Consider the following 72,089-nt stretch of genomic DNA (forward strand, 5'->3'; position numbering starts at 1 on the left):
GCCTGCTGCTCACTGTTAGCCTGTTAGCACTGTTTACCCAGCCTCGCGTTGCGCTCGACGCGCGTCTTACCTTGTTGCTCTGGTAGTCCTCAAACGCTCGCAGCGCGCTGTCAGTCAGCTTGACGTGATACACCGAGATGTTGCTGCCATTGCTCACTCTTCCACAGGACAGTCCGTAGCACTGCTCCTCCTTCAACGCCGCCATCTTGCTCGCATTTCCCACCACGCTCACGCGCCTCTGCCGTGAACGCAACAAGCAGCTCGAGCTAGCGAAGGATATGATTATTCATGAGGCGTGAATTACGTACAGGCGGGATGGGGCGTGGCTTCGGGGTAATCATCATGAGAGAGATGACCAGTGATGGGAAGTCCGACTCATTTCCGAGAATCGGCTCTTTCAAACGGTTCGTTTCAAAGATTCGGTCCTGAAACGATTCAGCTGTGCCTTTACATCATCAGCGCTCTAAGTTTTTTAAAGCGTCTCTTCTGCTCACCAAGCCTGCATTTATTTGATCCGAAGTACGGCAAAAACTGTAAAATGTTGAAATATTTTTACTAACGTTAATTAAAATAACTTTCTATTTGAATATATTTTAAAATGCAATTTATTCCTGTGATTTCAGAGCGGAATTTGTAGCGTCATTACTCGAGTCACATGATCCTTCAGAAAGCATTCTAATATTCTGATTTGCTGTTTTGCTAAAAAAACATTTATTATTATGTTGAAAACAGGGGAATAGGTTTCTCTGATGAATAGAAAGTTCAGAATTTGTTCAGCATTTGTCATTTTGTAACATTATAAATGTCTTCATCATCACTTTTGATCAATTTAAAGCATCCCTGTTAAATAAAAGTAGTAATTTCTATCATTTCTTTCCCAAAAACGTAAAGCTTTTGAATGATATAATGTAGGCACAAGGTTTTATTTCAGATAAATGCTGTTTTAAATATTATTAAATATAGGCTATATATAATATGTATATACTGTAATATATACATACATTTCTCTGACAAAGTTTTTGAGATTCATTCCAATTGTCAACTAAATTTGAATATTTATCTAATTTAATAAATTACAAGAGTTTGATTCAATAGTTTGCAACCTTTGGATTCATTTTTTATTATCTTTAATTTAGAACAGAAATTTTCATCACTTTTGATCAATTGAAAGCACCCATGCTAATAAAAGTAATAATTCAAAAAGCATTTTATTTCAGATAAATGGTGATCTCTGAATCTTTCTATTCATCAGAAAATCCTAAAAAAAAGTACTTAACTGTTTTAAATATTGATAACAATAATAAAAATGTGATTTCTGAAGGATCATGCAACACTGAAGACTGGAGTAACGATGCTGAAAATTTAGTTTTGAAATCACAAGAATAAACAACATTTTAAAATATATTCAAATAGAAAAGTTATTTTAAATAGAAAAATATTTCACAATATATCTGCGTTTGCTGTATTTTTTTGCTGTAAGAGACTTCTTTTAAAAAAAACGTTTAAAATCCTGACTGGACGTGTATTGCTGCTTAAAAAACGAATTAATGTTTGACAATGGTGTTCATATAGTCTCAGTCATGATCATGCTGAGATCCTAAGTAAAATTTTCGTGACAAGCCTTGAACACTTGTGTTAACATTTCTGCTATATTTGTCGATTAAAAACTAACCTACTATCGGCTAATTTGCCAGTTCCAGTAGTTTCAGTCTGAACTGGTGACTCGAGATCCGCTCAGACCCGATTCAATCAAATTAGTGAATCATCGCGAACCGTTTGACTGAAAAGATCCGATTCGATTCCCACGGATTGGACATCGCTAGAAATGACCGTGAATGCCGTCATTACAACGCGGTTTGAGTCATGACACGTTTATTTATTTATTTTTTAATATATTTTAACTAAAAGGGAAACGAATAGGATTTGAAATGTGTGATTCGACCATGTTTGGTTGTGTTTTGAACACTGGAAAACTCTCGGCTGGGGGTGGGGGAAGGTTTTGGATTGAAGGCTACTCACTCACAGAATTGCGTCAGAAAAACGTCAATGTCTGGAAAAAAACCCATGAATAGGGAATGCCCCACCAGGCTTCAACGAAAGAGATGAGGTTTCGTCACGTTTATGCACTTCCTATACCTTCTCTATTTGACTACAACGCACACTTTATAAACAATGTTCAGTTATAATGTTCGAGCTGTTTTATGTAGGAAAAACTGCAGAGTCAGGAAATGCAAATCTAGAATTCTGCCATCTAAACAGTGTCAAGAAATCACTTTATTTTCAACCATATGAACAGAAAGTGCAAAAGTTTATTATAGGATATACAAAATAACTTTAAAGGGAATGTTGGAAGTTACCAATACTACAAAAATGGAATGGGGAACTCAGACAATCAACTTAAGGATCACAACATACACAAGTCTGTTCATTCTTAATAAATAACTCACTAAATGCAGATAATTTGTATAGGAAGTCTGTATGACTGCAACTTCCTTGCAGTGTTTGGTAATAAAAAATGAAAACCTCTTGTAACATTAGGCTACTGAGGGACAGCAGCAGATTCCAGTGATAGTTTGGAACCTATGAAGAAGAACAAAGCATGAAAACCATGAACGTACCACATCAGTGTAAGGACTTCTGAAATAGTGTTGTCACTGTGTAGTCAGATGCTATAGATGTCTGTAGATACTGCCAAAGAAAAAGCATACAATTGTTCTTGAAGACTGTTCAAGCGAGTTTCAGTTCACCAAAATATGATCAAGAAATTCACACGTTCTTCTACAGCGAAACACGACTGTGTCCAGCAACCTGAAAAGCATTATTCTGTACATTGATAAATTTCTTAATTATAACTAGGAACTCTTCTGTACATAAATAGGAATTATATAATATTTCTCACATCTACTTCTCGCCAGCTTATCTCTCATGCATTGAAGGTAACCCGTGAACGGCGTTTAACACTTCTACAGTGCGATGGAGGGCAACAGAACTACAACCATTTTACTTTCAATTACAATTTTTTGTTTTCATGAACGTCAAGGTCTTCAGCACCACGTCGTCCATCTCGTCACAGTGAATTCTGGTTAATTTCTCGCTGCGATGACGACTGATAAAGCTACACCGCCGATGGCTACAGCTGTGGCCCCAAAAAGCCACTTCCAGCTGAGACTCTGTAAAAAGACAAATGAAAACAGTCATTATTTATTCACCCTCATGTTGCGTATAGCTTTGTCGAATGAACAAATCAAAAATTCAAGGAACAGTTCACCTAAAAATTAACATTTTGCCATGATGTATCCCCCCTTAAGCCATCCTAGATGTACAGGGGTGTGAAAAAGTGTTGGCCCCCTTCCTGATTTTTTTATTGTTTTGCATGTTTGTCACACTTCAATGTTTCAGATCATCAAAGAAATTTAAATATTAATCAAAGATAACACAAGTAAACACAACATTCGTCGTTTTTGAATGAAGTTTTTTATTATGAAGGGAAAACAAAATCCAAACCCGCATGGCCCTGTGTGTAAAAGTGTTTGCCCCCTAAACTTAATAACTGGTTGGTCCACCCTTAGCAGCAACAACCGCAATCAAGCGTTTGCGATAACTTGCAATGAGTCTGTTACAGCGCTGTGCAGGAATTTTGGCCCACTCATCTTGACAGAATTGTTGTAATTCAAATGTCATTGTTTTTCGAGCATGAACCGCCTTTTTAAGGTCATGCCACAGCATCTCAATAGGATTCAGGCCAGGACTTTGACTAGGCCACTCCAAAGTCTTCATTTTGTTTTTCTTCAGCCATTCAGAGGTGGATTTGCTGGTGTGTTTTGGATCACTGTCCTGCTGCAGAACCCAAGTTCGCTTCAGCTTGAGGTCACGAACAGATGGCCGGACATTGTCCTTCAGGATTTTTTTGGTAGACAGCAGACTTCATGGTTCCATTTATCACAGCAAGTCTTCCAGCTCCAGAAGCAGCAAAATAGCCCCAGACAGTCACGCTACCACCACCATATTTTACTGTTTCTGAAATGCTGTGTTACTTTTACGCCAAATGTAATTGGGGACACACACCTTCCAAAAAGTTCAACTTTTGTCTCGTCAGTCCACAGAGTATTTTCCCAAAAGTATTGGGGATCATCAAGATGTGTTCTGGCAAAACTGAGACGAGCCTTTATGTTCTTTTTGCTCAGCAGCGGTTTTCGTCTTGGAACTCTGCCATGCAGGCCATTTTTGCCCAGTCTCTTTCTTATGGTGGAGTCATGAACACTGACCTTAACTGAGGCAAGAGAGGCCTCCAATTCTTTAGATGTTGTTGTGGGGTCTTTTGTGACCTCTTGGATGAGTCGTTGCTGCGCTCTTGGCGTAGTTTTGGTCGGCCGGCCACTCCTGGGAAGGTTCACCACTGTTCCATGTTTTTGCCATTTGTGGATAATGGCTCTCAATGTGGTTCGCTGGAGTCCCAACGCTTTAGAAATGGCTTTATAACCCTTTCCAGACTGATAGATCTCAATTGTTTTGTTTCTGATTTTGTCTCATTCAGGAGTGATAAACCACAGTTATGTTTTAACAGGGGGGGAGTGCATACATCCATCATAAAAATTACTCCACACAGCTCCAAGAGGTTAATAAAGGTATTTTGAAGCAAGTCAATGCATTTGTGTAGGAAAAAAAACTTTATAAACCATAATCTCTAGATTCCGCTAACTCTCGTACGCACATTCAGAAGAGAGTGGCGTTCCAGCGGATGACGTAGGCATAGCATAAGCTCCGGTGAGAAGTGACAAATGTGGAAGCGCAGAAGAGAGAGTAAAACAAAACACTGGTCACGAATTAGAAGTACAAAAAAATTTTTCGCTATAAGCCAAGATTTCGATAGAAGCCAAGAGAAGACTATAGTTTTCCTTTGCTGTAAACAAAACTTGGTTCTTGCGAGGCTAGAATTTTCTCACCGAACGCCACTCTCTCATGAACACACATATGACAGTTAGCAAAAGCTAGAGATTACAAAGTTTACAGTTTTAAATATGGATATTTGCAAACCTGGTCAACAAAACCAGACATAAATAAGTCATAAATAAGCTTTCCACTGATGTATGGTTTGTTAAGATAGGACAATATTTGGTTGAGATACAACTACTTAAAAATCTTAAATCTGAGGGTGCAAAAAAATCTAAATATTAAGAAAATCGCCTTTAAAGTTGTCCAAACAAAGTTCTTGGCAGTGCATTAAGTTTTGATATATATATATATATATATATATATATATATATATATATTTATATATATTTATATATATATTTTGCATACAAGAAGTATTCTCATAGCTTCGCAAAATTATGGTTGAACCCCTGATGTCACATGGTTTACTTTACCGATCTCCTTGCTACATTTCTGGACATGTTAATTACATTGCTGTCTATGGGAGGGTCAGAATACATCAAAAATATGCTAATTTGTGTTCCGAAGATGAAGAAAGCTTTTATGGGATTGGAACGACATGGGGGTAATTAATGACAAAATTTTCATTTTGGGGTGGAGTAACCCTTTAAGACTGGTTTTGTGGTCCAGGCTCACATTTTTTCTTACTCAAAGCATCAGTTTACTTCAGAAGGCCTTTATTAAGCCCCCAAACCCGTGTGGAATACTTTTCATGGTGAATAGACACTTTTTTGGCCTTCAAAATATCAACAGTCATTCACTGCCATTATAAAGCTTGGAAGAGCCAGGATATTTTTTACATAACTCCGATTGTATTCGTCTGAAAGAAGAAAGTCATACACACCTAGGATGGCCTGAGGGTGAATAAACCAAGGTGTAATTCTCATTTTTGTGAATTATCTCATTAAGAACTATTCGAATTGTCAATGAATCGATAATCTGATTTGTGAACAAGATTAACTAGAAAAGAAATGTCAAAAAGAATGATTGGTATGAGCCTCTTGAGTACATAGTGATGGGGAAAAAATTAGATGGGAGGAAGAATTTTATTTAAATTTATTCACGTTCTTTAAAAAGCTGCTTTTTAGCTATTACATCTGGCTCAAAATTGTTTACTCAAGATCCACTGATGGACTGATTCAGTCCAATTAGTGAACAATTCACTGTAAATGACCATTTAAGTAGATCAGACTCAAAAGAGCAATTCTTTCATGAATCAGACATTGGTAGAAATGACAGTGATGGGGAAAAAATTAGATGGGAGGAGGAAAATATTTATACTTATTAATTTTTCATGCCTCATAAATAATTTCAAAGCTTTTGTGTTGTCTTCCCTTGCTTGAAATAATATGAGGTGTGAGGTAAAACTATATTTTCAAAGCTTTTGTGAGCAAATGCAAAGTTTTCTCTAGCAAATGCAATACTTTAGTGAAAAAAGGTGAAGATTCTTGGGTAAATGCAAATGCAATATTTTTGCGAGAAAATGCAAAAGGTTTTGTGAATGAACAGAATTTCTTAAGGGATCTTTTGCAATACTTTTGCAAGAGAACAGTTTTTCGGGGGAACAGTACTTTTATGAAAGAAAGTAAACGTTTCACAAGAAAACATTTTAGAAAACAAGAAAACGTCTCGGGTTACTTGCGTAACCCATGTTCTCTGAGTAGGGAACGAGACGCTGCGTAAGAGCTTACGCATTGGGAACACCCCCAGGTGTGACGATTGTCTGAAGCCTTATAGAATCACGCCAATTTATTGGCTGATGGCGCGAAGCTCCACCTCACGTCTTACGTGACCAACCTAGACAGCGCGCGCCATCTTATCCCTCAGATTTTCCTGTCGAGGAAGCCGGTAGAGCGTGAGGAGCTTGGCAGCATACGCAGCGTCTCGTTCCCTACTCAGAGAACATGGGTTACGCAAGTAACCCGAGACGTTCTCTTTCATAGGTTCACTCAACGCTGGGTAAGAGCTTACGCATTGGGAACGGTATACCAAACACACCAAGCTAACACGCTGCCAAAAACTGGCCCAATAAGACCAGAACCTTAACACAGCTGGCTCAAGCGGAAAGAACCCGGGAGCCAGGAGCTGTGTTCGCATCCAGGTTATAAAACCTGACGAAAGTATGGGGAGAGGACCAACCTGCCGCCATACAGATATCTTCCAGAGGAACTCCTCGAAACAAAGCCAGGGAGGAAGCCACTCCCCTGGTAGAATGAGCTCTAATGTCCAAAGGTGAAGGCAACCCGCGCACCTCATAGGCCATAGAAATAGCATCCCGAACCCAATGGGATATCGTGTGCTTTGAAGCGGCTAGCCCTCTGCGGCCTGCACCAAAACACACCAGCAGCTGCTGAGACTTACGCCACTGACTAGAGCGGTCCACATACGTCTTCAGAGCTCTGACAGGGCAGAGCAGATGAAGACTGCTGTCCCCACTTAAAGAAGAGGGAGAAAAAGCCTGCAGCACTACCACTTGCGAACGGAAAGCCGTAGAGAGCACTTTGGGGACATACCCAGGCCTAGGCCTCAAAAATGCCTTGACCAGGCCGGGTGCAAACTCAATACAGGACTCGTCAACACAGAGAGCCTGCAAATCCCCGACACGCTTTAAAGAGGACAACGCCAATAGCAAAGAGACCTTTAATGTCAGAATCCTCTCGGGAGCCGACTCTAAAGGTTCAAAGGGGGGCTCAACTAGCCCCTTCAGGACAACTGAAAGGTCCCAAGAAGGAAAACTAGGAGGACGAACTGGCCTCAAGCGCTTAACTCCACGCATAAAGGAGGAGACCAAACGGTGCCTACCTAACGGAACATCGTCAGAATATCTCCGAGCAGCAATAGCCGCAACATAAACTCTCAGAGTGGTAGCGGCCGCTTCAGCTGAAAACTTTCCCTGCAGAAACTCCAGCACTGAACCGACTGGGCAGTTAACTGGGTCTACATTATGAGCCAAACACCACGACTCAAAAACCTTCCATTTGGAGGAATAAAGCCTCCTAGTAAACGTCTACTGGCAGCCCCTGATCGGCCACACCCACAACTTCCAGATCTCTGGTCGAGGGTGCCAAATTTTGCAATGCAGCTGACTCAGCAGGTCTTTCCTGATTGGAATCTCCCACGGATCGCCCTCCAGTAGGGAGATCAACTCCGAGAACCACGTCTGGGATGGCCAGAACGGGGCCACTAGGAGGAGGCGTGCGCCGCACGTCCTCACCCTGCCTAAGACCGCTGGAATGAGCTTGACAGGAGGGAAGGCATAAAGCCTCCTGTCCGGCCAGGGATGCGCCAGCGCATCGATCCCCAGGGGGGCAGGATGAGAAAGGGAGAACCAAAGGGGGCATTGGGACGACTCCTGAGACGCAAAGAGGTCCACCTCTGCCACGCCGAAATGCTCCCAGATCTGAGCCACCGTCTGGCGGTTCAGCATCCATTCCCCTGACCTGATTTTCTGTCTCGACAGAAAATCCGCCGCCAGGTTCAGGACCCCCGGAACATGAACCGCTCTCAGGGACAGAAATTTGTTCTGAGCCCAAAGGAAGAGATGGCGCGCATGCCTGTCCAGGGTGCGCGACCGAGAACCTCCCTGGCGGTTGATGTGTGACACCACTGCCATATTGTCTGTCCTGACGATGACATGAGAGTGCGACAGGAACGGAAGAAAGTGAACGAGAGCCAGAAAGACTGCTCTGAGTTCCAGACAGTTTATGTGCCAAGTGAAGAACTTGCCTGTCCACAGACCCCAAGCCGGTCTGCCCTCGAAGACCGCGCCCCAACCTGAAAGGGAGGCATCCGCGAACAATACCCGCAGCCTGCAGCGGCCCTGAGGGGAGAAAACCTGAGGTGTCTCCTACCTTCAACGATCGCCACACAGGAGGAATGGCCTGCTGACCTTGAAGCGCACGAAGCGGCAAGGACTGCGCAGTCGGTGGAGGAGAGCGTACTGGGGACGGACAGATACGCTTCAGCGGTCTGTCGCGATCCAACAGGACGGGGAAAGCTCTCCTCTTCCTGATACACACATCAGGAGCGACCCGAGGAAGCCACGGGGGGCTTACTAGGGTGCTTTAAGTCAATCCGCTTGCGAGGGCGCTGGCGAGTCACAGGGCGACCAAGGGCTCCCCAGACCGTGTACGGTGGGGGATGCGCCGCGTCACTAACTCTACCAACTGGCTCCTTCCCCGGGGCCGGACGTTCCCTGGAGGATGAAGCGCTAGCCGACTCGCGCGAATGCCGTGGCATGAATTGCTTAAACGCAGCTGACTGCGTCTTATCAGCCCTGAACTTATCCACGACAGTGGAAACCGCGTCGCCGAATAAGCCAGAGCTAGAGAAGGAAAGCCTTCTCTTTCTCCCTAATCTCCGTGAGATTCAGCCACAAGTGGCGCTCAGCCGCCACTAAGCCCGCCATGTTGCGTCCAACCGCACGAGCTGTGTGCTTAGTAGCACGAAGAGCTAGGTCGGTAGCTCTGCGAAGCTCCTTAACTGCTTCGGGAGTCACGCCATCTCCTTCGTCCATTTCCTTTAAAACATCCGCCTGATAGGCCTGAAGAATGGCCATGGTGTGAAGAGCTGCACCTGCCTGTCCCACCGCCATGTAGGACTTACCGATTAAAGCGGAAGTGGTCCTACACGGCTTAGAGGGAAGGAGAGGGCGGGACTTCCAAGAGGGAGCGGAGTTAGGCGAGAGATGCGCGGCCAAAGTGTCCTCAACAGCAGGGACTGCAGCATAACCCTACTCCACAGAACCCACAAGGTTGGTGAAGTCAGCGGCCGCTGCATTAGTGAGACGGTAAGAAAAAGGCTGCTTCCATGACCTGGAAATTTCCTAATGCAGGTCAGGAAAAAAAGGCAGCTTACGTCTCACTGGACGCACCCCAGAGCTACAAAGAAAACGCTCATCAAGCTTAGATGACTGGGACTCACGAGGTTCATCCGGCCAATCTAAGCTCAATTTCTCCGTAGCTTGCGTCAAAACGTCAACCAGCTCAGAATAGGCTGGGGAGGGCCGCGCCTCCTGGCCGCTAGGCGGGAGAGCGTCGGGCGCCGCGGATCCGAAGTCCTCAGAGTCGGAAGCCGCGGTAAATAAAATGTCTTCCAAACCGAAGGAAACGAAATCTCGTGCCTCCGGGCTGGGCGCAAGACAGCCGCGAGAAAATACTACAGGGGAAACCGCGCGACGGCGCTCGGGCGATGGAGGAAGAGAAAGTGAAAACTGCTCGCTCTCCATCACCTCGAGCTCAACATCCGAACTCCAGGCCGCGGCTTCACGGAGGGAGGAGGCCTCCGGAGCTGCACGGCGGGAGGAAACGGTGGATTCATTATCAAAAACCGCAAGTCTAGCGTGCAAGGTTTTCAAAGTAAAGTTCTCACAGCATTTGCATGCAGAATTGCCACAAATAGCGTCGCGCGCGTGGGCAAGGCCCATGCATTTGACGCACTTACCATGCTGATCATCGCTCGAAATGAGGCGAGAGCACGGAGGATGGCAACGACGAAAATCCATTCTCACTCACCGCTAGGAGATTATTCTTCCACTAATGCTGTCGCTGAAGTGAATGCTAAATTCCACAAAGTCGTCGAAATTGGGCTTTCAGAAAAACCGAGAGAAGCGAACGCTTCTGAAGAGAGGAAAATCTGAGGGATAAGATGGCGCGCGCGCGCTGTCTAGGTTGGTCACGTAAGACGTGAGGTGGAGCTTCGCGCCATCAGCCAATAAATTGGCGTGATTCTATAAGGCTTCAGACAATCGTCACACCTGGGGGTGTTCCCAATGCGTAAGCTCTTACGCAGCGTTGAGTGAACCTATGAAAGAGAACAATATTTTAGAGAGAGAAGGCAGAAGTTTTGCAAGATAATGCAGTTCTCAAGTTCGATTCAAATTCAATCCATTCACATGTGTACAATGGGAAAAAGTGACACATTCTGTCATTAATTACTCACCCTCATGTCATTCCAAACCTATAAGACCTTCCTTCATCTTCAGAACACAAATTAAGATATTTCTGATGAAATCCAAGAGCGTTCTGACCCTGCATAGATATCCGAAGATGAACAAAGGTCTTACAGGTTTGGAACAACATGACAGAATTTTCATTTTTGGGTGAACTATCCCTTTAAGGCATAAATGTGTGTTTTGTCATCTGTAAAACCCACTTCCTGTTGAGAGTAAACAGACATGCAACCTCATAAATAAACAGTGCACAGTGTTAAATAGTTGAAAAGGGGGCTGTTTTAAGCTCTCACCCATGAGGACTTGGCACGGTGTTTCTGCACACTGGCGTTTGTCGGGTTACCCAGCATCTTTTTGTACATGGCCTGTTCGGCTCCTTTCTGCTCAGAGTGTTTCTTCACAAGCTTCGACAGCTCAGCATGGATGGTCTGCCGAGAAAAGGGCAGAGAGCATGAAAAGTGTGTGTGTGTGTGTGTGTGTGTGTGTGTGGGGTATCGTCAGGCTGATGAAACTGTTGCTCACTGCAGCACACCGACACATTTGGGCGGCACGAAAATGATTAAACATGACAGTGCTGTCAAAGATTGAGTGAAAGCCTAAGAAAAGTCAAGATGCAAACCAAGTCAAGATTAAAAAAAACACATTCACGTGTTTTCCAATATCAGCTGCAATGCTACAGAACACAAAAACAGAAGTGAAAGCATTTTGTACCAATGAAACATGTCTTTATATGGATCTCACACATCAGTTTTGTCTTGTATGACTTCAAAATCCAAGACCTCTGAGGTCTTTCCAGTGACTGTGCAGACGGTATATGAGAACATGAAAACACAATTTCAAAAAACATTTTTCAATAGCTCAGTGTTCATTCTTCAAATGAATCTAAATTGTTCAAATGGATTTTAATGAACTGGTTCACACATTTTGTTCAAAAGACAGTTAATCTTTTCATTTTGAGTCATTGACCACAAGTGATCTTAAAAAAATGATTCATTTCTAAACTGATTTGTTCAACAGTTGAGTGTAAACAGTCCAAGTAAATCTGAATCTAAATTTGTTCATATTTTGGCAAATCAGTTCAGTTTGTTTAAATGGGTGAATTCAAGAAATAGTTAATTGATTATTGATTATTTTATGAGCTGATCTGTTCAACAGTTGAGCGTGAATCATTAAAGTGAATCTGAATCATTCCGATTTACTGAAGTGAATTGGTTTATTCATTCGGTTTGCTTCAACAGTTTAGTTCACTTATTAATTCTACAGTGTAACTACATAATTCAAGTGATCTTTAAAAATGATTCATTTCTAAACTGATTTGTTAAACAGTTGAGTGTAAACAGTCCAAGTGAATCTGAATCTAAATTTGTTCATATTTTGGAAAATCAGTTCAGTTTGATTAAATGGGCGAATTCAAGAGTTCATTCATTATTGATTATTTTATGAGCTGATCTGTTCAACAGTTGAGTGTGAATCATTAAAGTGAATCTGAATCATTTAGATTTACTGGAGTGAATTGGTTTATTCATTCAGTTTGCTTCAACAGCTTGGTTCACTTATTCATTCTGCAGTGTAACTACATAATTCATAATTCAATCTTTAAAAATGATTAATTTCTAAACTGATTTGTTCAACAGTTGAGTGTAAACAGTACAAGTGAATCTGAATCGTTCCAAATTCAGCAAATGAGTTCACTCAATTTGTTTCATCAAACTGATTCAAAAAACAGATATCAAGATATCACTAAAAATTTCAATTGATCTTGTAGAATGTTTCATTTACTAACTAATTTGTTCAAAAGATGATTCATTTCCAAACTGACTCACTGAATAGTTGAGTGTGAATTGTTCAATTGAATCTAAATTGTTTAGATTTTAACTAATCAGTTCCCTCGATTTGCTTCAATGGATTGATTCAAGAAATAGTTAATTGATTAATGATTAAATTATGAACTGATCTGTTCAACAGTTGAGTGTAAACAGTTCAAGTGAATCTGAAACATTCAGATTTCAGAGTGAATAGTTTCATTCATTCAGTTTGCTTTAATAGGCTGGTTCACAAACAAAAACAGTTCAATGATTCATTTTGCACAATAACTACATAATTCATTTTAAAGAATGACTCATTTCTAAACTGATTTGTTCAAATGTTGAGTGTAAACAGTTGAAGTGAATCTGAATCGCTACGATTTATTTTAGCAAATGTGTTCATTCAGTTTACTTCAATGAACTGATGCAAAAACAGATTAATTTCAAGATATCTCTAAATGTTTCAACTGATATTATAGAATGTTTAATTTACGAACTGATTCGTTTAACAGTTGAGTGTGAATCGTTCAAACGAATCTCAATCGATTAGATTTGAGCAAACCAGTTCACCGTTTGTTCAAAAAGCAGTTAATCTATTTTGAGTCATCACATATTTCAAGCAACCTTGTAGAAGAATTCATTTCCAAACTGACTCATTAAATAGTTGAGTGTGAATCATTCAACTGAATCTGAATCATTCAGATTTACTTGAGTGAATTGGTTCATTCATTCAGGTTGCTTCAGGAGTTTAGTGCACTTAATCATTCTGCATCATAACTACATACTTCATGTAATCTTAAAGACTGACTAATTTCTAAACGGTTTTGTTCAACAGTTGAGTGTAAACAGTTCAAGTAAATCTGATTCGCTTTAGCAAATGAATTCACTCAGTTTGCTTCAATGAACTCATTCAAAATACAGTTAATCGATTAATCGCTGTTTCATTTACAAACTAATTCATTCGACAGTTGAGTGTGAATTGTTCAAACAAATCTAAATTGATCAGATTTAATGAACTGGTTTTAAAAAGTTTGTCAATTTGTTTTGAAGAAGATTAATTTGTGAACTAAATCATTTAAATACCTGACCTTATATGGCTACTTCAAAAGAGTCATTATGGTGAAGAAACACTAAATCAAAGCGTGACCTACAAACATCAAAATTACAGTTCAAACATGACGCTTAACAAATGAAGGCTAATTAGATGAAATAGCGTGTCATTATTAATAATAAGCAAGGAGCGAGGGCTGTGAATGGCACTTTGAATGTAGATTTCCAGGAGCCGCCCAAAACACACAATGACAACCTGCCATTTAGTTTAATTACCGCTAATGTTTAATTACTGGCTAATGACTAAAACAAGTAGGGTGAAGGCAATGTGGCGAGATGGGATCAGGTTGTTTGAAGGAATTCTGCATTGGAGCGTGTCTAAAGGCCAGACACATGAGAAGAGAGAGGTGTAAAAGTGCAGACGTAGGTGGCTTGGCAGTGGCAGGCTGGTCATACAGCAGTCAGGAGCTGTCAGATGGAGGGACACAGGGAACCTCATCCATCCGCCTGTGTAAGAGGAGCAGGCCAACGCTGCTTTAGATATGGCAAGTGTGCGGAGGGACCTGGCTATTTATAGACACGGAAAGAAATGCGATCCTAGGAGTTTTTGAACACTGTGTTCTGTCTGCAGTCGGACTGGATTTAGGGGTCTGTAGCTCCATCTGCTGGTTATAATGGGGAATGCACATGATTCTGGCATACAAATTCTGCTATACAAATTTGCTCTCAAAAATAGCAATTTTCAATAAAACACAAGTTTTGTAATGTATGCAATACAAAAAAAAATGAAAATTAATAGTTCTCGACAGACACTAATTTTCAATAAAAGACAAATAAGAAAAAAGATAAAATAAAATTTCAGATGTAAAATAAAGACAAGATGTAAAAGCAAATAAAGATGAAATAAGATGTGAAAACCTTCAATTAGAAAAAATAAAGAATATAAAATAAAGATTAAATCAAATATAAATCATATTAAATCATAATATAAAGATAAAATACGATATAAAAATAAACCAAGTTATAAAATACAGATACCAATTTTTTAATAAAAGACAAATTAAAAAAAGATGACATAAGTTATAAAAAAAATGAAATAAAAAATATATAAATAAATTAAAAAAAAAATTAAATAGATGAGAATTTAAGATAGGATATAAAAAAGAAATGATAAAATAAGATATAAAAATGAAAAGACCAATTTTAAATAAAAGACAAATAAAATATAACAAAATAAAGATGAAATAAGACATGAACAACTTAAATTAGGTATAAAAGAAAAAAGGATGAAATAAAATATAAGATATGAACTAAAGATAAAATAAGATGTTACAAAAACAGTCATAAAATAAAGACAACAATTTTAGTGAGACAAATAAAAAAAATGAAAGATGAAATAAGATATATAAACCTTAAATTAGATATAAAATTAAATTAAATGAAGATAAAAATATATGATATAAAGATATAAAATAAAGATAAAATAAGATATAACAATAAATTAAGATATAAAATAAAATACCAATTTTCAACAAAAGAGGAATACAATAAAATAAAGATGAAATAAGATACAAAAAATTTTAATTAGTTATAAAATAAAATTAAATGAAGATAAAAATATATGATATACAAATATAAAATAAAGGTAAAATACGATATAAAAATAAAAGACAATAAAATAAAGATGAAATATAATATGAAAATGTAATGAGATAAAATAAGATTAAAAAAATAAATAAAGATATAACGAAAAGAATGTTATATTTATATAAGAAATAAATATAACATTTAAAAATAAACTAAGATATAACAAAGATACCAATTTTCAATAAAAGACAAATAAAATAAAGATGAAATGAGATAATAATTTAAATTAGATATAAAATAAGATATAAAAATGTAAAAAGGATCAAATAAATATAAGATATAAAACACAATAAGACCAAATAAGATACATAAATAAAGATATAAAATAAAGATACAAATTATTAATAAAAAACAATAAAATAGTATTATATATAAATATAAAGGTAAAACAAGATATAAAACTAAAGATGTAAAATAAATTAAAATAAAACAAAAAAGTTATGAAATAAAAATATTACCACTTTTTAAATAAATAAAAGTCAAATAAAGTAAAAAAAATAAATAAAGATAAAATAAGTTTTTCAATAAAAGAAAAATTTAATGAAAAAACTTAGATGTGAAATAAGATATAAAAATTAAATAAAATATAAGATAAAATACAAGATATAAAATAAAAATAACCAAATAAAACATAAAAATAAAGATATAAATTAAGAAAATGTATTAAAAGATATAAAATAGACACCTATTTTCAATAAAAGTAATAAAATAATACAAAATAAAACAGATAGACACACTAAATAGAAACTAAAAAAAAATATATATAATACAAATATGAAATAAAAAATTTAAATAAAATACAAATATGAAATGAAGATATGATAAAACGAAAGATTAAAAAGACATTTCAATAAAAGACAAATAAAATAATACAAAAATAAAATAGATAAAGATATAAAAAAATAAACTTAGATATAAAATAATATAAAATAAAGATATAGAATACAATAAAATATAAAAGAAGAGTTCTTAACAAATACCACTTTGCAATAAAAATTAAAATAAATTTAAAAAGATAAAAAAATAAATAAAAAAAATATGAAAAATAAAGAAGATATCAAATGAAATTCTCAGCAGTTACAAATTGCTAATAAAACATTTTTTCATGTATGTAGTAATAAGATAAAATAAAGATAAAATCATATAATCAAACAAACAAAGCTAAAAATTAAAGATATAACAAATATACATTTTACATATTTTTTAATACAAAATAAAACATGTTCATCTGTGTGCTCATCTGTGATAGAGTTACTGAAAGTGATTCTGTTAAACTGTCACTTGTGTTACCTTATTACTTGGCTCCAACTTCAATGCTCTTTTCAGTGTTTTAATGGCTTCAGCGTACTCGCCCTGCAGAGCCAGTACCTGCGGACACAAAAACACGTCACGCATCAGCACTTTCTCATCTCAACACATCTCAAGCTGTTCTTTTGGAGTTTTTTTTTCTCAGCTGTGGCCGGAAACCTAAACGAAAGAACCGAATGACCGGACAACCGATTTCGCTGCGTCCCAAACCAGCAGTGCATTACTATTTAATGAGAGCAAGTGAAAACGATACGCATCTGAACCCAGGGAACCAACCTTGCCTTTGCGGAACAGGGCTTTGACATTGTCCGGCTGGTGCGCCAGGACAGAGACGCAAGAGCGCAGTGCAGCTTCATAGTGGTCTAGCTTGAGTTGAGCAGCGGCCATGTTATTCAGACATTTCACCTTCATGTCCAAAAGTTCCTCCTCTTCTTGTTGACTGATGTCCACTACGATAAAAGAATAATGTGATTACAGACATACAGTTTAGGGCAAAACTTTACATAAACCTTGCAGTGTATCTACAAAATGTTAATTATTTGACCAAAATAAGAGGGATCATACATCCCTGAATTGTTGAATTAATAAAAATTACCCCATTCAAAAGTTTGCATACACTTGATTCTTAATACTAAGTTGTTACCTCAATGATCCACAGTTGTGTTGGTTTGTTTAGTGATAGTTGTTCATGAGTCCCTTGTTTGTCCTGAAACTGCCATTTTTGTGTATTTAAACCCTTCTCAACAACAACTGTATGATTTTAAGAGCCATCTTTTCACACTGCGGACAACTGAGGGACTCATATGCAACTATTACCGACGGTTCAAACGCTCACTGATGCTCCAGTAGGAAAAACCATGCATTAATATGGGGGTGAAAACTTTTTGAATTTGAAGATCAGTGAAAATTTGACTTTTTTATATTCTGGGGAACATGTAAGTATCTTCTGTAGCTTGTAAAAGGCATGACTAAATGAAAAAAAAAAATCATATTTAGGCAAAATAAGAAAAATGTGCACTTCTTCATTACGTTCAAAAGATCTAAATCAAATGATCTGATTTGAGGTCTCTAACTGAAAAAAATGATTTGTGAACCTGCACTGAAGTCTCGATCTGAACCAAATGATTTGCAAACCCACTCCGAAGTCCCAATCCAAATCAAATAATTTGCGATACACAACCTGAGGTCCTGAACTGAATCAAATGATTTACATATATGCAAAGTTTCAATCTAAATCAAACGATTTACAAACCTATTCCAAAGTCCCGATCGAAATTAAATGATTCACATATATGCAAAGTTCTAATCTAAATCAAATGATTCACAAACCCACTCCGAAGTCCAGATCTAAATCAAAAGAATTGCGATACGAGATCTGAGGTGAACTGAACTGAATCAAATGATTCGCAAACCCACTCTGAAGTTCCGATCTGAACCAAATGATTCACAGTCTGAGGTCCCGAACTGAATTAAATGATTCGCGAACCTGCACCGAAGTCTCGATCTTAATCAAATGATTCACATGTATACAAAGTTCCAATCTAAATCAAACGATTCACAAATCTGCTCCAAAGTCCCGGTCAAAATCGAATGATTTACGTCTTGCAATCTAAAGTCGCGATCTGAATCAAATGATTCACATATAAAAAACTCCAACCTAAATCAAATGATTCGCAAACCCGCTCCGAAGTCCCGATCTAAATCAAAAGATTCATGATACACGATTTGAAGTCCCTAACTAAATCAAATGATTTGTGAACCTGCATCGAAATCTCGTTCTGAATCAAATATTCACATACCCACTCAAAGGTCCAATCGCATTTATGCAAAATTCCAATCTATATCAAATGATTAAATATACACGATCTGAGGTCCTGAACTGAATCAAATGATTCGCAGACCTCCACCGAAGTCTCAACCTGAATCAAATGATTTGCAAACCAAGTCTGAAGTTCCGATCTGAACCAAATGATTCGCAAACCCACACCAAAGTCCTCATCTGAATTAAATGATTCACCTAAATGCCAAATCAAATCATCCGCAAACTGATCCGAAGTCCTGATCTAAATCAAATAATCTGTGATACGCAGTCTGTCCCGTACTGATTCAAATGATTTGTGAACCTGCACCGAAGCCGCTATCTGAATCAAATGATTCACAAACCCACTCCAAAGACCTGATCTGAATCAAATGATTCACCTATGTGACCCTGGACCACAAAATCAGTCATAAGTGTAAATTTGTCGAAATTGAGATTCTTACGTCATCTGAAAGCTGAGTAAATTAGCTTCCCATTGATATGTTGTTTGTTAAAATAGGACAATGTTTGTCTGAGATACAACTATTTGAAAACCTGGAATCTGAGGGTGGAAAAAAAACGAAATATTAAGAAAATCGCCTTTAAATTGTCCAAATGAAGTTCTTAGCAATGCATATTACTAATCAAAAATAAAGTTTTTATATATTTATAGTAGAAAATTTACAAAATATCTTCATGGAACATGATCTTTACTTAAAATCCTGATGATTTTTGGCATAAAAGAAAAATCGCTAATTTTGACCCATACAATGTATTTTTGGCTATCGCTACAAATATACCCGTGCTGCTTAAGGCTACGTTTACATTAATCCGGATACATTTGAAAACGGAGTTTTCATTTTAAAACGCTCTCCGTCCACACTAGCGTTTCCAAGCGTTTTCCAAAAGTTTCTCATCCACACTGAAACGTAGGAAAACATCAAATTCGCCTTACTGCGCATGCGTAAAGCCTCCAAAATTATACAGACGTAATAAGTTTTCACGCAATTCTTCTGGCGGGATAATTTACGGAAATATCTCATCATCCACTGACGCGTCTATATCGCGCTCATTCATATTTTATCTGAAAAGCAGTTGTCGTCATGTTTTGCAGGACAGCAACTGTGAGTACATTTTCCGTCATCATTTTAGGACTGTAATTTGAAGAGTGTACAAGGTAAATCTCTTTAGCAGCAGTGTGACAGTGAATAGCACAGGCACAATTACTGGTGTAAACATAGATATCTATTGGTACAATATGAGTCACATGACTATAAAAATGCGTCATCGTTTTCAAAAGCCTCCGTTTTCACGTTGTAGTGTGGACAGTGAAAACGGAGGCTTTTGAAAACAGCGTTTTCTAATTTATCCACTTTGGCCGGAGTTTTTAGAAATAATCGTTTTCTGTGATAAAAACGGGGTTTTCGTACCGCAGGGAAATATCTGCGTTTTCCCTTCGTGTAAACGGGGCATAAGACTGGTTTTGTGGTCCAGGGTCACATATGAACAAAGTTCCGATCTAAATCAAATGATTCGCATACCCGCTCCGAAGTCCCGATCTAAATAAAAAAGATTCATGATATCTGAAGTCCCTAACTGAATCAAATGAACCTGCTCCGAAATCTCGATCTGAATCAAATATTCACATACCCACTCAGAAGTTCCAATCTGAATCAAATGATTCACATTTATGCAAAGTTCCAATCTATATAAAATGATTAGCGAACCCACTCCAAAGTCCCGAGCTAAATCAAATGACTCACAATATGCGATCTGAAGCTCCCATTCTGAATTAAATCATTTACATATATGCAAAGTTCCAAACTTAATTAACTGATTCGCAAACCTTCTCCAAAGTCCAGATCTAAATCAAATGATTCTTGACACGCAATCTGAAGTCACAATCTAAATCTAATGATTTGCGGACCTGCACCGAAGTCTCGATCTGAATCAAGTATTCACATATCCACTTGAAAGTTCTGATCTGAATCAAATGATTTTAAATACACAATCCAATTGGAGCACTTTGAATCATTTTGCAATGCAATGGTTTAACTGATTTGGCATTTGAAAAAAGATGGATTTAAAAATCATACAGTCATTGTTGGAAAGAGTTCAAATACACAAAAATGCTGGAAAACCAAGGAATTTGTAGGACCTGATGGATTTTAACTGTTCAGGCAAACAAGGGACTTATGAACAACTATCACTAAACAACAAAAAAACACAGCTATGGATCATTCAGGCAACAACACAGTATTAAGAATCAACTTTTGAGTAAACTTTTGAACAGGGTCATTTTTATAAATTCAATTATTATTTTCTCTTGTGGACTGTAGGTTAACATTTTATGTGAAATATCTTATTCAGGTCAGTACTAAAAAAATTACATGTATTCTCTATGATCCCTCAAAATTACATTTTGCTGATTCTGCAAGGTGTACCTAAACTTGATGTATTAGGAAATAAACTGAATGAGTCATGAATGAAGCAGCATCACCTCTGAAAGTTGCTTCGGTTATCTGTAGCGCGATTCCGTAGGAGTTGATGGCAAAGGCGTAGTCGGCGCGCTGGTAGTGGACGTTTCCTCGCTCTCGCTTACTGTTGGCCAAACTGATTCTCTCAGAAGGAGGCATAAGCTCCAGGTCTGAAGCTTCATCAGCCGACAACAGCTGAACCTCCAGGATGAGATCAGCATCAGGAGGAACAGCAGGAGTAGAGCTGATGGAGGAGATGGACAGGGTTAAGAGTCACACAGAGGATGTGAAATGAGGATGTGTCACATAGGGGAAAGTGGGGTGAGTTGTGCCAGTTTTTACTCAAAGTGACTTTATAGTGAAGCCATGACAGTCATCCCTCCAACTTAAGCATGTGCATATATTTCAGGATGTGGTGCATCCCCGGGAACAATAACTTTGGATCTGAAATAAACCGATTCAGAATTATAGCTTTCAGAAAAAAAGTGGTCTCGTGGCACAACTTGCCTTTGTGCCTTTGGGGTAAATTGTGCCAGTGATTATTTAAGTTAAAAAGAACATTTTAATGTCATGAACTGTAATGCTATATAAAATCAAGACAAATTCAATACAAAATTGAGATATTATAATATAAAAATATTTAGATATCGTTACCCTATTAAACTATTGGCATGTCTTATTTTCTACTTTTTCGGAAAACACAAAAAAACTCAAATACACAATATATGATATTTGTGAATAATTACAACGCTGTCTGTCAACAAAACGCTGTCTGTCAATTATGTAACATACAGGAAAGAAGTTACTTTCTTATGAACATTTCTGAACATCCCATTGTGACTTAGGCCACTTAAAAAACTGACAAACGGCAGGTAAATCAAACACTGATGAGGCACGCTCATCTCCTTATACAGATTATCTCTGTGGGTATGTAGGTCTAGATCAGGGATGACCAACCCTGTTCCTGGAGATCTACCATCCTACAAAGTTCAGCTCCAACCCTAATCAAACACCCCTGAACCAGCTAATTAATCTCTTAGGTAGCATGTGATAATCACAGACAGCTGTGTGGGAGCAGGACTGAACTAAAGTCTGTAGGTAGGTAGATCTCCAGGAACAGGGTTGGTCAGCCTTGGTCTACATCCGGACTATTACTTAACATCCCACTTGCACAACTTAACCCTGCCCCTTTGGCACAAATCACCCCAGACCGACAATTTTGAAAAACTAACATTATCCTAACTGTATAGACTCACTGTGTAGCCTACTAAAGCACTAAAACATGTGCGAAATATTTTCAAACGTGTCTATAATTGTTCAGACGCAACAATCAAAAAACCTTGATCACATAAATTTTACTTTGAAAGGCAAAAAACAGTTTTTTGAGCTAAAATGTGCTTTGCCCTCATGCCACGTGTCTCTCTTCTTTGAGGGATAGGTAAATTGGATGGCTCTTCAAAAGTATGTGGTCACATGACCAATTTCTTCCCCCCTGGCACAAATCACCCCACTTTCCCCCATGTACACTTCTGTATAAAAATAAGACCAAATATTCAATCATAAATACTTGAAAAAAGTTATATTGTGAAGTGCTACTATATTTTAGAAAAAAAATAAGTTTTTTATGTTCATATATTTTGAAATGTAATTTATTTCTGTGATGCAAAGCTAAATTTACAGCATCATTACTCCAGTCTTCAGTCATGTGATCCTTCAGAAATCATTCTAATATGCTGATTTCATACAGAATAAACAATTCCTATCTTTTTCAATGTTGAAAACCGTTTTTTTTTTCAGAAATTATTTATTTGAAATAGTTTTTGAACACTCTGTTCTGATTTGGGGGTCTGCCGCTCCATCTGCTGGTAATAATTGGGAACACAATGAAGGGACCTGTTATACAAGCAGTTCTGTAAAGATTATAAATAAATATATAAATAAATAAAGATTAAATAAGATCTTAAAAAAAATTAAAGAATAAAATAAAGACAAAACAAGTTATAAAAAAATTAGATAAGATATAAAAATTAAATAAAGATCCAATAAAATATAAGACAAGATATAAAATACAGTAAGATATTAAATAAAAAGAAGACCAAATAAGATTTTAAAAAACAGATACAAAATAAAGAAACACATTTTCAATAAAATAATATAAAAATTTTAATTAGATATAAAAATTATAATAAATTTATTATTACTAACCTGCCAAGAGCACCATATGCATATTTAGCATCTGCTTCTATTAACGCCTTTTCGCCCATTTCCATCAGCTGTACAGTAAGATCCAGTGCCTAATTAGAATAGGAACAATAAGACATGTTTTAATAATTCTTAATAATTTATTTTTAGAAAACAATTGAGGGTCCTGAAAAAAAAAAAAAAATTAAAAGTATAAATAAAACTAATGTTTAAAACCACAAAAGCAGTCATAAGTAGCATAGGTATATCCGTAGCAATAGCCAAAAATACATTGTATGGTTCAAAATGATTGTTTTTTTTTATGGCAAAAATCATTAGGATATTAAATAAAGATATTGTTCCATTAAGATATGTTGTAAATTTCCTACCGTAAATATATAAAAACTGAATTTTTGATTAGTAATATGCATTGTTAAGAACTTTAAAGGCGATTTTCTCAATATTTAGTTTTTTTTTGCACCTTCAGATTCCAGATTTTCAAATAGTTGTATCTCAGCCAAATATTGTCCTATCCTAACAATCTCAATTTCACAAAAATGACCCTTATGTCTGGTTTTGTGGCCCAGGGTCACATATAATATAATATAATACCTGAAGGACATCCCCATCACCAAGTGTAAAAGATAAGTTTGGCTGCTCTTCTACCACAGTTCCATCAGTAAGAGTGGTTTTAAGATGGATTGTGACATTTTGGCCTCTCTGGGGTCTGCTGTCTGGACCGGCTCCGGCTTCCACAACTTTCTTTCTCAGCTGCCCATTTCCTGTGTGTTCGAACAGCAAATATCATAAAACGAGCTCAAAATCACCATCATTCTTTACATCCAGATTTTTGCCCACTCTAGTGTTCATCTCTATCATTTAATGAATTATTGCCACCACAATGACTACAAAAGGTGTAAAAAAGGTACCTAAAACATCCAGCCACTCTTCCTGTTCTATAGAAGGCGTTTGATCTGCTTTTGTAGCGGCTTTAGCAGGACTGTCTTTCTTCTTTCCTCCACCTGCGTCCTCTAAAGGCGGGAGGTCGTCATCCACGTCGTCTTCCACATCATCCAGCATTGTAAAGTCTTCCCCGCTATCGAGCAGCGAAGCACGTCCAGATTTCTTGCTCGACGGCGCCACATCCTGGTTATCCGCAGAGCCGTTCACAACCTCACCGTCGGCCATCTGGACACAATTCAATGAGAGCAAAAACTACAAGTTTCAGCAAAAATGAAAATTTGTTTACCCAAAAAAAGACAAATTCAAAATATAGATAAATTTGTTTTTTTATGGCGGCATTTTAGTGCCACATTAAAAATCAAATCAAATCTAAGATTATGTGATTAAAGTCGTAATATTTTGAGAATAAAGTGGAAACAAGAATAAAGTCGAAATTACTCAAATAGTCAAAATATTATAAAAATACAAAATATTTTAAAAATAAAGTTGAAATTATGAGTATAAATTCAAAATGTTTATATAATAGTCTAAATATTATGAGAATAAAGTCAAAATGTTTTGAGAATAAAGTTGAAATATTTCAAGAATAACGTCGAAATTAAGAGAATAATATTCAAATTATGAAAATAAAGTCAAACTATTTCGAGAATTAAGTCGAAAAAATATTTCGAAAATAAAGTTGAAATTATGAAAATAACAGGGAAATATTACGAGATGCCCAATAGATCATATACAAAATTTCAGATCTCTACTGTGCATACTTTTTTTCACAAAAAATCTGTAAAAAAGTTTGTTTTTTACCCCGTTTTGCCGTCACCGTCTGAATGACCATGTTCAGACTGAAATATCTCCAGAACTAGTTGTGCCAGGTCCATGAAATTTTCTGGGCTAAGAGTCTTAGTCTAGAACTGCATGAATTACAACTCACAGCATTGTTACTGAATTTACACCTGAATGCTGGCCCTCTACTTTTCTTTGAAACTATTACTTTAAGGGTTTTCAGATGTCCATAGAAACCTCAATTTTCAATGTATAAGCCTCAAACTTGGTAAATGGTCTGATATGTACCATGTCTTTCACATCCTTTGACATCAGATAATAGAGTCTGATGGATGTTGAGATATTAAAGGTCCCATATTGTACACATTTCTGGAGGTTTATTTTAGTTGTTGATGTCCTTAAGAATAGATATTTGCAGTATATGTGCCAAAATCCATATCAATATATTTTTACAGCTCCTTTTTTAGGAGCTCTGTCAAAAACAGGTCGATTTTGGCCCATCTAATTAATATTCATGAGCCTCTCTTCTGATTGGCCTGTTGTTTTCTGAGTGACGCACAGCCAGGCCAGTCACAGTTAACTACGTCATGTATGCTTTAGCCGAGCCCAGAGCCATAGAGAGAGCCTAGCCTGCTGATACTCAACAGGATATTTCAGAATGATCATTAATGTTTTTTCTTTTTCAAACACCGAATGCTTTAGTAAAGCCCCTTTCACAATGCGCGCTGATTCTGGAAAATTACGGGAACGAGCGCTGTGTGAACAAAAGCCAGAACCATAAAGGCAGTGTTGTAGTGATGATGCACGTTATCATGCGACTCTTCACGACAAAAAAATACGTGCAAAGTGGAATGAAGCGGCGATCGGGCAAAGCCAGCTCCGCACTATAAGCGCTGAAGCACAGTTTGTTCAGGTTAGTTTCAGTTTAGTGAAATGTACGCGTCGCATTACATCTCACATCCAAACGTCACATGTCTTTATGGGTTGTGTGTAAAGCACACACAGATTCCGGAAAACAACTGTGAATGAACCAAATCAAACAACTCCGGAACAAATCATGCGACACATTATCCGTGTATTTACCGGAATTGCTGTGTGAAAGAGGCTGAAGTTGACGTGCCACTAGTCTCTTATATTCACGTTGTTCTGAAGCCTGTGCAATGATGTAGTTTCGACATCTATCGACTGAACAGGGTTTTCTCGATTAGTTTCCGTGTTGTTGTTGCTTAGCAATGTTATGGACACGATATTGTCTGGGTTTGACAAAAGGAGGGTGGGACGTGATTGGTGCTCGGGGTGGTGACTGAAGGCGGTGACTGAGTAGATCCGACATCACATCGTTACGGAAGTCACAGCGGCTTGTGAAAATGAACAGCTACTTTAAGCAGGCTGTGTGCAGTTTACTGTGGATTGACTGTTTTGAAACTCATATGGTAGTTACATAGCCCCTAGACCTCAGTTATCATGAAAAAAGCCAGGAAATTTCGATTTTGACAATACCCCATCCTAATTTTTTTATATTTTATCAATAACAATATGCTTTTTCAAAAAAACAAGTTTTATGTTCACACCTGGTGTCATTCATGGGAAATATTGCTCTGAACATTGGTGTAAATGAGTTTTTTTCCATTTTTGGACCTTAGTACCTCAACATCCATCAGACTCTATTGTCTGATGTCAAAGGATGTGAAAGACACGGTACATATCAGACCATTTACCAAGTTTGATGCTTATACATTGAAAATTGAGGTTTCTATGGACATCTGAAAACCCTTAAAGTAATAGTTTCAAAAAAAGTAGAGGGCCAGCATTCAGGTGTAAATTCAGTAACAATGCTGTGAGTTGTAATTCATGCAGTTCTAGACTAGGATTCTTAGCCCAGAAAATTTCATGGACCTGGCACAACTAGTTCTGGAGATATTTCAGTCTGAACATGGTCATTCAGACCGTGATGCCAAAAGGGGGTAAAAAACAAACTTTTTTACAGATTTTTTTGTGAAAAAAGTACGCACAGAAGATATCTTAAATTTTGTATATGATCTATTGGGCATATTACCCATCACATGGATTTTTTTCAGACAAGTCTGAGGAGGTCAGGTGGGGAACTTTTCCAAAATTTGATGATTCCAGCTGGAATGACCCGAGAATGAAGTTGAAATTATGAGAATAAAGTCGAAATATTTTGTGAATAAAGCTGAAATATTTCAAGACAAAAATGTGAAATTAAGAGAATAAAGTTGAAATATGAGAATGAAGTCAAAATATTTCGAGAACGAAGTCGAAATTACGAGAATAAAATGAAAACTAAGTCATAATATTTCGAAAATAAAGTTGAAATTACAAAAATAAAGTCTAAAGGTTTTGAGAATAAAGTCGAAATATTATTAGAATAAAGTCAAAATTACGAGAATGAATTCATAGCAATTACGAGATTAAAGTTAAAATATTTTGAGAGTATATTCTATTTTATTGCACATGCAAATGGCCCGGACTGGGAGCACTGGGAGGTATTCCAAACCCTCACCTTTCAAAATCTGTCATTTTTATAGTGAAATACAAACAATATGTCTATTACAATAATGTGTTTTTCACACTCTTTAATGTGGCTATACAGTAATATATAAATTAGGCTATACTGCACAAAATGATTGCGATTACTGGGTGGCTGGTGCACTGTAAATAATGCAGCAAAATATTATAACCTAAATTCTACGACTTAAATTCTCAAAAAGTTCCGACTTTATTCTTGAAACATTTAGATTTTTTTCCCCTGCAATATTTAGAGTTTATTCTCGTAATATTTCGACTTTATTCTTAAAATATTACGACTTTATTCTCAAAATATTATGAGAATATTACATTTTTGTTTTTATGTGGCACTAAAAAGCCATTGTAGTTTTGTTACATTAGGACAGATTTGGAGAAAATTAGGATTGCATCACTTGCTCACCAATGAATCCTCTGCAGTGAATGTGTGCCGCCACAATGAGTCCAAACAGCTAATAAAACATCACAGCTTTTTCTCTCAAAACATGTTAATTGATGGACTAGATTTGTGTTGTGGATTACTGTGATGTTTTTATCAACTGTTTGGACTCTAATTCCGACGGCACCCATTCACTGCAAAGCATCCATTGGTGAGCAAGTGATGTAATGCTGAATCTCTCCAAATCTGTTCCGATGAAGAAACAAACTCATCTACATCTTGGATGGCCTAAGGATAAGCATAGTTTTTCTGTATACTATTTCTTTAAAGTCATTCAAATCGTCGTAGAACACAAAAAAGGTGCTTCGCAGAATGTTTGAGCTGCTCTTTTTCACATAATAAAATGAATGGTGACCATTAAACACATAAATGCATTCTGCTAAACACCTGCTTGTGTTTCACACACACAATTCAGTTAACCAAGTTTCCTCCCACCTCTTGTTTAAGGTACACACATTTATGCACTACTTTACATGGATTTCTAGGATGAGCTCAACATTTTTTAAACACAAATTTCTCAGTGAGAAAGTGAGAAGGTCAACATGTGACTTTACACATTAAGTGAAAATCTAGAAGAATCCACACACAGTATTCGCCAACGGCAGTCTCTGTAAATAATAAACCAACACTAGCTGAGTTTTAACTACCCATGCCATCTCCTTTCAAGCTTTTATGCTTGTGCATATCATATCCACTACTAGTCAAATGTTTTTAAACTGTGAAATTGACGACTTTTTAAGACCTTTTTCATACCACCTTATTTACAAATTTAAGACCTAACCCTGTAATGGAAATACACATTATATTACATACATAAAGCATATGTAATAGTTAATGTGTTTAATGTAAAAAGAAAACTAAATTTCAAAACTAAAATGTTTATCACTACAATATATAGTGAACGTTTCAGCAGACAATATTCCACACAAAAATGTTTTATAACCAATATTTTCATCAGTGTTCAACTTTAACATACTTAAATCAGCATATTTTTAGTCACCCTTATAAAGGCCTAATTTTTTTTTTTTTTTACTTTTTAAATGTACGCATCACCTTTTATTTCAAATGATTACAACTCAACAATAAATTCTATCGGGCTGTTACCAGGCAGATTAAATCATTTACACTGCAAAATTACAAGTGCTATAAATAATATATAAATAATGTTATAAGATTAATGTTTTAAATACATTTATGAATTTACAAACAAGAAATGTTGGCATGGTGGAATCTCTGTAAACAGTCATTCGGTCTGTCAAACTGAAGATTTAGCGGTAATGTGGCCAAAAATATTTAAGACCCATCGAATCTGAATTTAAGACATTTTAAGGCCTTTTATTAGGAAAGCGTTATTTAAGACGTTTTAAAGACCCGCGGACACCCTGTTAAAGGAGTCTCTTCTGCTCACCAAGCCTGTATTTATTTGATCCAAAGTACAGCAAAAGCAGTAAAAACATGAAATATTTTTACTATTTAAAATAGCTGTTTTCTATTTGAATATATTTTAAAATGTAATTTATTCCTGCGATTTCAACGCTGAATTTTTAGCATCATTGCTCCAGTCTTGAGTGTCAAATGATCCTTCAGAAATCCTTCTAATATGCTGATTTTCTGCTCAGAAAACATTTATTACTAATATTATGTTGAAAACAGCCGAGTAGAATTTTTTCAGGTTCCTTGTAGCTCAGAAGAACAGCATTTATCTGAAATAGAAATCTTTTGCAACATTATAAATGTCTTTATCATCACTTTTGATCAATTTAAAGCATCCTTGCTAAATAAAAGCATTGATTTCTATAATTTCTTTCCCCCCAAAAAATGGTATGGTATGGTGTATAATGGTGTATAATATGGTGTATAGATCTTTTTATTCATCAAAGAAACCTGAAAAAAATATTGATAATTATACTAATAAAAATTATTCTTGAGCAGCAAATCACCATATTAGAATTATTACTGAAGGATCATGCGACACTGAAGACATTTCAATTCAGCTTTGAAATCACAGAAATAAATTTCATTTTAAAATATATTCAAATAGAAAACAGTTATTTTAAATAGCAAAAATACTTCAAAATTGTACCACTTTTGCTCTACTTTGGATCAAATAAATGCAGGCTTGGTGAGCAGAAGAGACTTCTTTATAATAATAAAAAACCATTAGAAAAACTTTGGACTGGTAATGCAGGCCTACTTATTACTGTTTACAAAAAAGCAACAAAAGAAACAAATTAATAAATGATAATCAAAAGTATGTCACCTTATAATACAATTACATAACAGACTAACTGAATCTTTACAAAAACACTGCGATTGATTACCATATTGACTTTACATGGTATTTACATAACACTTCAAATACTCACAACGTGCAAAACAAACATGGTATTAGCACAGTACTTCTTGGAAAAGAAACCATGGTTAGCGTAGAATACGCTTTTAAAAAGTTTTATTACAAATATATTCGAATAAACGTTCGTTGATATTAAATTATAATTTAACGTCCATTTTATAAGTGTGAATAAGCTAATACAACACTAACAAAAGCACTGTGGCGGTATTATGGTACTAAATTATTAACGTTACCTTATTTACATTTCGTGATATTTATATTATTTACCATAGTAAACGTGGTAAAAACGTGGCATTACTAAAGTGTTTCTTGTAAAATAAACTCGAATTGCTCTAGAATAAGCTTAAACGGTATTATAAAAACATATTAATTTAAATGAAATTATATTTTAACGTGCAACTTAATATGAGTGTACTGTAGTAAATAGATTCAGCGTAACGTTAAATCCTGAGACTTATGACAGCGATAAAACATTTATCTAATGAGCTCTCAGAGGATTTGTATTTATTAGCGAGTGGGAGAGCATGCACTCATTAAATAATTGATAAAAACCCGCGATTATTTGCAGAAATGACAGCTTTTCCAGAACATTCCAGCAACTTTGATAACGAGCAGCTGACGACGTGCACGCGCCTCAACTCACTGTGTTATGTACAGTTTGACGGAACAACTGTAGTGTAAAGGTTTATGTGCAGTAACCGTTTTAAAAGTGGGATGAAAATGAAATGACATGAAAATACTCACCGCAGTGGGAAAGGGAAACCCGCACGGAGCTGCGCAGCAACAACTTTGACAACAAAACAAGATCAATCTGTGCAACTTCCGGGTAAAGGTCAATGGTGGTGAATCCCGACGAGTACAAAATAAAAGTCACAACGTCAAGGTCGTTGCAATGACTGCAGGGGACTTTTATGATAAGTGTTTAAGCTATAAGTGCATGTTATACATTGTAATAAATAAATAAATATATATATATTTTTTGGAAAAAAAAAATATATATATATATATTTTTTTTCATAGGTTTTCGCTCAAATTATTTCGTTTAAATAACAAAACTGGAACGCATGAAAATATCAAATTACATTTATTATTGATGCAATCATTTCTTTTCGATAAGCAAATTTTCTGTTTGTTTGTTTTTTTTTTCAGTCTAAAGAAGCTTTACAATATAAAGAAACATACAAAGGACATTTTTAGCTACACAAGACACCTAAGGCCCTAGGACAAAGATCTGAGCTACCCTACTATGAAATACAAAGCAAACCCAATGGGACAGACTGCTTCATATCGAATACTGTCATGTCGCTAGAAAGGACAATGAAAATTACAGGAGAAATGTCCGTCATTCCCTCCTATGACCGCTCTTGCTCCAAAATACACATTTTCTCTCTCAAACGTTTCTAATGTTACAATATTATACATCACAACAGAAGTGCAGAGATGGCCAGCAACCGGACATTGAAGTAGGTCAGTGAGCAACTAAACAATTCCAGCTTTCAAAAATCTTTAATTCGACGCAAAACGGCTGAAATTGCAAATATGCGAACGAATTTGATGGATAATTGCTCTGATTTTGTTTTCAAACATTCATATAGACTCCGTTACCTTTCTGTTCTGTTCAAAAATCACAATATCTTCAGCAAAATACCAGCTGTGTGTGTGTGTGTGTGTGTGTGTGTGTGTGTGTGTGTGTGTGTGTGTGTGTGTGTGTGTGTGTGTGTGTGTGTGTGTTTTGAGGAAATATATGCATAAACCTGTAGGGGTGACCATCAATCTGCCGTTTTTTTTTACAGCAAAGCATCTCTTTAAAATACAAAAACACAAACAGATTCTTTATAACTTATTTTCAGCTGTACTCATTGGTTGTGACTGACATATCAAAACATGTCAATGATATCAAAATGCATTTTACACTATTTACAGTAAACCAAAGGTTAAGGGAGAGGGGGAAGAGCTGCGTACCAGACAAACTGAAAACAAGCATGGAAATCCCTTCAAAACTTACCAGGAGGCTGAGCCTGGTTCTCTCAGGTGGCCAAAAATACATCACGAACTTTATTTAATCACTGGAAATAAGTGTTTTAAACTGGACTGGCAAGTATTTAAAATAACTTTTTCAGAAGTTGACTTATCAAGAAATGCATTGTTTTGAATGTCCCACGATGGTCGATATCCTGTAATGAAGCGCTGGTTAAATAATTGTAGGCATGAAATGGCTGATTTAATGAGGTTACAAATTTGTCAACAGTAATTTTTTTCAATTATTCAATATAATATACGAAGGAGAATCGCACTAAACCTGTCAAAGTCATATTTCACCCCAAATTCAGAACAAATTCATGTCAGAATTAGTGCTGTCAAATCGATTAATCACGATTATTCGCATCGAAAATTAAAGTTCGTGATTACATAATGTGTCTACTGTATATATTTATGTAGAAATACTGTGTATACACACATACATGTATATACTTAAGAAATACATTTTCTATATATATATATGTTCTCAAACATGTAAATATTTCTTCAATACATGCAAGTATGTAAGCGTATATTTATATATATACATATATATGTATACATAAATATACACAGTAGACATTTTCCATACGTAAACAGACTTATTCTGGATGCGATTAATCGCGATTAATCAATTCTACAGCACTAATCAGAATAAATATAGATTTATGTGTGTATATTTATATTTACATACATATAAATATACACAGTACACACATATTTTACACATTATGTAAACGTTTTATTTCAGATGCGATTAATCGATTTCACAGCACTAGTCAGAATATACAGTATATAGATGTATCTGTGTATATTTTTATATACATGCATATAAATACACATGTAAAACTTTTTTTGGATGTGATTAATCGTGATTAATCGGTTTGACAGCACTAGTCAGAATACATATACATGTATGTGTGTATATTTATATATACATACATATAAATATACACAGTACACATTATGTAAACACTATTTTGGATGCGATTATTCGTGATTAATCGATTTGATAACTAATCAGAATACATAGATGTGTGTGTGTATATTTATATATCCATATAAATATACACAGTACACACATTATGTAAACAGACTTTTATTTTGGATGCAATTAATTGCGATTAATCGATTTGACAGCACTTGTCAGAATACATATAGATGTGTGAATATTTATATATACATACATGCATATAAATATACACAGTACACACATTTTTCACACATGTAAATAGACTTTTATTTTGGTTGCGATTAATCGCAATTAATCGATTTGATAGCACTAGTAAGAATAGTGATAAATTGCCTTTACATTTTTTAAACGTATAATTTAGGGGTAAAATGTGACTCAGACATTTTTCGTGTGATTTTCCTTCGTTTTCCGTGATTAAAATCCTCATATTGCAGCACAAATGTTGAGCAACCTCATTTGAAGAAAGACATGGAACCACACATGAGCTTCACAGACAAGTAGTGTATTGAAAATACCAATAAGGTCCATGACCAAAAAAACAAAACAAAAAAAATAAAAGATATATTTACAGACATGGGACTATAGAGCACAAGGAAACTCGTGCTTGTAAGAGCAGCCTGCCTCCAACTACCGTTACAAACACATGGGTATAATATTTCTAAAAAGACTTGCAAAACAACGTGGCAAACACGTAGTGGCAAAATTACAATGAACACGAATGATATCGCAACTATCGGCGGCAAATCATCTAGAATGGATGGTAAAATGTACTGTGTTATTGAACAAGGCAAGAATGGATGGCAGTGAAAATGCAAACGTCACCCTTTTAGACTTCGAAATGTACTCCAATCTTTAAATACAGTGCCGACGGGTGCATTAAAACCAGTGATTGTAGCCACTTCGTTGACAGAGACACAAAAACTGAGGTTGTACATCTCGGTAGCGATGACATCAGAACACAGGAAGAGGTATATGCAGACATCTGACGAAACAAAACTCAAACGAAGAGACAAACAAATACCTAAAATCATGTAAACAGAAGTGTCATTGTGCATTTGAATGTGTGCTTATTCTGTCATTGATGTTGTTGAGATACAAATGTGCCCTTTACAGGAAAATCCATAAAATTATGAGTACATCATCATCATCATCTTCATCATAGCAATTATGAAAATTATAACAATAATATTATCAATAATATACAAATATATTGTAATGAGACCATTCCTGCCCCTAGCGACACCAGTTTAGCTTTTTCCATTTTAAAATGTACACAGCAATCAAAACAACCGCAGGTTTCAGTGTTTCATTGCCGACGAAAGACGGAAAATAAACGAGAAAAAGGGGCTGAAATAAAGCCACCAGCCTCAACGCTGATGAGCAGCTAGTTATGTCTTCCTGGCACAGTCCCACACACACACGCACATGTACAAACACACACACGGTGGTTCAACCGGGGGCCCTTAGCGTCCCGATCCAGTGACCAAGCCCGGCAGGCAGCTTGAGTCCGTCAGCCTGCTTTCGTTCGGCTTTGTACTTGGCGTCCTTCGCTCCGTGGCCACGCCGAGCGGCTGAAGGGCGCCACCGCGGCAGCCCAGAGTGTTTGAGGGAATTGTGGGGAGTTGAAGATCGAGCGAACAAAAAAAAACAAAAAAAAAACAACATGCCGAACGCAGCAGAGACGAGGAGAACGGGAAGTGGGATGGGGGACGGGTTAAAAAAATAAAATAAAATCAACAAAATAAAAAAGAAGAATCACACACTCATCGTCATGTTGGGTGAATACTGCAACGAGAAGAGAGGAAGAAATGAGATTAATAATATCTCAACAGATAATATCGTTTGTTTATGTTATATCATGAGCCGATATTTAGATTAACTGCTACATAAAGGGAGATTTAGACTTACACTTTCACTTTGGAATGGGTTTAAGAAGTTGCCTGCCATCTCCCCGTCGTCCCGCGGAGTTCCTGGGGGATTGTTCATACCTGCCATGTTGTTCGGAGAGTTCTAGAAACCCAAATGTATAAGGATTAGAGACATAAGATAAAATACTAAACAAAATGATTCTGAGCAATAATGGTAAGCCGATAATTAGGGATGCACCGATACCACTTTTTCCAGAGCGAGTCCTACACCGATACTTTTATTTTTGGTACTTGAGAATAAACAATACTAAATTCTAGCCAATAATGAGAAACCGATAATTAGGGATGCACCGATTCTACTTTTTCCAGAGCGAGTCCTATACGGATACTTTTATTTTTGGTACTTGTAAATGTAAAGGAAAATGAACAATTAAATGTTTAATATCAATAGATACTGATGTATTTAAAAATTCTAATATCAGCCAATAACCGTTACTATACCGATATTTTGTGCATCTCTAAAGAAATTAAAAAGAAAAAGTCAAACTAGGGATGCACAATACTAAATTTTGAAGCCGATAATTAGTGATGCACCGATTCCACTTTTTCCAGAGCGAGTCTGATACAGATACTTTTATTTTTGGTACTTGTCAATACCGATATTTTCATTGCATTTGTAATTTTTTAAAACAGAAATTTACAAAATTGAGTAAATGGCATATGACAAGACTAACAAGGCCAAATTCTGGTTGATACTGATAATTGTTATTTTCAAATAATTATTTTCAATAACCGATAAATGGCCGATATTAAAATTCTTTACTTATGCTACAATTTAGAATTTGAAATAATTAGAAATAAAATCCTTAAAAACTAAAATAATAATTTAAATGCTACAAGTGATTTAGGCATCACAACATTAAGATGTACAGTAGGTAAACTGGATATTTCCGTATTGATCTGCTAAAGATTTTCATTACCATTTAGTAACATTTAAAAAGTGAGTGTTACACCATCTAAATGTAAAAAATGAAATGAAAAATGAGAATATTTAATATCAGTCGATACTGATGTATTTAAAAAATTCTAATATCAGCTGATAACTGATATTATACCCATATTTTGGCCATTTCTAAAGAAATTAAAAATAATAAGTCAAATTAGGGATGCACTGATACCACTTTTTCTAGAGCAAGTATGGATATGGATACTTTTTTTTATTTTTGGTACTTGCCGATACCGATACCTGTATTTTCATTGCATTTGGAATTTTTTTTTTTTTTACAAATACTGGGTACAAAATTAGTAGTTGTCGTTGTTGGAGTAATTGTCAACTGACAAGAAACTCAGGGATGCACAAAACAAAATTCTAGATAAGCCGATTATTTTCAAGTATATAACCGATAAATGGCCAATATTAAAATTTGTTCTTTTTGCTACAAAAAATAATAAAATACTAAAAACTAAAATAATCATTTAAATGCTGCTTGTGAGGGTAATAGTTAGAGCAAAAATAAGAATGAACTGATAACCGATATTATACCAATGTTATGCCGATATTCGTCTCTAAAGAAATTTAAAAAGAATAAGTGACATGCATATCAGTGTTGTTTTTGTTAACTGAAACTATTCCAAATATTTTTTGCTAATTGAAATAAAACAAAACGTAAATATTACATGAAAAACCTTAGAATTTAGCAAATTCAGAAATGTTGCCTTTGCAACTAACTGAAATAAATATATTTGAATGCAAGTACTAAAATGACTAAAACTGACAAATAAAGCTAAATATAAATAAAAATACTAAAAAAAAACAAAAGAACAAAAAAATCACTACAATTAAATGCTTCAAATTGAATGACTAAAATGATTAAAACTGAAAAATAAAGCTAAATAGATATATTTTTTAAAATGACCTAAGATTAAAAATGAGATCCTCAAATTAAAATATTAAAAATACAAGTTCATTCAAAATAACTATAAAAAGTACATAAATGTGACCCTGGACCACAAAACCAGTCATAGGAAGCATGGGTATATTTGTAGCAATAGCCAACAATACACTGTATCAAAATAATTTATTATTTTTTATGCAAAAAATCATTAGGATATTAAAGTAAAGATCATGTTCCATGAAAATATTTTGTAAATTTCTTACCATAAATATATCAAAACTTATTTTTTGATTAGTAATATGCATTGCTGAGAACTTCATTTGGACAACTTTAAAGGCGATTTTCTCAATATCTATATTTTTTAAACCCTCAGATTCCAGATTTTAGTTATTTTAGATAATATTTTAGATATTTTAGATAATAGTTGTATCTCGGCCAAATATTGTCATATCCTAACAAACCATACATCAATGGAAAGCTTATTTATTCAGATGATATAAGTCTCAATTTCAAACAAATTGACCCTTATGACTGGTTTTGTGGTCCAGGGTCACAAATGTCACTAAAATAACACTGATTCACATATATCCAGGCATTAAGTTCTCACCTTTGGCAACCCATCCATATCACCCGAGCCTGTAATCAAAAGCAGGTATGAGAACCATTAGACACGTCAAAACATTTATTTCGTAGCTATTTGTATGAAGAAGTCTCACCTAAAGACCCGTTCATATGGTGCGGCTCCATCGATCCCATTCCACCCATCGGCCCGTCTGGCCCCGGCCCCATTGGGAACTGCAGAAACACATACTATTAACATGCATCCAGAAAACAATCAATAATACTAAAAAATAGGACTAAACTTACGTTCGGTCTGTTGCCACCAGGGCCAATTGGGTTCATCATCGTGTAAATGTTTTCACTGGAATTCGTCGAGTCTACGAGAAAACAGATGACATTTTTTAAGAGCTTCACTGGAAAATTCTCTATAAACTGATGAATTCAGATAACATTTCCCAAAAACAAGAGCTTTAAGATTTGAGCTAATTTCCAGTCACTGAGTTAACTCCTCAATTATTGTTATGGACTTTCAATAAAACAGGGCTGATATGAAACTCAGATAGATTAGATGAAAGCAAACTGACCTCCTGGGCTTGGCATGATGGGAGTTCCTGGAGGTCCGCCACCTCCTGGAGGCCCCTGCGAGATGAGCACACAAAATGATTACACACAAAGAACATTTTGGACTAACGGAGAGAGACGGTGAGACAAAACCTTGTGCGTGCAACTCACCACATAGTTTCCTGGTGATGAAGACGAGTATGCTATCTGTGGGAAGAAGAGATATTAAGAAGCTGCTTTCTCTGAGTTATTGCAATATTGAAATGACTGGAGGAGGCACTCACTGAGTTTGCGTTAGGGTTAGGCCAAGGCCCTCGACCTCCCGGTCCCCTGAAAACACAAGAAGCTATGTTAGTGTGTGTATATGACAGCGCGGCACAGACAACGTGAGTGTGTTATATTGTAGTGGAGACTCACATGTTCATGCCAGGCATTCCAGGACCGCCGAGAGAGTTTGGAGGAGGCCTCATTCCACCGCCGTAGTTCTGCGTAGATGGCAAAAGTTAAGCTACATATGAAACATGTTATGGCAAAGTAACAAGAATGTACTTATGACTTATATTATTCTTTTATATATATATATATATATATATATATATATATATATATATATATATATATAATGTTTTATTAGATTTATTTTTTAATTCTACATAATAATAACAATAATTCTTTTTTAGATTTTATATTAATATTATTTAATACTTTTGATAAAATTTTGTTATTTTTAATTATACATTAAAAATACAAATCAAATAAACATATGAAGCATTTTCTATAAACATTTTCATATTTATTTACTTACTCTTTACATTTTTTTATTTATATTTAGCTAATGTTTTTATTATATTGATTTTTAATTATACATAATAGTAATAATAATAATAATTATTATTATTATTATTACTATTATTTTTATAATATTTATTTTTATTATACATTTTAAAAAATAAATATAAATAAAAAAATTCTATAAACCTTTCCATTTATTGATGTATATACAATAAACAATGAAGAACAATAAATAATGGCTTTTTATTAGAGTTTTTAATTTAATTGTTTAATAAGACTTTAATTTATATTTAGCTAATAATAAATAAAATAAACTATTTACTATGTCTATGTATAATTGCTATTTTATAAAATAACAAACTAACACATATGGAGTAATTAATAATAAGGAATCATAAGTAACATTTACTATAATTATTTCTATGGCTTTTTTATTAACTTACATATTTTCATTAGATATTAAAATATGGCTTAGTTCAGTTAACTTAATTTTATTATTTTTAAAATTATACATAATAATAATAATTATTATTATTTCATGATGTTACATTTATTTTTAACTATACATTTTAAAAGTAAAAAGAATAAATAAATATATAAATGTTTTCCATAAACATATTCTGTGAATATTTCTTAACTTATTTACATATTTATTTATATAATATAACATATATGATATAATGTAATATATTATATAATTTATATTTAACTAATAATAATAATTAATAAATAATAACAACATACTATGTCTATATATAATTTCCATTTAAATAATAATAATAATGTATACATAATAAATAATATGGAATGATAAATAACATTTACTATAATTATTTATATGGCTTATTTTAATTAACTTATTTATATAATTTTAATTAGAATATCAATTAGATATTGAATTAAAAAATAGAGTATCTAATGTCTAAATACATACTGCATAATACACATTAAATAATCAACTAAAATTGTTATGGCTTCATTAGATTTTCTTTTAAATTAAATATTAATGTTTTTTATTAATTTATTTTTAATTATACATAAAAAATTAAACTTTTTTTCATGGCTTTATTAGATTTATTTTTAATTAATAAAAATAATCATCTTTTTTATTAGATTTATTCATTTTTAATTATACATTAAAAAAAATAATTAATTAAACAAATTTAATAAATAAATAAACATTTTCTATAACCATATCCATTTATTTTTATTGTATTTTTTGTAATAAGTAATGAATGAGATAAATAAAAACATTTTCTATAATTCATATTGTAGTTTATATTGTATTGTAATGAATTAATTAATTTATATAATTCTTGCATTCATTCATTCTTATTTTTTTTATATTTACATTTCTGTGATTTTTTAAATTTTTTATACGTTTATGTCATTTGATTGACAGTAGTCAGCCTACCTGTGGGCCCATGCCTCCCATTCCTCTGGGTGGGTTCATCCTCATCGGGCCGCCCATGTTTGGATGCCCTGATGTGGCAGAGAAAGCACAATCATTTTACAAACACCAGAGCGACTGGACTTCTTCCATAGCAAATTTCCTCAAACACAGCTGGCTGTAAAAGTCTATGGCGCAGTGCGGTACCTTGCGGTCTGGTGGGGTCCAAACTGTTTGGCAGGAGCGGCTGTGACCCTGGAACTCCAACAGGAGGCTGAAACCAAGAAACCAAACCAAGCGCATAAAACAAGTGCCAAGCAATAACAGCAATAGCAAACTGCAGAAATGAAAGGCAGTGGACGGGTCAGTACCTGATTTGGCATGCGGAGTGATGGGCGGGGTCCACCTGGGTACCGTGGAGACATGAACGGCTATGGGGAAAGAACATAAGAACTGTCAATCAAAAGATGCCATTGCTAACCTCTCATTAGCATAAGAGTAGTACTTTAACACATGCTGTTAGGGTTAGGGTAATTGGACTATTTCATCATTGTCCTTACTACCTTTCTAGGCCTTGAACATGATCCGAAGATGAACAAAGGTCTTAAGGGTTTGAAACGACATGTGGGACGAGTAATTAATGACAGAATTTTAATTTTTGGGCGAACTATCCCTTTAAATCTTACCAGTATATACATAAAATCTTATGTATTTATAACTGAAACTAAAATAAATACTTTGTACTTACCTAATTAAAGAAACTGACTAATTCGATTTTTCTTCAAATAAAGTATTAATATAATAATATATAATTAATATAATTATTATAATTTTGGTAGCAACTCTAAGGTTATAGGTTCGATTCCCATTAGGTGATAAACTATTGAATGCAATGCAAGTCACTTAGAATATTTTATTCTTGTATTAAAATAGTCAGATAACGATCATTATATCAATAATATATAAACCGTTTCATAATTAATATAATTTTGGTAACAACTCTAAGGTTATAGGTTCGATTCCCATAAACTGTGTACTTTGAATGCAATGTAAGACACTTAGAACATTTTATTTTTGTCGTAAAGTAGTCTTATCTAAGATAATAAAAAATTTAATCGATTATAATTATATAATTATATTTTTGGTAACAACTCTAAGGTTATAGGTTCGATTCCCGTTAACTGGTAAACTGTTTACTTTGAATCCAATGTAAGACACTTAGAATATTTTTTTCTTCTGTTAAAAAAGTCTAATCTAAGCTAATGCAAATTAAATCAATTATAATTATATAATTATATTTTTGGTAGCAACCCTAAGGTTATAGGTTCGATTCCCGTTAACTGATAAACCGTTTACTTTGAATGCAATGTAAGACACTTAGAATATTTTATTCTTCTGTTAAAATAGTCTAATCTAAGATGATGAACATTAAATCAATTTTAATTATACTTTTGGTAACAACTCTCAGGTTATAGGTTTGATTCCCATTAACTGATAAACTTTGAATGCAACGTAAATCGCTTCGAATAGTTTATTCTGGTATTAAAATAGCCTAATCTAAGCTAATGAAAATAATATCAATAATATTTATATAATTATAATTTTGGTAGCAACTCTAAGGTTATAGGTTTGATTCGAGTTAAATGATAAACTGTATAACTTGAATGCAATATGAGTCACTTATAGTATTTTATTCTTGTATTAAAATAGTCCAATCTAAGATAATTATATCTATAGTATATCAATAATAAGACACCATTAGCATCTCATTAGCATAAGAGTAGTACTTTAAGGGGCTATTTTATCATTGTCCAAAATTATCTTAATTTGTGATCCGCAGATGAATGAAGGTCTTACGGGTTTGGAACGACATGAGGGTGAGTAATTAATGACAGAATTTTCATTTTTGGCTGAACTATCCCTTTGACTCTTACTTGTATAAACATAAAATCTTATAGACTTATAACTGAAACTAAAAGAAATGTTATAGTATGTAGTATTTGAGATGCGCAGTACAATAGTAACCAGCAGGGGGCACAATAACACTGCATAAAAGACATCTGCTTGAGCTTAAAGAGGAAAAACTCAAACATCGGTTCTCTCTACACTCTCATGGTGAGGCCGCTGCTATCAGATTGTTTAATAGAAGAAATGTATGGTATTTTAAACAGTGAGAACTAAAATAGAAAGAGGTTGGACGGGAGAGCAGTAAAAGACGTACAAACAAAGATACCCAGCATCATCCTAACCATCTGGGAAGCGACAAGTTATTTATCTTGCAACAAGTAATTTATCTATCCACAAAGAAAGCACAAACACTGCCTGACGCCAGATAACAACAGCAAAATATAAACATATTCGAGGTTTAATATAGTTACGTGGCACTGTATTTTTTAAACAAGAGATTTCACTAGTTGACGTCATTCAGTGCAACACCACCAAAACTAAAACAAATCAACCAACAAAATGATCTATCACTCAAAGCTAAATAGTAATTTTCATTGACTTCTTAGGGTTTGATCCAACAACCTTAAGGATTGACATGCTGGTTCAAACTTCTACATTTGCTCCAAGTTTCAGCAAGTTCGTGTATTCGTAAGGATGTGTTGGTGTTTGTGTATTTGTGTTGGAGTGCCTGTGTTTATGCTTGCATGTGTACACGCAAGAGCATGTTTGTGTGTTCGTGCACGTTGCATTATTAATAGGATATTGATGGACTATGAAGGACTGAGTGCAGGGTGTAGGGAGGGACCAGGTCTGCAGAGTCCCGGCTAGATGAACTTCCACTCCTCTCGGGCTGGGCCGCAGCCTGCATTATTTATCCGGCAACATCGTCACTGTCAGCGAGGAATATGTGTGTGTGCTTGTGTCTGTTTTCAGAAAGAACAGACAATGAAGTAATGTACTGCTAGTGCTCTATCTAGGTAAGAGTCACGATGGTCGACCAGTTGTCCAATAATTTACTTGATTAGAGAAACTAATTCCATTTTTCTGCAAATATAATAGTATATAATTAATATATCACCAATAATAACGATATAATTATCATCATTTTGGTAGCAACTCTAAGGTTATAGGTTCGATTCCAGTTAAGTGATAAACTGTATACTTTGAATGCAATGTAAGTTGCTTAGAATATTTTATTCTTGTATTAAAATAGTCTAATCTAAGATAATGAACATTAAATCATTTATAATTATATAATTATATTTTTGGTTGCAAGGATATAGGCTCAATTCCCATTGACTGATAAAGCGTATACTTTGAATACATTGTAAATTGCTTATAATATTTTAATCTTGCATTAAAACAGTCTAATCTAATGATATTTTTATCAATAGTATATCAATGGAAATTATATAATTATTATAATTTTGGTAGTAACTTAAGGTCATAGGTTCGATTCCCATTAACTGATAAACTATACTTTGAATGCATTGTAAGTCACTTAGAATATTTTATTCTTGCATTAAAATAGTGTAATCTAATGATATCTATATCAATAATATTTATTACAATTTTGGTAGCAACTCTAAGGTTATAGGTTCAATTCCCATTAACTGATAAACTACAAATTGAATGCAATGTAAGTCTCTTATATTATTTTATTTCTTGTCTTCAAATAATCTAATGATAATTTTATCCATAATATATCAATAATAATTATACAATTATAATAATTTTAGTAGCAACTCTGAGGTTATAGGTCCGATTCCTGTTAACTGATAAACTGTATACTTTGAATACAATGTAAGTCACTTAAAATATTTTATTCTTCTATTAAAATAGTCTAATTTAATGATATTCAGATCAATAATATATCAATAGAAATTCTATAATTGTTATAATTAACTAATTAACTCCAAGGTTATAGGTTCAATCCCTGTTAACTGATAAATGCATACCTGGAAAGTCGCTTAGAATATTTTCTTCTTGTACTAAAGTAGTCCTATCTATGCTAATTATAATTATATCAATAATATATTAATAATTATTATATAATTATTTTAATTTTGGTAACAACTCTAAGGTTATAGGTTTGATTCCCATTAACTGATACCTGATAATAACTGTATACCTTAAATGTAATGCAAGTCACACATCATATTTTAATCTTTTATTAAAATAGTCTAATCTAATCTAATAATAATTATATCAATAATACATCAACAGTAATTAAATAATTATAATGCTGGCAGAAACTCTAAGGTCATAGGTGCGATTCCCGTTAACTGATAATTAAATGCAATATAGGTTGGATAGGATAAAAGTATAAAATGTAAATAAAGGATTTCCAGTTAAGTCAGGTTAGTCGACTACCCAGTGACTAGTTTATTTTGAAAGTCTGTAGCTTTGCACACTACTAAATCTAGCTACTGAAGAAACATGACCAAATGAAGTTCAAGCAGCAGACTTTTTCCAAAAATAAATGTGGTCCATTTCGGGAATGAATGAAAGAAATAAAAGAATGAAGGTGTGAGGACCGAAAGGGGGGAATGGAAAAAGCTGTGCCACAGGTACTCCTGAAATTTTATACTAAACCCAACATGTTCCACAGGTTGTGTGTGAGGAAGTAGAACAAAACAGGACGACAAGGGTCTTACCTGGCCATGTGGCCCCATCATGGGGTTGTTGGGGTTGTGTGGAGGGGGCTGTGAGTGTGGTGATGGTTGTGACCCGGGTGGGCCCTGAGAAAGGGACGAAAGAGAGAAAAATTAGAGATATTACACATGAAAACCTTGCTCAAATTGGTTGACCAACAAAGTCTCACTAGATTGCACTGGTCTCTAATAACAATCCAGCCTAGGTTGGTAATAAATCTACCCTTTATTCCCCAGAAAAGGGCATCTCCTAGAGGGCTGGGCAGCTGCTGAACCCCATAACGGAGCTCCACCACAAGGCCTCCTTCTTGTCTCTCAATGGAATCCATTATGGGTAAGTGGGAGAGGCATATGGCCTATACCGAGACGCCTGTTCCTGCACCACATCCCTGTAGAGAGTGACTGAGGAACAACTTGGGCTGGAGTGTGTGTGTGTGTGTGTGTGTGTGTGTCTCTTGGAGGAGGGGGGTGTTTGTTAAATGAAGCAATTAATAAAATCATTTTCTACCCGGCTAAGGAGATAACGGCTTGGCACCGAACTACGAACCCATCAAGAGTTGCCCCTCCCGCCGAGAAAGGGAACAGCACATAGTATTCCTAGCGGGACAGTGGCATAGAGGACAGCAGCAACCACAAGTCCAAGTGTTTCAGGGAAGCAATACTGCTTCCTGACCAAAAGGGGGCAGTGTGTAGCTACTTGCCAAGTGACTGCCGGGACACAAAGTACCAAGCAAAACAAAGCATGGAACAGCAACACAATGCATATTTCATTGTTGTCTCTGTGTACATTACGGAGAAAAAATTACGACCACTTCTTTGGCGAATGGCACGGGATTGTGCAATTCATGTTTTTGAGGGTGTGCTGCTTCAGAAGCATGGTTTTCACTTGTCTTGGAAGTAATTATTCTGATAAGTGCAGCTGTCACAGAATCTGTCACAAACCGAGACGATAAATGCAATGTGTCGTACCATACAGGATCTAAACGTCATCGGAAAGCTCTAGTTGTCAAAAATGCCAGGAAATCTCGCAAACATATGCGCACCAGAGAGGTACTTTGACTTTAAAGTCAGCCCAAATGATGCAATCAATTAATTATTTAGATTTCTGTGCAAGAAGTACAACTGTCAGGATGACATACCAAATGGAATCTAGATGTTGACAAAGACCTCTAGCTAAATCTCACAAACCTGTCGGTACTAGAGAGATACTTTGACCTCAGAAGAAACTGAAAATGATGCAAACTCAATCAAAAACCTCCGCAAGGCTACAACTTGGGAAGAAAGGAAACACGAAAGTACATTAAGATTTGTTTGAGTATTGGGAAATTTCGATGTCAACAGGACTACAACGCTGGACCTATCTCAATGTCCCAAGACTCCTGCACCTCGCAGCAAGTCTGAACAAGATCCTCCAGTCCTTTTAACCTTGATGGAACTCTCCCTCTCTAGAGTCTGTCAGTCTTTCACTTTTCTCAGTGTTCTGTTGGTTTTCAAGAGGTTTTTGTGGGAGAAGGGCTGATGAAATTCTCCCACCTTCTTCTCTCAAAACAAACCCATCCATTTCAGATGTTTCCAGCTAAACTTGAAACTATTCCTCTTTTTTTCGCTCCTTGACTTCCCTCCCTCCCTGCCTCCCCCTTGCTAGTCTGTCCTCCCGAGAGGAGCTGGTGCAGACGTGAAGATTATTGTAGAGGCCGACCCATGCAATGGGGGGAATTTAAAAAAAAAAAGAAAGAAATCGTACGAAATTTCCAAGATCCGGGCCAGACGCCAGCATGCAAGCTTTGTCTTTCATTCCCGAAACTCTCTTCCTTAACTCTCCGTCTCTCTGCAGGAGGTTGCCGGGATTCTAGGCCTGCGAGGTACAGATTAGGAGAGTCTAGAGAGAGGGTGTACAGTAGGGTTTAGTTCTCCTCACCTTCGTCCCTGTCTCGCAGGACCGCGCCGATCACACGGCAGCTACTGCGGTCACATGTGTTAATTATCGCCGCTGCATCTGGAGATGAAGGCTCAGGCGTTCATGTTTTGGCTGCATAGCTCCGCTACCAAAATTGCAACAGCGTACTGCTTACTGGAGTAGCAGTATTTCTTAAAGGATTGGTTTTGTCCCCCCATTTTTGTTGGACATGACTGGACAACATGCAGTTATGCATGTTTATTCAATAAATGCTATTCAGAGTTGATCATTAAAATGTCTCAAACTGATAACTGGAGTGTCTGAGAGACTTTTTGACTGAATCACAAAAATAACTGCCTCATAAGAATTTTGTTCATGAATCAGACTACACTGGTTTTGGACTGCAGTAGACAAAGTTTTCTTAGGTGGATGTGCACTCATGACCAACAAATATATAATTAGAGAAATAAAAGATGAACAGCAAACCAAAAGACACCTAAAGGAGGCGATATACCAATATCCGCCTTTCAAAACAACAAAGTTAGGATTCTGATTGCAGAATCAGCATGGATCACAAACTGTTCCAATCACAATTCTATTAAAAACAACTACAAAAAAAGAGCAGCTCCAATTATTAGCACAACTGTGTCCAGCAGTCGTGGCCGATACGAGTGGGTGGGAGCAGTAGTTAGCTCTTGAGAGGTGTGAAAGAGTGATATACTGGCCACTAGGATATATGCCAAGATATAATTGGTGTCACCAGACCACAGCCACTGGTCGCGTGGAATCGGGGAGCGTACAAGGAGCGCACGTGGGCCTGGAGGAGCCTGTCTTTTTGCGATTGTTGCCACATTGCCATCTCTCTCTTCCTTCATCTTTCATTCTTTCATTTTCTGTCTTCACTCTCTCCATGCCTCTCTTCTGCCATGCCCTGGGCTGCTACCAAGAGGGAATTACTGCAGTGGAGCACAAAGTCCTCCCTCTTCCTCCCTTTCTTAGTTCTCTCTCTCTTTCTCTCTCGCTCTTATGCACACAGGCACTATTTATAGAATGCAATGTCACTCACGCAACAGTCAGATCGCTCCCTGCTCTGAACACGGCTCATACAACATTAACACTCTCCTCAACTCAAAGACCATGTCAGGATTCTATCTGCCAATCCATGTGACGCTCTACCTGATGCTCATCTCAGCATCTGCCGCTTTATGGGATGCTCTATTAGCTTTTCTACCTGATAATCTAAAATATTCTGAATGCATTCTCTCTACCAACTCTATCTGATGTTATACTTGATGATAGGATGCTCTATCTGACACTCTAACCTATCTAATGTTCAATTAGTTGTATTGGATCATTTTGTCTCATTGGATCCTGTCTTCTGCTCTATCAGGTACTTGTTAAACACACCATATCAGATTTTCTATCTAATGAATCTTGTTACATATACACTCTATGGAATACTCTATCTGCCGCTCTATCTTATCTTCTATCTGACATTCTATCTACTCTTTTGGATGTTCTATCTAACCTATTAATACTCATCTCTGTCAAGGTATCTCATTGACTCCACTGGATCCTCTACCTGTTTAATACATATACACTCTGTGGGATGCTCTATCTAACCTACTGAGATATATCTCTGTCAAAAAGAATCTGATGTTCTTTCTGCCACTTCATCTTACCTTCTATCTGACATTCTATCTACCCTTTTGGATGCTCTAAACTACTGATATTCATCTCTGTCAAGATAAGTTATTGACTCCATTGGATCCCCTATCTGCTGCTCTATCAGGTGCTCTATAAGATGTTCAATCTAACCTTTCTCATGTTCAACAAGATCTTAAATACATTGTATCAGATTTTCTAATGACTCTGTGGGATGCTCTATCTGCAGCTCTATCTGACATCTTATCTACTCTTTTGGATGCTCTATCTAACCTACTGATATTCATCTGTCAAGATATCTCATTGACTCAATCGGATCCTGTATCTGCTGCTCTATTAGGTGCTCCATCCAATCTATCTGATGTTCAACAAGATGTTAAATACGCTATCAAATTTTCCATCTAATGAATCTTCTTGTATGTGGACTCTTTCTGCCACTCCATCTTCTATCTGACATTCCGTTTACCCTTTTGGATGCTCTAAACTATTGATATTCATCTCTGTCAAGATATCTTATCGACTCCATTGGATTGCTGCTCTATCAGGTGCTCTACCAGATGTTTAGTCTAATCTATCTCATGTTCAACAAGATCTTAAATACACTGTATCAGATTTTCTATCTCATGAATCTTGTTACATATGCACTCTATGGGATACTCTATCTGCCACTCCATCTTCTGACATTCTATCTATCTTTTTGGATGCTCTATCTAACCTCTTGATAATCATTTCTATCTCATTGACTCCACTGGATCCTCTATCTACTGCTCTATCAGATAGTCCATCTAATCTATTTGATGTTTACCAAGATATTAAATACACAATCATTTTCTATCTAGTTACATATACACCCCATGAGATGCTCGATCTGCCGCTCTAATTTTCTATCTGACATCTCTATCTAACCTACTGATATTCATCTTTGTCACGATATCTCATTGATTTCACTTCTCTCTGTCTATCCTCTATCTGGTGTTCTATCTTATCTTCTATCTACTCTCAGTTAGATGTTTCATCTAATGGAAAATGTTCCATCTAATCTATCAGATGTTTGACAAGATGTTAAATACACTATCAGTTTTTCTAGCTAATGAATCTTGTTATACATACCCTCTATGGGACGCTCTATCTGCCACTCTATCTGGTCTTCTATCTACTCTATACCCATCTAATGCTTTTCTAAATGTTCAAATCCACTGTATCTTACAAATCTTGAATATATACTCAATCTGCTGTAACCGATGATCTATCAAACATATCGTCTGATCTACTAGATGTTAAACCCTCTATTAGAAGTAAATATAGAATATAGAGATACAATCCGCATTTGACTTGCACTAAAAACAGAAATTAATTGGTATAATAGCTTGAGTAAACGGCTTACACAAGTTGAGGTTATGATAAAAAATGTTTGACTAACAGAATTAGTCTTTCTGAGGTAGTGTGTTTATTTAGGAAGGTGACTAGCTTTTGTCTGACTATAAATAGCTCAATAAAGATCACTATGGCAGAGGAACTCCCACAGGCGCCTTGACTTTGGGAACTATGCCCCTAAGCATTCCCCCAAATCCCAGCCCTGAATTTAAAATACACAGATATGTTGTTAGATATGTGTTGCCAAAGCGCTACAACCAAGCACGCATGTTTTTACCCATTTTGGCCTTAGGGATTAAACTGTCGAGGCATTCACACTGATCTCAGATCAGGGGCCACGACTCTCTGTTTGCGTCAGTGTGAGTTGCTACTGTACTGAACTACTAATTTAGACACGCAAAATGGAAATGAATGGAAATACAGAGAGGGAGAGATAGCGGGAAAGAAACATCTGGACGGGGATTAGAAGAACTAAAGGGGGTTAGCGAAAGGAGGGGTGGGGGAGAGGGACAGAAAAATGGTAAAAGCTTAACACACAGGGTTAAAGGAGGAGGTTGAACAGAAAGATGGGGGAGGAGAGAGCTGCTCTTACTTGAAAGAAGCCGGGAGGCATGGGTCCACCTGGCATGCCGTCGTTGGGCGGCATGTTGCCCATCACAGGACTGGGAGCTGCTGCCGCACTCTGAAACAGACAAACATGCAAAGCCTGATCAGAAAATATATTCCAAAAAAATTGTTAAAAATTCCAAACCTTTAGCTTAATTTTAACTTTTCCAATAACAATTCCACAATACAACAACATATAAGTAGAATCTCTCGTCACATATGTGAGCAGTTTATTAGGTTGAAGCCTGGGCCCCCCACACCCCAGACAAAGCCAAACTCAGCCGTGTCTTTCCCATGACGGTAAAGAAGGGGTAGACAGGGATTACACACGACCCAGCGCCCCCTCCTCCAGCCTGTAATCAGATCCCTCACTCACGTCTGGGTGGAGGAGGGTAAACCGCCACAGTGTCGCTGACCCTAATAGCCCAGACACTCACCGCTGACCCTGAGAGAGCAAAGGGCACCGTTCCATGCACCAACATACGCAGGCATAGGTACACGATTATCTCTGTCTTTAGCGTTCACACATGTGTAGCATCAAGCCCTAAAGCTAAATACAAACATACATGTAAGATCACATATAGTCACATACAACAAAAGGAAAGACAAGTTGACCTCTAGGTCCTAACTCATCATCCCACCATCACCATCAAGTTTGAGAAACCAAGAAATGGTTTGATTTGAAATGTTTTCCATGACTTCCGTTTCCAAGATGTTTATATCTTTCTTTCTTCAGTCGAAAAGAAATTGTTTTTGAGGAAAAAATTCCATGATTTTTCTCCATATGCTGGACTTCAATGGTGGCCAACGGGTTGAAGGTCCAAATAGCAGTTATAAAGCAGCTTCAAACGGCTTTACACAATCCCAGCCGAGGACTAAGAGTCTTATCTAGCGAAACGATTGGTCATTTTCTAAAAGACACTACAATTTATACCGTTTTTGTCGACAAATGCTCATCTTAGACTACAAGTTCTTCATCTGTGTACTTAGGTTCAAAAATATTAGGGTAGTGCAAAAAACTTAAAAATTGTCTGACATCGTTGTTTTACCATGTACCTTACTTGTTTTAGCTCTTCACAATCCCAGCCAAGGAATAAGTGTCTTATCTAGCTGAACATTCAGACATTTTCTCAAAAAAAAAAAAAAAGCTTTTATTTGCCAAAACTTTTACTAGCTCGACCTCATGTATTGAGTAATGACGTAGATGGAAGTACCGCCCCAGTGTTTGCAAAGCGAACGTGCAAAGAAAGTCAAATGCCCTTTACAAAAAAAGATAAAACAATGATGTCGGACGATTTTAAAGTTTTTCGCCCTACCCTACCATTTTTTAACCAAAGTACACAGATGAAGAACTAACTTTGCGTGATCTTTCCGACATTATTATGCAATGTGTGAAGTTGAGCTAGTCCAAGACAAGCATTTGTGGTTAAAAAGTATGTAAATTTTAATTTAAGAAAATGACCAATCGTTATGCTAGATAAGACCCTTATTCCATGGCTGGGATCGGGTAGAGCCTTTTGAAGCTGCATTGTACCATTGATCCCCAATCAAGTCCACTATATAGAGAAATATCGTGGAATGATTTCCCCACAAACCTTAATTTCTTTTCGACTGAACAAAGACAAGAACATCTTGGATGACTTGGGGGAACTAAATTATCAGGCAATAATTTTATTCTGGAAGTGAACTAATCTTTTTCTACACAAAAGTATTGTATAATTGTATATCAGTAAACCTGGAATAGAGAGCTTTAGAGCTTTCATTATATAGCAAATAACAGCATGAACACAAAGTTACATAGGTTTGAAACTAAATGAAGGTACATAATTGACAGCTCATCTAAAAATGAAAATTCTGTCACTTTAAGACATTGTCAGAAACATGACAAATCACAAGCGCCAACAACCACCACCACAGAAACCCAACAGATTTGCATATAATCTATATACAAGGACGCACTTTCTCATAAACGAGGGAGGAAGAGGGGGCCGGAGGCTGGCGCTGGGCAGATAACAGGTGAGGTACGGCCGGGCGCCGTGTTTGCATGCAGTGGAGGGATTGGCGAGTGTGTTTGGTTAAGAAGAGGGAGGGGCTGAGTGACAGATCGGGCCGGTGAGATTTTGTTTACACAGTGGCTGGTGTAGGTTTAACCAGCACAATGGCTCCGACAGCATATATGAACGAGCGAGAATGCAGAAGGCGGGCGGATGAACACTTTAATTAAAACAAAGAGATGAACTAGACGAAAATCACTGGCCAGAATGACCAGCGGCCCATCAGCGGGAACAGGAGTCGTCTGTAGCTCACACACACATACGCACGCAGCGCGACTCCACTGCACTCAGGTAGAGCGGCAGAGGGCCCAATCGGCTTGTTGCCATGACAACTCAGACCTTGGCTCTCCCGCTCTCCGGTGCCCATTAAAACCCTCAGGCCGTCAATCACTTGCCCGGCCAGGGAGCGAAAGAGAGGGAGTGCGAGAGAAACTGAGAGAAGAGAATGAAGAGTTTAAAGGAGCCTGTGGCTTTTGATAGGCCTGGCTGTTTGCTACTGCTATCTCTCTCGCTCTCGACCACATAAACAGACACATTCCAGTTCCTGTTAACCCTTCTTGTGCCATACTTTGCATGTTTGTCCTGCCCTCTTTTCTTAAAGCAAGAACATTGTACATGATTGGATCTTTCTTAAGATTTGAACATTAATGCATGTTCACGTTTACCATTGTTTGAGTGGGAATTTTGCATGAGGGGGAAAGATTTTCCCACACAGATTTCGCAACAGGTCCAAGCTGTTTTTTGGCCACACCGACACAAGTCAGCCTATAATTTTAAATCAACATGAATTTTTCAAGAAGATTTGAACAAAACAAGACTTACAGTTGTAGTCAAAAGTTTACATACACCTTGCGGAATCTGCAAAATGATAATTATTTTGGCAAAATAAAAAATATTGTGCTGGTTAAATGTTGATAGTTGTTCATGAATTCCTTGTTTGTCCTGAACAGTTAAACTGCTCGCTGTTATTAAGAAAAATCCTTCAAGTTTCACAAATTCTTTGGTTTTCCAGCATTTTTGCTGGATGTATGTGAACCCTTTCCAACAATGACTGTATGATTTTGAGATCCATATTTTCACACTGAGGACAACTGAGGGACTCATATGCAACTATTACAGAAGGTTCAAACGCTCACTGATGCTCCAGAAGGAAACACGATGCATTAAGAGCTGAGGGGTGAAAATCAGGTTAAATTTAATTATATAGTCTTCTGGGAAACATGTAAGCATCTTTCAGTGGCTTCTGAAGGGCAGTACTAAATGAAAAAATATGATATTTAGGCAAAATAAGAAAAATGTACACATCTCCATTCTGTTCAAAAGTTTTCACCCCCAGCTCTTAACGCATGGTTTTTCCTTCTGAAGCATCGGTGAGCGTTTGAACCTTTTGTAATAATTGCATACGAGTCCCTCAGTTGTCCTCAGTGTGAAAAGATGGATCTCAAAATCATACAGTCATTGTTGGAAAGGGTTCAAATACACATGCTGGAAAACCAAAAAAATTGAAGAACCTTAAGGATTTTTCTTAAGAACAGCAGGCAGTTTAACTGTTTAATCTCTAAACAAATAAACAGATGTGGATAATTCACAAATAAATCACAAAACAGTATTAAGAATCAAGTGTATGTAAACTTTTGAACAGGGTCATTTTTATAAATTCAACTATTTTCTCTTGTGCACTATATGTAAACATCTTTTACGTGAAATATCTTATTCAGGTCAGTACTAAATAAGCAATAACACGCATTTTGTATGATCCCTCTTCTTTTGGTAATAATTAACAGATTCTGAAAGGGGGGTGTAAACTTTTGACCTCAACTGTAACAGCAGAAAAAAAGCAGATCATAGATTCAGCAATAAATGTACCTAATTAATTATTAATAATCCACGAGTAATATCGGCGGCCTATACGTTCAACTAACACTCTCTCACACACACACACACACACACACACACACACACACACACACTCCGAACCCTCTGAAGTAATTAGCCACTGCTGTTTTAATTATCAGTATCAATCGTGGGGCTCGGCTGGGCAGCAGACGGCGGGGGAAAGGCTTAATCTGGGCATCGATCTGATGCAGGGATCCAGGATGAGGAATGGATCCTACCTTATCTGCGCTCAGACGAGCAGGGTAACCCAGATCACCAGCCAACAAACACAAGCGCGTGTACTCTGGTAACAAGTCGCTGGCAACTCAGCACTTGCTGAATGAGCGATACGGTGGCACGGAAATTATAGATCTGTAAGCATTAAAGTTCTCTCAACTTAGGAGGCAAGGGAGGCAGCGCCTTCTCAAAAAAAAAAAAATAAATAACAAGGCTAGTATTACAAAATTACAACATTAAAAGTTTTACAAATCACTTGTTTTTCTAAAGAAACATTGCCCAACAGCAACATCAGCAGGTAAAGTTACAGCGGGAAACCGCGTCTCGCTCGCCTCCCCTGAGCCCATTGAGTTTTAACAGACTCTCTAAAGCGTGCCGTGAGTTTCTTGGGGGGTAACTGAGATTAAAAGGGGGTGAGTCACGTGAGAGGAGGCAATGCCTCCATCGCGATATGATTGGATATGACTGATTATGTTCGGCTGTGATTGGTTTATGAGATAAATCCAGCCTGTATTTGTGCACGTTCTGTGTTCGCGAATCAGTCTGAATGAACAATATAATGGCATTAATTTGAAGACTAATTAAAAAAAGTAAACAACTCGCACACTTAGATATAACCACTTTATGTGAAGTCAAAATAAGACTTGAAATGGCATGAAAACATGAGCTAGTCCAAATGTGATTTTTTTTTTAACATCCAAGACACCAGCGTTCTAACTTACTGCATTTCAACACACTTCTCGCCTCCTCCGCTCTTTCTCCCAACATCCCCCATTTCCAATAACTCTGTCAGTGAAGTTGACTCCATAAAGATTAGCCAGTGAGGACTGGCAGCCATAATCAGCCGTGCTGGCTGACAGATGTGCCTTTTAATCAATGGGGCGCTGGGACAGCAATCTACACTGCGTAACATAGGGAAGCCACAATGACGAGGGGTCTCTCTCTCCGTCGCTCCCTCTCTTTCCCTCCCATGGCGTCAACAGCTGTTGTATCAATCAGGTGAATTAATTACCAGTAAACAAATCTGCTGAGGAAACCCCTCATGTACACCCCCACCCTGCAAACACACACACACCCATACACACAAATACACATACTGTATTCCCAGAACCCCCTAGCTTTTTTCAATCTCAGTGGCCCACAATTATGCTTGCTCAAGGGCCTAATCATAAGCCATGTACGGAGACAAGCGTGTTAATGTGTGTGTGGACAGGTGGAGAGAACGTCTCCCGCCTAGAACACCTTCCGAAACGCTGAAGCAGCAGTATAACTGTGAAACATGGAAAAACAGACAGACGTAGCCCAGCTCCACCTGTTATTTACATTAGCCATTACACTACCACACTAATATACTGTACTGAAGAACATTGAGCCAAAAAGCTAGTTAGATTGGAAAACACAAGCACGCACAATTTCAAATTCCTTTTTCTCAATATTAACAAAATGTTAATCATAATAACATGTTAATATAGGAATTTTATCATTTTATGTTCTGCCAAAAGTCTCCCAGATAGCACACGTACATCTGTAAGTCGTCTGTTAAAGATCGCTTGATCTGGAAAGCATCTGCTGTGTACAAGCATCTGACAGATGTCTTTCAGATGTCAGTTTTACATACATTCTAAACCGTAAACATCTTAAAGACATCTAATAGACATCTATTTGACATCTGACAGGAGACGTCCTATAGACATCTTGCACTCTAAACCAAATACGTCTTGCAGATGTCAACGCAGATGTCAATAAGACATCCCCCAGATGTACGTGTGCTTTCAGGGCTGTAGAATCAAAACCAGCTCAATTTTTCTATAACAGTATTTAAAACTTAAAACAGTGTAAACATTCATAAAGCTTAATTATGATTAATATTGGCAAATATTTAAACTTTAATCAATCTGCTTTGAACTTGGAAAGTCTCGACTTAACGAAACTCGCACAATGTACATACGCAATGTTTAGCAAAAAAGGCTAATCAAGCTTTAAACACATCGCATCCAAAAGTTCCCTCCAAAAAATAAAATACAAAAAAATACAAATCCTCAGTCAAAGAGCCAACGTGCCCAAAGTTAATGCAAACAGGATTAGCTTACATGTAAATTAAGCGAAGCCGACAGCAGCAACGTGGTCATGGGATACGACACAAGCGGTGCGCTGCTGGGTTTGACCCTGTTCGCCACCTTATTGGCCGTGTTAGGTATTTCACAATGGCCTCACACATACAAAAACACTGTAATAAGCTTCAAATTACCAAGAGAAAATAAGGTCTAATGAGGGAGTATGACTTTCATATCATTTTCACTTACACTACCAGTCAAAAGTTTTTGAACTGTAAGATTTTGTAAAAAAAAAAAAATCTGCTCACCAAGCTGTACAGCAAAAACAGTAAAATTCTGAAATATTTTTACTAAGTAAAAAACTGTTTTCTATTTGAATATATTTTAAAATAGATGTCTTCTTGTGGTTTCAAAGCTGAATTTTAAGCATCATTACTTCTGTCAAATGATCCTTCAGAAAGCATTCTAATATTCTGATTTGCTGCTCAAAAAAAAAAAGAACATTATTATGTTGTAAACAGCTGAGGGGATTGTTTTCAGTTTTTTTGGTGAATAGAAAGTTCAGAAGAACAGCATTTATCTGAAACAGAAATCTTTTGTAACATTATAAATGTCTTTATAATCACTTTTGATCAATTTAAAGCATCCTTGCTAAATAAAAGTAATAATTTTTATATATTTTTTTTTTTTTTTCAGAAAATGGTATAGTGTATAATGTTACAAAAGCGTTTTATATCAGATAGAATTATGGAAAAAATGTAGTCAACTGTTTTAAATATTGATAAATGTTTCTTGAACAGCAAATGAGCATATAGAATGATTTCTGAAGGATCGTGTGACACTGAAAACTGGAGTAATGTTGCTGAAAATTTAGCTTTTATGACAGAAATAAATTAGATTTTAAAAAAATATTCAAATAGAAAGCAATTATTTTTAAATAGTACAAATATTTCACAATGTTATTGCTTGTGCTGTACTTGGAATCAAATAAAAGAGACTTTAAAAACATTAAAAAATCTTACGGGTTCAAAAACTTTTGACTGGTAGTGTGTTTTGATAAAAATGATTCAGAAAATTCAGAGCTCTGGCATCACTATTTTTTTCTTGCATAGTAACAACCAAGTAAACCCAAAAATATACCGTACATCAATATCTTTCTATAGGTAACATCTTCAAAACATCACATGCCAGTTATTGTCATGTCAACTTGAGGCCAATGCACAGTGCTAAACATCCAGAGATAAGAACAGCTCATTCTAAGTGCAGACACGTTTAGAAACGTCTAAAAGCCATAGCCTGGTAAATATAAGGGGAGTGGGAGGGTTGTTTAGGCCGTAGGAAGGTTTTAATGCCAGTGTTACCATCCTATTCCTAATGTGAATCATGTAAGGCGGTCATATTACAATCCATACATTGCAAGAGTGGTTGGCGGGAAGGGCGTTCCCATTGGGACCATTGATGTTGCCTGCTGAAAAGGGGAGTTTCCCCATCTCCCTCCCTTTCGTTCTCTCTCTGCTTTCCTTTCTCTTCAAGTACGCCCTCTAAGTAGGCAGAAATCATTCCTCTTTGGAAAGAGTCTCTGGAGTTCCCGCTACGGGGTTAAGGAGCTTAGCGTACTATAGTTAACATTCACGGAGTCTGAACGCTGGGAAAGTGTAGGAAACCTAGCGGGCTGTGGGTACCCAAGAGGAGCGAGGAAAAAGAGAGAGGGCCTCGTTCTTGCCAGACAGGGGCTTGGAGAAGGGAAAACACAAACATTCCTTAGACAATGAAGGGTCTGTAGCACCGGACCTTTGCGCTTGAGGCACCAACAAAAACGAAACACAATGATGGACAAAAACTATGAGCAGGTTGAATTCCTAGATGAAAAATGATAAGAAGAAACAGAAAAATCACGTAGTTGACAAGAACACAAAGTCTGGGCAAATGAAAAGCAGACCAAACAAGTTTCTCGGTTCCTCAAGCTTCAGCCTGGTTAAAGTGGCTTTGGGTTCCCTCAGATGTCCAAATCCACAATCCCTTTATGCAGATCGTGAGTGAAACCACTGAAACTGAGTCAGCCAACTTGTAACCGGCTGTGGCCAACAGTGGTCAGCCCACCCAGTGGTCAAATCTGCCTTCCATCTACAATAACTCAACTTCTTTACATCCACAGAAAGTTATAAAACTGTCAATAGATGCGGTAGCATTAATGCTAACCCATCTTCAAAAGTATGCGAGAAATGTCCTCTTGAGGAATTAAAAGCACCAGAATTCTCATAATCAGTTGCTGAAGAAAAAAAAAGTCATTCAGGAGCTCAAGAGCACGTTGTGTACAAGCGTGTGCATGTCATGCTAACCTGTGCTAGCATCCCATCAATAAATAAACAGCCTCACAGAAATATCTCTCCCCAGTCTCATGCCCCAGCTCATGCTAGGCTACTCTTCATCTTTTTCCTTGGAGAACAACACAATATTACAATAAAAGAGGTCTCGTAGCTCAGGAAAACAAAGGCCGTTCTCAATTTGACTGGGTACAATGAATCAATGCTACTTTACAGTTGAGGTCAAAAGTTTACATCCCCCTTTCAGAATCTGTAAAATGTTCATTATTTGACCAAAATAAGAGAGATCATACAAAATGCATGTTATCGTTTATTTTGTGCTGACCTGAATAAGATATTTCACATAAAAGATGTTTACATATAGTCCACAAGAGAAAATAGTAGTTTAATTTATATTAAAAAAAAAAAAAAAAAAAAAAAAAAAAAAAACACTTTCAAAAGTTTACATCCCCTTGATTCTTAATACTTGTTAACTTAATGATCCACAGCTGTTTTTTTTTTTGTTTGGTGATAGTTGTTCATGAGTCCCTTGTTTGTTCTGAACAGTTAAACTGCCTGCTGTTCTTCAGAAAAATCCTTCAGGTCCCACAAATGATTTGGTTTTCCAGCATTTTTGTGTATTTGAACCCAGGGGGTGAAAACTTTTTGAATTTGAAGATCATGGTAAATTTAACATATTTTGTCTTCTGGGAAACATGTAGCTATCTTCTTTAGCCTTTAAAGGGCAGTACTAAATAAAAAAAATATGATATTTAGGCAAAATATGAAAAAACTATGTACACATCTCCATTCGGTTCAAAAGTTTTCACCCCCGGCTCATAATTCATGGTTTTCCTTCTGAAGCATCAGTGAGTGTTTGAATCTTCTGTAATAGTTGCATAGGAGTCCCTCAGTTGTCTCAGTGTGAAAAGATTGATCTCAAAATCATACAGTCATTGTTGGAAAGGGTTCAAATACACAAAAATGCTGGAAAACCAAATAATTTGTGGGACCTGAAGGATTTGTGGGACCAGTGGATCATTTAGGTAACAACACAGTATTAAGAATCAAGTGTTCAACTTGTAAATTCAACTATTATTTTCTCTTGTGGACTTTATGTAAACATCCTTTATGTAAAATATCTTATTCAGGTCAGTACTAAATAAACAAAAACATGCATTTTGTATGATCCCTCTTCTTTTGGTATAATAACTAACATTTTGCAGATTCTGAAATGGGGGATGAAAACGTTTGACCTCAACTGTAGTATGCGATACAGACATACATTCAATCATTTCATTATCTTGTCTAACATTATAAACTAATGTGCATCTAAACCTTGGACCATCCCCATATCTGTAGATAATTTCCACCTGGAAAGCACTTTTGCTTCCACTCTACAGACTACACTACCGGCATCCAGGCTCCAACTGACCACAAAGCACTGCAAACCCCACCACATCTTTACAGAAAGGCTATGCAAAAGCCATGACGGTGCACCGAGTCAACAGTTTCACTTGATAGTGATCGTTTCTGTCAGAGGAACTACAATACTACTACTAAGATCTGCCGACTTAACAATCCATTCAGTTAGAGCTCAATTTAATTGCATTAGCCCTGTAGGAAGTATGGATGGAATGCAACTTCGCTTGTGCTGAAATGTGATTACAGTGATATTGGAAACCAAATATTTGGTGTCAAAAGTGTTGGACAATGGAAGGTGGGAATCATGTTTGTGGGTTTCATTCTGATCTCAAACAGTAAATGGGCACTCGGACCCTGGGGACACCAAGAAGACATGTGTCCGGCAAACTCCCAGTACACGGTGTCTGTCTCTCGCTCTAATCTCGGTCTTGATACACCATTCTGTCTCTCTCGCATTCTCTGTCTTTATGCTAATTCTACATGTGAACGCGAGCAAACCGCAAAGTCCCAGGGGGGAAAAATGGGGTTGTCTGATTCCACACCCTCCCTTCTCTCTTCTCTCTCTTTCTGTCTCTCTCTTCTCTCTCGCCACCCCCTCCCACAATAGAGTCTGGGTGTCAGGCAGCTCACAGAAGCCGTTGTCATGGTGACAGGTCCTGTCTGTGTTCCGTCCCTCAGGCATCTCGGATCCAGAGAACGCTGTATTTTTGAGAGGTAGAACGAGGGATGGAGAGAGAAGAAACCAATGTCTATACATTGGCAAATTGAGTCCTCGCAAATTGATTTAGGAGAGGGACAAGAGTGGAACACAAGGATAAGGGTAAGAAAAGAAGTATCACCCTTCTTTGACCCACCATTGTTCATCTGATGGGACACCGAGAGGTCAGGGGTGGCATGGACTGGCCAATTGACAGAACGCCCTCCCAGAGCCAGCAAACAGAGTAGGCATCTCACACCCCTATTCCTGGCACCCTACGTCCTCCACTTGACCTTTCAGACACTCTCCACCAGTCCACTCCAACCCATCTGCCCCAGCATCCTGCCCCATCTCAATGCAAAACTGCACGCAGATCCCCTCGTATCATGTAACACGCCTAAAACATTGTGCACCTGGTGCAGGCTAAAATAAGGTCTCCTGCAGGGACCATGTCAAGAAGGCCATTGGCCTCTCAACAAAGATGTCAACAAGTTAGAAAACATGAAGTAAAAGCAAGCAATGCCAATCCAAGATGTGAGGCAAAGCAAATACTGGGTATAGCACCTTGTCCTGCTGTTTTTTTGCTACAACTGTTCCAAGAACTTGGCTTCAGAATGCTTGGCTCGAGACTTGCAGACTTCGTTCTCCAAGCGGCATGTTCCTAAAAACTGAGATGTTACCACTGGTCAAGCCATCTGGCTTCTTGTCCATAGCTTCAGATGACCATGAAATCTTCAAGTTCTTGGACTAAGGGCCAGATTTACTAAACTTAGAGCGCAATTCAGTAAAAGCTCGTAAAAATTCTGACAACATCATTTCTTTAATGGCCAGCGCAACCTACCAAGAGCACCACAAATTACCTCTTGATTTAAGATGTGTTTTTTTGGGCATTAAATAATGGGGGCATTATGGGGGCAGCCATGGCCTAATGGTTAGAGAGTCTGACTTATAACTCGAAGGTTGTGGGTTCGAGTCTCAGGTACAGCAGGGAGGTGGGTGGAGTGAATGTACAGCGCTCTCTGCACCCTCAATACCACGACTGAGGTGAGTTCCTTGAGCAAAGCAACGAACCCCCAACTACTCCCCGTGCGCTGCAGCAATAGCAATATGGCTGCCCACTGCTCCGGGGTGTGTTTACGGTGTGTGTGTGTTCAATACTGTGTGTTGTGCACTTGGATGGGTTAAATGCAGAGCACAAATTCCAAGTATGGGTCACCATACTTGGCCACATATCATGTCCTTTCCTTAATGGCACAAATATCAGTAATGTGATGAGCACAAACGTTGCGAGATTCATAATACTCCTCTCCAATAAATTTTGCGTCTGAAAGAGAAACTCCTACAAATGCATATTCAACAACATCAGGCACAAAAAAAAACGGTGTCCACACCATCTCAGTGCTAATTCTTCACTGCACCGCCTTAAATTCTGACTGTACTATTTTAACAGCAAAAGACGGTTTGCGCTGGTGCAAGCTGTTAGTAAATCTGGCCCAAAGCAGTCTGCACTGCACAACTGGGAATGATTAGGAACAGTAGGTACACATCACATACAAACGAATCATACAAAAGAAGCCTCTCATGCTAAAGAAAAGCTAAGCATCTAGAGGTCTCCACTTCATACACTCAAGACATTGCCTACTGCAGCTAACTGCATCCATAGGTGCAGTTGCACAAAGTCTTGTTTCTTATTACTTATTACAGCTCTTGACTTCCCCCGTAGGGCCATCCAGCATGTTAATTGCAAGGCAAACAATCCGAGAGCCCACATTAACCTCCAGAAGTCTCCCATGAGTGGAGGTTAGTTAAGCCCTTTTCAAAAACCTTAACGCCACTGGACAAGTACCAGTTTGAAGCTAATCCCATTGGAGAAGGGACCCCTTCCCTCTAAATTCACGCAGCAGGGGAGAGCTGATGAAAGTAGCAGCGATATGAGCCACATCAAAGAAGGTGCAGAGCGAGACGAGCGTTACCGCTTTGTTTGACCACTATTCTGTTAGCAAGCTGGATAGATTTGTCAGCGGAACAGTACGGCTTCAATCATTTCACTGGAATGGCACTTGTATTCATTTCCCAAGGTGTGCTTTGAGGGTTTACAGGCGGTAATGTTATATTACTAATGTTTTGTGATAGTTGATAGTTGTGATAGTTTACTTTCAAGACAAATTGGTAGGGTGATAGTTTAAACTGGTGTCAAGATTTGTGGGTTTAGGCCAGGGGTAGGCAAGTTTAGTTCCAGAGAGTTGCTGTCCTGCCGAGATTAGCTCCAACCAATCAAACACTCCTGAACAAGCTAATCAATGTATTCAGTATTACTAAGGCTACAGTCAGGTGAGTTTTTTTAATGGTTGGAGCTAAAATCTGCTCTTTAAAAGGCAACACCTTCAAAAACAATGTGAAGTGTGACTAAACAGCCAAAAACATCCGTATGCATATGTATTGTTGTAAAATCGAACCTAGGTGTTGAATTTTGGCAATAACTGGCATCTAATATTAAAGAAAATTGAATCTAATTTTTGATTTATTGTCATATTTACTAATATCACAAGCAATTGTTGGTTTTAACCTTTTAAAAGCTTTAGAAACTACATAGAACTAATGATTCTTCTTGTTGGTACTTTGGGAATGCACAGCCACAGATGCAATATGCCTGGACAGATGGAAACAAATTAGTAACAAAATAGTATTAGCATCCCTTGCTTGCTCACCCACAGTCCACTGTCAACCCCCCACCCTCGCCATCCTCATCTGGCACAGATCTCGGTTTTGTCTCACATAGCCTACTAAACCAACTCTGTTCCCTTCCACACTCTTCGGACCCCTTGTTTCCCCCCACCCCTCGGCCTCACAGCCTCATAAGCTTGCAGAAAAGTGCAAAAAAAAAAAATCCTTTGGTAGGTCGGCCAGATTAAACTGCCACTGTAATCCGCTTGGCTTTCACCTTCTTGTCCTCAACTGAGAGATGAAGAGAGAGAGCAGAGAGGGAAGAGAATTGCAAGGTAAAAAAAAAAACAAAACAAAAAAAACATAACATAACAAGAGCAGCATTAGGACAAACAAAGACTACAAGTAAAGCAAAAGTTAAGTAAATAAGCAAAAAAAAAGACACTGGGACTAATGGGAAAACGGATGGAAGGGAATAAGGAAAAACAAGCAAGAAATTTAGGAATAGTTTTCAAAGGAAGGGAGGAAGGAAGGAAGGAATGTATAGCATCGCTACAGCATATCACCTCAACTGACCACAACTATCAACCAAGGGGCTATAAACAACTCAAACACACAGTAAAGATATCATGGGTGAAGACCGGTGTGGGTGTTTGGAAGTTTGTTTAAGTGTGACTGGAGAAATAGAGTGTGGAGAAACCGTGCGCACACACACACACACACACACACACACACACACACACACACACACACACACACACACACACACACACACACACACACAAAGTCTTGGAGAACCCTGCAGGAAGTGGGAGGACATCCAGCGAGAAAGGGTGGTGATATACGACTGGAGCACTTCAAACAGCGAGAGCAGTGATGGACAACTCCTAAGACCAATAAAACCCAGCAGGGAAGGAGGGTGCGAGGGAGCAGGGCAAAGGGAAGAGGAAGTAACTTTATCTTTCAGACAAAACAGGAGGGGGTAAGAACAAGGCTAGTAGATTGAAGAACCACTTCCTAAAGATGTTAACAGCCCTTCCATTTCCAAAGAAAACATATCAAACACTGGTGTAGCTCAGTGCTGAAAACCAGGAGGTATTAGCAACCTATAATATACCTTCTACGACTGTGCACAGCACTTTTTTAATAAAATCCATAAAATGCTTTAAACTTTTACGCACAGCACAGCTCAATGTCAGTTCCAAAACAGTGGACCAATCAGAAGCCCCCGGAAATAAAATACTGAAACAATGCCACATTGTGCTGTTTTTGGTTATAATTTTCAGTCGAAGGGAAACAAGGGATGTAAATCTTCACTGTTTTTCCTAGCGATAAAAAGAGAAGCAAAGAATGGGAAGATGCCTGTGGACGAATAAAACTTCCTAAAGACCAGCGTCTTTGTTCTCTCCACTTTAGCCCTGATGCCTTTGAGGCATTTAGTAGACCACAGCTACTGAAAGAGCTTCCAAACTGCAGAGACACGAAAAGCTAGATGCCATCCTGGCAGAATGTAAATATGCCGCAGCTGAAGGAGTTTCTCAGCGTGGATTTCACTAGATATTCGGGGGCATTTAGACTCCTTGTAGGAAAAATCGATGATACGACATTTGGTTTATGAGTATGCTTACATCAATCACCACCTGTACGCTCTTTCAGTAGCTTTTTGTCATCAAATCAATATTTTATTTTCAGAGTTGTGTATTCTGAATTGTATAGCGGTAAAAACAGCAACAGGTAGCACCAGTAGCTCGCCTAGCGCAACCATTTCACGTCATAATGGCACCCCCATAGTCCAAAATATGTATAAAACGATGTAGATTTATTAAATAACGTAAATCTTTCATTGGTTTTCTACTACGTTTCAGTTTAAGACATCATTTACGTTATATTAAGCCATACATGCTCCCTTTAAATCATGGTAAAATGTTCAATCAATCGTGATTTTAGGTCATATCGTCCAGCCCTAAACAGAAGGACAGCCACTCTATATTTTCATGTATAAAACCCTTTTTAACTGCATGACAATATGAAGCCAAACCCAACGCATCCAAAGTTAGATAACTACCTTTAATATTGTCATTGAACCAAAGCATAAAAAACCCTCCATTTGAAAACCTCTGGTTTGGAGAACTCCAAATGTCTTGCTTTTTTCGTTCCGAGATCCCAGCTAATGGAAAAATGGAGAACTGATACATCTTATCACGAAAAACCAGTAGAGTAGCATGCATCCATCACAAATGATGAATGTGAATGCCTCATAATCTTGGCTACTTTATGTCCGTAATCCTTTCGGCTAGGTGTGTTAACCTTTTCCTTCTGATGAAGCCCATTACGGAGAATAATCGCACGCCAAATGAAGACAAATGATGTGACCGCACCGTGCATGGAGTAGGAAATCCCTGATCACTGAGGCCCCCATTCAACAGCATTGATTAGCTTCCCAACCAAAGTAGCCAGCCAGAGGAACTAAACGCTCTGAATCGATGCTACTTAGCAGATTATTGACCAATCGCTGCCTCTCCCTTTGACATTAAAGCAAAATTCAAATTCGGAGGAAGCGACGGACAACCCAGCAAAACATGGTTTTCAAACATATAGTGCTGGAAACTGTATTACGCTAATCCGGAGCTCATTTTAATTCAAAATATTGATTGCGGCGCCACACAAGCTAATGAACTGAAGCTGCTACCAACCAAAACAACTAGGTAGAGCGTCTGTGTGTTGGGGGTGGACAGGGGGAGGGTGATTTAACACCCTCCAACGGTCCCAAAGCACTGTAGTATTTTGCATACACTGCACAAAGTTACCATGGTGACAAGACCCGATTCTAGGCCCTGACCCACGAGGCACATCCAGCCAGTACCATTGTGTTAATCAAAGCCGTGCCAATCAGAAATGACGCTGACTAGTGTCTATGTGAAAACTCGCTCGCTCATATTGTTTTATTTAATTTGTTTTTAAGCAACTTGTGTGCTTACATCAAAAAATCGTCTTGGAACCCAACAGTGAAGGAAAAAAGCTTGCATGTGAGATCAAAAATGTGTTTTAGGTTTTAACATCTAAATGTAAACCGATATATCTATGAGACATGCACACATCTTTTTGTATTTTTATCTATTTAAGGCACTGTTGGCTTATTAAAGACTATACAGTGTTTAGGATGAGATTTTGTTTCAAACGTGTGAAGCGGTTTCATTTTTTTTCCAATATGAGATAAATGTTTGTTTCCGTTGTATACATATCTGAAATTGTATACATTTCTGCCGACGGTATGCAATGTTGAAACTGACAAAGTATGCAAGCGCCAGTGTGTATTTGTGCATGAACCTGTGATGAAGGGAAGAGGGGGGGTTTGGGGTGGAGAGAAAGAGAGATTTTGGTTCAGCTGAACCTCATTAATTCAGAAATGGAAATCATTTCTGCATGGAGCACAGGAGAGACGAGAGATGGAACGAGAGAAAGCAATAGAGAAGGAAAGTCTGAGAGAACAAACAGGAGAGAGAGCGAAGAGACATTCAGAGAAAGTCGATATTTCGCTCTTTTTCTCTTATCAAGAGTGTCAACCCTCACGGTTTGCCAAAAATGTCTGATATTAGAGCTTATTTTTGTTTGCGGCATGTTTTTTTCCAATTAATATTAGTAGGGGGTGGCATGACCAAAATTTTCTAGAATGGTGTGAGGCATTATATTTTTCATAGTAGCCTATATATCAGAATATACAGATGAAGTCAAAAGTTTACATACACCTTGCAGAATCTGCAAAATGGTAATTATTTTACCAAAATAAGAGTTATTTGTTATTAAGTACTGACTTGAATAAGATACTTCACATAAAAGATGTTTACAAAGGCCGCAAGGGAAATAATAGCTGAATTTATAAAATTGACCCCGTTCAAAAGTTTTCATACACTTGATTCTTAATACTGTGTTGTTACCTGAATGATCCACAGCTGTGTTTTTTTTGTTTAGTGTTAGTAGTTTATGAGTCTCATTTGTCCTGAACAATTAAACTGCCTGCTGTTCTTCAGAAAAATTATTCAGGTCCCACAAATTCTTCGGATTTTCCATTTTCTAACAATGACTATGATTTTGAGATCCATCTTTTCAAACTGAGGGATTATATGCAACTATTACAGAAGGTTATATAGGACCCTGCTGAAAAAAAAACAGCATATGCTGGTTAGGTAGGTTTTGGTGCTGGGATGCTGGTTTTAGCTGGTTTATGCTGGCCATTTTCTGGTTTATGCTGGTCCTTTGCTGGTTAATGCTGGTCCTTTGCTTGTTTATGCTGGTCATGTTGCTGGTCAAGGACCAGCATAAACCAGCAAAGGACCAGCATAAACCAGCAAAGGACCAGCATAAACCAGCTAAAACCAGCAACCCAGCACCAAAACCTACCTAACCAGCATATGCCGTTTTTTTCAGCAGGGGAGGGGTGAAAACTTTTTGAATTTGATGATCAGAGTAAATTTAACTTATTTTTGTCTTCTGGGAATCATGTAACTATCTTCTGTAGCCTCTGAAGGGCAGTACTAAATGAACAAAAATATAATATTTAGGCAAAATAAGAAAAATGTGTTCAAAAGTCTTCACTCCCCGGCTCTTAATGCATTGTTTCCTTCTGGAGCATCAGTGAGCATTTGAACTTTCTGTAATAGTTGCATATGAGTCCCTCAGTTGTCCTCAGTGTGAAAAGATGGATCATAGAGTCATTGTTGGAAAAGGTTCAAATATACAAAAATGCTGAAAAACCAAAGAATTTGTGGGACCTGAAGGATTTTTCTGAAGAATAGTGGGCAGTTTAACTGTTCAGGACAAACAAGGGACTCATGAACAACAATCAGCTGTGGATCATTCAGGTAACAACACAGTATTAAGAATCAAGCGTATGTAAACTTTTGAACAGGTCATTTTTATAAATTCAATGTCAATGAGTTATTTTCAATGTAGTTATTTTCACCAGATATTCAAACCTAAAATGTTTCACATATCACATAACCTTTTGCTATTTTAAACATTTCGCACCACCCAACCCCCATCCATTAATTCAAGAAAATATTTAGTGGGGTAATAACTCAAATTAGACGCATATAATCTAGTGTTTTTGTAATATCACATGGGTCATTATGATATAACAAATCTGTCATGCACATCACAGCATGTTTTTAAAACCATTATAACATCATAAACTGTGAACAGCAACAGATGTCAAAACTATTAATTTGTATCGCAACCAGGCCAAGAAATAATTATAAACCGGAGTCATTTCAGTCAACCATAATAATGCCACAGCTAAATAATTACATTCATGAAGTAAAAAAGCCACAACAGGAAACACAGTATTACTGACAGAATTACATTAATGTTCTGATGCCGAGCCTAGCACATATCGTTGTTGAAAAATCAGATTTGGCAGTCACAGGCTCAAATTAATTAGTGCAATTAAACACAATTTGCAGCAGTGTCAAACCCTTTATTTTGGGTGGGCATTTACGACGCGTTGGGACGCTTATTACCAACAAACATTTACTTTGCAGCATGCACTAATAACCTTTCGTGATAAATCAGCGAACAAATTAAAGAGGCAAGGAGTTGAAAATGTGCCACGCAACAGGAAAATGAATATATGCTAAAGCAGGCACAAGCTGTTTTTCATCCAAAATCATCCACAAGCTGCACAGGTGAGAAACATCCTAGAAACATCTAATGCACTTTGAGAGTTCATAATTAAGAGCTCCAACTCATGTTCTTAACTAAGAAAACTTAAGTCAGTGAATTGACTTGTACATTAATTTTAAAGGCGACTCAACCCAAAAACAGCAGTCAAATAAGCTAATAACCCAGCTGCTGTGATGTCTATTAATCAAAGAACAAACAAAAAAAGACAAATCAATAACTTTTTTTAGCTTTAAGGATTCATCTATATTTAATTTAGTATTTGATAACTTTAGTCAATTTCTGTATATTTCCTTCTTGCTGAAGGGCACAGGTAAATAAATGGGTTAAATATCAAAAATAAAAAAAAATCCTAGAGACATGAGTAGTATTGGTATCAGTGATACTCACAGATACTCACTTAAGTCTTATAAAAGACGCCATTAAACAAATATAAAAAATATACTAGTCTTGTGCTGTTCTACACCAGTTTGAAGATTGAATGTGACAATATTGCAATATAAAAATATATTTAAATACATTTAAAAACCCTAACGTTGGGTGGAATTAATCATGATTAATCGTGATTAATTTCAGAAATATGCAATTAATTAGTTCATTTTTTAAAATCAATTGACAGCACTATTATAAATATAATGAATATCATAAAATATGTTGATCAGACCCATCAGTTTTACCTACGTTTTATTAGTAGATACAATTCTTGGTTCTAGAAATCAGGTTAAATTTGCAACTTTTTGAATTATGAGTATGTGATTTAAAAACACGTCATTAAACAAATATAAAAAATATACTAGTCTTGTGCTGCTCTACATCAGTTTGAAGATTGAATGTGAAATTATTGCAATATAAAAATATATTTAAAAACCTTAACGTTAGGTGGAATTAGTCACGATTAATCGCAATTAATTTCAGAAACATGATTAATTAATTCATTTTTTTAATCGATTGACAGCACTATTATAAATATAATGAATATCATAAAATATGTTGATCAGTTTAAAAAAAAAATAGACAAATCAGGTCAAATTTGCAACTTTTTGAATTATGAGTATGTGAATTCTTGAAAAATCTGAAAAAGCTTTGCAAACTGTGAGAGAAATTTTATAAATAAATATTTTTTAGAAAGTAAATACTACTATCGCCAAAATAGTATCACACTTTTAAATATATAAATGTGAAATTATAAATAATTACACATTAATAAACATAAATATATGTGACCCTGGACCACTGTATGGGCAAAATTATCGATTATTCTTTTATGGCAAAAATCATTAGGACATTAAGTAAAGATTATGTTCCAGGAAGATATTTGGTAAATTTCCTACCGTAAATATATCAAAACTTAATTTTTGATTAGTAATACACATCGCAAAGATCTTCATTTGGACAACTTTAAAGGCGATTTTCTCAATATTTAGATTTTTTTGCACCCTCAGATTCCAGATTTTCAAATAGTTGTTGGCCAAATATTGTCCTAACAAACCCTACATCAATGGAAAGCATATTTATTCAGCTTTCAGATGATTTATAATTCTCAATTTAAAAAAAAATTGACCCTAATGACTGGTTTTGTGGTCCAGAATTGCGTATTTTTTAAAAAATAACTGAAAACAACCAATAACCAACATGCACATTAATAAAAAAACAAACAAACATGCTAATAAATAAATAGCAGGAGAGAAATAAATAAGTGAAAAGCCACCTTCCCCAGCGGTTGATCTGCCCTGAGCCTTTTAGTGACTTTCCCGCCCTCCCTTCTCCCGGCTCTTGTAATATGGGGCAGCCTCTAATCTGACCGTGCATCCCTTGGATTACAAACCCTCGACAACACCACTATCACAGCCTCCACAGCCCCCCAAAATCAGGTCAACTGCCCCTCCCCCGGCCTCATCACCCTCCTCTTCCCTCAGTGGCTTGCTTCGTGGAAAACATGACAAACTGTCTGTGCATGCTGTCGGACGTAGTTCAAATTTGTATTTATTCATGCTAATCTTTTTCAGTTTTGTTTTTTTTTAAGTCTTAATATAGCATCGGTTGTTCACATAAATTGCATTTTGTTATATTTTGGTTGCTAATTGCATATTCAGACATATGAGTCAAGTGACTAAAATCCAAATGATTATCAGTCACTACAAACCAGACTGAGAGGGAAAACCAAGGCACCTGCGCATTTAGTAAACAACACCAGGTCAGATTTTCAGGGCAAGGTGTGATTTAACATTTCAGACAGCTGTGGTTCGAGATTTCTGATTGGCAGCTGAAGAGCCTGCGACCTTTGTTTGACCCCGTAGCCTTTATAAACTGCAGCAGTTATTGAACACTCGATCTTGCGTGGAGAGTCTGCCAAAGTGAGGTATGAGACCAGAGGAGAAAAGAGTGAGAGGATGAGAGATCAGACAGAAGAGATGTATGAGAACAGAAATATTGGACACAATGAATAAACAGCTCTACAGAAAAAAATAATAATCTATGCGGTGTATGTGGCACGACTATAGAACAATAAGCATAATCCATAAAATTAAACTAACCACCACGCAATCAAATCTGAATGTAAGTAAAGATAAAGAAGCCACATTGAGTGTTTAAAAGGGAGACAACAATGCACAAAAGCACAGAGGAGAGCGTCATAACTCGACAATGCAGCTGTGGCTTGAACACACACGCGA

General features: G+C 36.8%; 2 protein-coding genes across 2 annotated transcripts; both read right to left on the reverse strand.

Moving 5' to 3' along the window:
* Window positions 1–2,256: 2,256 nt before the first annotated feature.
* On the reverse strand, window positions 2,257–31,067 carry fkbp8 (FKBP prolyl isomerase 8). The gene is made up of 9 exons (XM_073844100.1): window positions 30,975–31,067; window positions 24,078–24,336; window positions 23,761–23,930; window positions 23,173–23,261; window positions 20,991–21,211; window positions 16,969–17,141; window positions 16,675–16,752; window positions 11,176–11,310; window positions 2,257–3,170 (listed from the first exon to the last, which is right to left on the reverse strand). Exons 2-9 carry the CDS (start codon window positions 24,334–24,336, stop codon window positions 3,084–3,086), a joined length of 1,212 nt encoding a protein of 403 aa, XP_073700201.1. The 5' UTR covers window positions 30,975–31,067; the 3' UTR covers window positions 2,257–3,083.
* A 232-nt stretch (window positions 31,068–31,299) lies between these two features.
* On the reverse strand, window positions 31,300–50,505 carry ssbp4 (single stranded DNA binding protein 4). Its single transcript, XM_073843843.1, has 14 exons — window positions 50,419–50,505; window positions 44,894–44,977; window positions 40,661–40,720; window positions 40,497–40,563; window positions 40,314–40,381; window positions 38,525–38,592; window positions 38,392–38,437; window positions 38,279–38,314; window positions 38,131–38,185; window positions 37,853–37,923; window positions 37,702–37,780; window positions 37,593–37,621; window positions 35,131–35,232; window positions 31,300–35,007 (listed from the first exon to the last, which is right to left on the reverse strand). Exons 1-14 carry the CDS (start codon window positions 50,479–50,481, stop codon window positions 34,978–34,980), a joined length of 858 nt encoding a protein of 285 aa, XP_073699944.1. The 5' UTR covers window positions 50,482–50,505; the 3' UTR covers window positions 31,300–34,977.
* Window positions 50,506–72,089: the final 21,584 nt, after the last annotated feature.

Source organism: Garra rufa, chromosome 7 (assembly GCF_049309525.1).
Source record: "Garra rufa chromosome 7, GarRuf1.0, whole genome shotgun sequence".
Classification (NCBI taxonomy): Eukaryota; Metazoa; Chordata; class Actinopteri; order Cypriniformes; family Cyprinidae; genus Garra; species Garra rufa.

What these genes read in the sequence shown, in the direction of transcription:
- ssbp4 (XM_073843843.1), bottom strand. Translation starts at nt 50,481, where the DNA reads ATGGGCAACATGCCGCCCAACGACGGCATGCCAGGTGGACCCATGCCT. An exon ending in CATCATGCCAAGCCCAGGAG is followed by an intron (nt 37,924 to 38,130) that starts GTCAGTTTGCTT and finishes GTTTTCTCGTAG; the next exon opens with ACTCGACGAATTCCAGTGAA. An exon ending in CTGGTGGCAACAGACCGAAC is followed by an intron (nt 37,781 to 37,852) that starts GTAAGTTTAGTC and finishes GTGTTTCTGCAG; the next exon opens with TTCCCAATGGGGCCGGGGCC.
- fkbp8 (XM_073844100.1), bottom strand. Translation starts at nt 24,336, where the DNA reads ATGGCCGACGGTGAGGTTGTGAACGGCTCTGCGGATAACCAGGATGTG. An exon ending in AGAGTGGCTGGATGTTTTAG is followed by an intron (nt 23,931 to 24,077) that starts GTACCTTTTTTA and finishes TCGAACACACAG; the next exon opens with GAAATGGGCAGCTGAGAAAG. An exon ending in AACCGAAGCAACTTTCAGAG is followed by an intron (nt 17,142 to 20,990) that starts GTGATGCTGCTT and finishes CTTTTATCGTAG; the next exon opens with TGGACATCAGTCAACAAGAA.